The sequence below is a fragment of the Nelumbo nucifera genome, chromosome 1, assembly GCF_055504915.1.
Source record: "Nelumbo nucifera cultivar China Antique chromosome 1, China Antique-T2T, whole genome shotgun sequence".
Lineage (NCBI taxonomy): Eukaryota > Viridiplantae > Streptophyta > Magnoliopsida > Proteales > Nelumbonaceae > Nelumbo > Nelumbo nucifera.
The window spans coordinates 71,386,535-71,458,623 of NC_142649.1; the positions used below are offsets into that span (position 1 = coordinate 71,386,535).

Consider the following 72,089-nt stretch of genomic DNA (forward strand, 5'->3'; position numbering starts at 1 on the left):
TGGTTTTCATTGGTCGAACTACTTGACCGAGGAGGAGCTTGCGCAGGGTAGCCTGAGCCCGGGTAGGTTGCCTTTTAGGTCGCGTAGTTCCTTGTAAATATTTTTTTTTACTAGACTAATACCTTGTGATTTTTTGGCAGCCATCATGTCTGGTGTAGACGCACGCCGCCTTCTGTCCAGCAACCAGAAGCGCAAGGCAAAGAGGTCACATCCTGACCGAGCTTCCACTTCTGGGGGCGCTGAGTTCGAATCTGCTGACTCGGCCTTCGCTTCTCCACCACCTAAGGTTCCATCGGTTCCCTTTGAGGGAGTTTCCACGGAAGGTGGCGCAAAAGAGCCCGATCTCCCAGCGCAAGGCCAGTTTCCTTCGTCTAGGTCATCCCGCCCCTTCCCCTTCCTGTAGTTCTCTACCGGGAACTGGGAGGGTGTTAATGACTACATCGTGGCTGCACGAAAGAGCTGAAGGGTGATCTGCCATGAGGAGGTCGCCAGCTAGGGAGAGATGGACCCCAAGGAGCTCGCTAGGCTAGCCTCCGCTCACTGCATGGTGGTAAGTGGGCTTTTTCTTCCTTCTTTTTCTTTTCTCTCCTTTTCTCTTTTTGACCTTAGTCTTTTGTTGGCAGGTGAACTCCGCCATCCACGCCATGGCCCTCCAGACCAACATTCACTCCGGCAATGCTCATGCTCAGAGGTCAACCGTGCAGAAGCTCCAGGGCGAGCTCGACTGGGCCCAAGGTGAAGTCCTTCAGGCTCGGAAGGGGAGCGAGGCCCAGGAGCTGCTCGCCTGGGACCAGGAGGCGCAGATCGCTCGGTTATCTGAGGAGAGTGCTCGCTACCGGGAGGAGTCATCGAGGGTGGCAGTGGAGAGTGAGCTTCTTCGCCAGCAGGTTCGAGACTTGGAGTCCACGCTTCAGGACCAAACTCGGAACTTCGACTCCATGGTGGAGGCTGAGCGGGCTAAGGCGGTGTGGGACTTCAAGGACTCCCAGGAGTACCATGACCTCGAAGTGGAGTATGGCTCGAGCTTCTATCGCTCTGGATTTAAGTTCTGCCGCTGGCTGGTCCGAAAGAAGTTCTCCAGGCTCAACCTCGACGACATAACCATGAAGGGTCTGGATCCTGAGACGGCGGACCTGGCGGAGGAGGAGGAGCCTGACTCTCCGAAGGATGATGACGAGGTGGAGGCGGTGGATCCCTGAGGCCGGTTGCTCTTCTGTTTTTCTTCTCTGATGAATTTTGGTGGTTCCCGGGTGTCAGAACCCGGTTTTAAATATCTTTCTCTTGGGCGGTTGGGCCCTTATTTTGCTTTTGTTGGAACTCTTCCCGGGCTGTTAAGCCCGTTTTTTATTTATATAAACTAGTAATGGAATTTTTTGTTTTTTTTTTTTTCTGCTAAGTATGGTGTGCTCTTTACTTTCTGCCAAAGCAATTTTATAACTCGAGCTGTCAGAGCTACATACCCGAAGTAGGATTTTTCGGTAGTTGTTACCCCGAGCTATCCCTTGATGCTTGAGATATTTTTATAGTATACCCCGAAGTAGTTACCATGTATTCTCGAACTGTATGTTCACGAGTCGTTCATTGTTGGGTTCAATCAGTATACCGAGACGAGCTACGCTTCATAGGGTTCAGACCCAAGCTGCCTACGCCTCTAGTACTTAACCGTTTCATTGTCATATTAAGTCTTCCATAGTGCCGAGGTCTTAGTTAGCTCAGCGTTTTTGCCCTTAGGCTGATGGAGTGACTTATAGTCCACTCTTGGAGTTCGCCCATGCCATAGAGGCGACTGGGTCTTATCGTGTCGAGGTCTGTGTTAGCGCGGTATTTTGGCCCTTAGGCTCTAGGAGTGACTCGTGGTCTACTTAGTAGTTCGCCCATGCCATAGAGGCGACTGGGTCTTATCGCGCCGAGGTCTGTGTTAGCTCGGCATTTTGGCCCTTAGTCTCTGGGAGTGACTCGTGGTCTACTCAGTAGTTACAGGTAATACCGCCTTAAGTTGACAATATTCCATGCCCGAGGTACTTGTTTCCCTTCTAGGGTTTTGAGCTCGTATGTTCCTTCCCCGAGCACCTGTTTCACTCGATGGGTCCTTCCCAATTTGGTCCGAGCTTGCCAACATCGGGCTCAAGTACCATGACTTTACGAAGGACCAGGTCGCCTACGCGGAGGTTCCGCTTCTTGACCTTGGCGTTATAGTACCGAGCTACTCTTTGCTGGTAGGCTACGGTCTGGATATATGCGAGGTCCCTTACTTTGTCAAGCAGGTCGAGGTTGGTACGTAGCTCGTCTTCATTTGCCTTGTCGTCATACGCTTCTAGTCGTAGCAAGGGAACCTCTCGGCTGGGATGATTGCTTCAGTGCCGTAGGTGAGGTTGAAGGGGGTCTCTCCTGTGGCGGTCTTCACTGTGGTTCGGTAAGCCCATAGAACACTGGGTAGCTCGTCTGCCCATAGTCCTTTAGTGTTAGACAGTTGTATGCCCTTAGCTCCAATCGGAATGATGTACATTATGAATTTATTGTAAATGAATAAAGTACATATTTGATTCATGTTCCTGTGGTGTGTTTTTGTGTAATACCCTTAAACTGGACACTTATGAGACTCGTGTTAGTTTAGAATGTTCACAACCGTTGGATAAGTCTGGGGAGATTTATCCTGCCAAGGCTGACACTGGTGCTGCCAAATGTTAGGGTGGCCTGTCTCAGCCGCCAAGGTGAGACCCAAGGCACATGCAGTGTAGGATTAACTGAATCTTTGAACCGGACCAGATTTCTAGTATTGCCCTAGACCTTGGAGATTGGTGGGCAAAACTGGAAAGTTACACCTGACCCCTAGACTCGATTATGATATTGCACTAGGTGTCGGATCGGGCTGTCTTTGATATGCCAATCAGTGAAATCCTTAGTGAGGGTCAAAACCTGGGTATGTTGGGATAGTCTGAGAATTCATTTGAGTGGGTGATCATAGTGACAGGATCAGCCCCTTTGTCGGACATAGGTAATGATCGGGGATGCAAATCTCTCTGATGTAAACCAAGACTGTCGGCAGCCGATTTCAATCGTTGAGATTTGTTTTGCAAAATATATTTTATATGAGATATACAAGTATATAAATTATGGTTTCCAAACGTTTGCAAAAGGTTTTAATTCCCGGGATCCATGGGAGTAGAGAGTGCAACACTGTTCCTTGCAGCCGAGGGAGAAGTCCTCTCTCGTCGGGCAGTGTTTGATCATTATGGGCTGAGAGGTTAAGTGTAAGACCATTGAGGGTAATGCCTAGTGGGCTAATCTTGCATCTGCCCACAGTCCCTGGGTGTTACAAGGTGGCTTGGCCCAGGGACTACTTAGGGTAAGTGTTGGGCCCATAGAGCCCATGTGATGGGTTTCAGGGGGTGCACTATCCATAACAGTGTATTCGGCCAAGCCTTGTAACAAAGGCTGGGCTGAACCCATGTGGCTGATGTGTAGATCAATGTTTGGGTCCCACGCCATACAAGGAAGCCCAACTGGTCAGCAGTTTGGAAGGCTAAGTGAGCACATAACCTTAATGGACCTAAAGCCCATTTCGAACTGGGCTGATTTGATCAGTTAAATAAGGGGTGAATTCTGGGATTGGATTAGCAGATAGGATTGGGTCTTAACCCTATCCACTCAGAGAGTCCAAATCTAAATGTGATTCAGATCTGGAAACCTCCTAATGAGATTAGGAGAAGGCTGATCTAATCTACAAATAAGATATGGTTTACCCTTATCACTTGAAGGGAATTCTGATCCAAATATGATTTGGATCAGCAATTCCTAATGGGATTAGGAGCTGATCCCTTTAAGGTTATAAAAGGTGGAGGGGGCGACAACCTTTAAAACAACAAGATCACCACCTATCTTCAGAGCTGAAATCATAGAAGAGAGAATTCAGCTTATTTGCGAAAATTCTCTCTTGCCGCCGCCACACCTGCCAGTTCGATCTCCAGTTCAGTGGGAGAAATCAAGATTGGATCTTGTATCAGTTCCTTGTGAAGGGACTGATAGGAAGCTGTGCTCATGTGTCATCCTGCTAATTCTTGCGAAGGATTAGGTTCTTGGGAAGAACACTGCTGATTCTGCTCCATCCTGCACTGCACCATCTTCAGTGGGAGCAGTCTTTGGATCATTCCTTGGGCGTGAACACCTTCGTTGGGAGATATTATTTCTCTGTATCAGGTATATCCCTCTCCTACTGCTTTTGTTTAGATCTGGTTCGGTTCATGGTTCAAGAATGATCCTTGAAAAATATGATTTTTCTAAAATAGGGAATACGATTCCCAGTAGGATGGAGAGAAATTTTTGAAATTCGCCCATTCTATTCTGCAAGATTCGGGCATCCATACGATGGATATCTCATCCCTTCATTTAGCTCAGTCTAACTGTGCCTTCATCCACGGAGGATAGCTCTGTTCGTAACTTTTGCTTGACCATTTGCTTGAGGGTGTGCGACTGAAGTGAAGTTCTGTCGAATCCCCATGTCTTGGCACCCGTTCTAGAATTTAATGTCTTCGAACTGCTTACCGTTATCAGAAATCAGTACCCAAGGTAACCTGAAGCAACACACTATATTTTTCCAAAAGAAGTTTTGTACGTTTCGAGCTGTGATTGTCACGAGAGGTTGAACTTCAACCCACTTGGTGAAATAATCCACTGCTACCACTAAGAATTTCCTCTAGCCTGTCGCTGGTGGAAACGGTCCGAGTATATCGATGCCCCATTGTGCGAAAGGCCACGGGCTGGTGAGATACTTGAGGTCTGCAGCGGGCTGATGGTGGATATTGGCATGCTTCTGGCACTTGTCACACTTTCTGACGAGCTCAATAGCATCTGCTTTCATTGTTGGCCAGTAGTACCCGTGTCGTAGCGCTTTTTGGGCGAGAGCCCTGCCCCCCAAGTGTCCGCCACACATGCCCTCATGAGTGTCGCGGAGCACGAGCTTGGCTTCGGAAGGTCACATGCAGCGCAGGTAGGGGAGCGTGTAGGATCTTCGGTACAACCGTTCGTCTATCATGACGTATTTGGCCGCCTGACGCTCTACCCTTTTGGCGGCATTGCGGTTTGCAAGGAGGGTCCCGTGTAGCAGGAAGCTCGCAAGCGGGTCAATCTAGCTCGGCTCTGCTTGAGCGACAGGAGCGACTTGCTCTACCCCCCCGAGAATGCTAGGCCGAGGCAGGTTCTCTATGTACACGGTTCTCATGGTATTATCATTGGTGTTGGCTAACCGGGACAGGGCGTCGGCCTCAACGTTCTCCGACTTCGGGATTTTCCTGATGAAGTGTGACTAGAAGTTGAGCAAAGCCTGTCTTACTTTGGCTAAGTAGGCAATCATAGTGCCGCTTGGTCCGTACAAAATGATTCCGGCTCCGCTGCCCTGCTGGTTTGAGGAGCCATCTACGTGAAGGATCTAGGGCTCTTCATCCTAGTTCGTGCTTGGCCTAACTAGGAGAGATGCTGCACTGGTTGCTACCCCACGATGCTCAGACTCAACCGACCTGGGAGCTTCGGGCCTGCTCGAATAGGGGGCCTCGTGCTCAACTGACCTGGGGACTTCGGAGCTGAAAGTGCATTCTGCGACAAAGTTTGCTAAGGCTTGGGCCTTGATAACAGTTCATGGCTTGTATTGGAGGTCATACTCGCTGAGCTCAATGGCCTATTTCGTCAGTTGACTAGAGACCTTGGGCTTGAGCAGAACTTGCCTCAGAGGTTTGTTGGTGAGGACGACAACAGTATGAGCTTGGAAGTACGAACGGAGCTTTCGGGCTGCAATAACCAGTGCGTAGGCCAGCTTTTCTATCTCCGGATATCTCGTCTTTGCTCCCTACAACATTTTATTAACATAGTAGATATGTCGTTGGACCCGATCTACCTCTTTTATTAGTACCGAGCTAACCACTTCGTCACTTGTCGAGAGGTACAACTCCAAAACATTGCCCTCCTCGGGCCAGGTTAAGACCGGTATGCTAGCAAGGTACTTTTTGAGCTCGTCGAACGCGAGCTGGCAATCTTGGGTCCATTCAAACCCTTTGCTTTTAATTGCTTTAAAGAAAGTTAGGCAGCGGTCTACCGACTTGGACATGAAGCGGCTCAGAGCAGCTATCCGGCCATTCAGCCTCTGAACCTCCTTCATTTTTCGGGGTGGTCTCATGTCTAGGATGGCCTTTACTTTGTCTGGGTTAGCGTCAATGCCGTGCCAGTTAACGATGTACCCCCGGAACTTACCCGAGGTGACACCAAAGGCACACTTATTCGGGTTCAACTTAATGTTAAATCTACGCAGAATTTCCAAAACCGAATGTAGGTCTTGTATTAAATCACATGAAAACTGGGTTTTGACGACCATGTCGTCTACATAACACTATTTTTTGGCCAATCAATGGATCGAACAACTTATTTACAAGTCTTTGAAAGGTTGCCCTGACATTTTTTAGCCCAAAGGGCATGACCTTATAGCAGTACAGGCCAAACTCGGTTATGAAGGCAGTCTTTTCTTCATCAGCTGGGTCCATCCTGATCTGGTTGTAGTCCGAATAGGCGTCTAGAAAGCTCAGCAACTCGTGCCCCGAGGTCGCGTCCACTAGATAGTCGATCCTGGGGAGTGGGAAGCAGTCCTTTGGGCAAGCTCGATTCAGGTCGGTGTAGTCAACACACATGCGCCATTTACCGTTAGCCTTTTTTATTAGAACGGGTAATGGACTTCCCTGATAAAATCGGGAGCAAGGAGCTTCCCGACCTCCTCATCGACTGCCCTCCATCGCTTTGGGGCTACGTTGCATTTCTTCTGTCTAACGGGCCTAACAGTTTAGATCGCAGGGGCTCCTCAATGGAAGTGCCGATCTGAAGTGTTCGGGCTGGGTCCTCCGTCGATGCCGGGATGGAGGCGGTCTCTTCAATGGGTGCAGCTCACTCCTCGATCTACTCAGTAGGTCACTCCAACTCGAGGTTGTCGGCCACCTTGGCTTTCCCTTTGAGGGCGGCAACATAGCATTTGCGAGACTCAAGCTGGTCACCTTGCGCTATCCCGATTCCGAAGTCCGTGGGGAACTTCATGGCCAAGTAGTAAGTGGAGACCACAGCTCGTAAGGCATGGGTGATCGGCTGACCTACTATGGCATTATACGGGGAGGGGGTTGCGACCACTAAGAAATCGTGGTTGAGCCTCGCTATGCTAGGCCAAGTGCCGACTTCCATAGGTACTATAATCCTTCCCAGGGGCCTGACTTCCTCTCCGCTGAAGCCTACCAAAGGAGTGTTCGCGGGCTTCAGGTCGCTCTCTTGGAGCTGAAGTTGGTCGAAGGCTACTTTGAAGAGGATATCTGCTAAGCTGCCTGAGTCGACGAGGATGCGCCTAACTTCAAAGTCGTTGATCTTCATCTTTATGCCGAGCGCGTCATCATGGGGGTAGTGGACCCCGCACGTGTCATCTTCTGTGAAGAAGATCGGGTCTTCCGTCCTTGGCCGCTTCGGGGGGTTCTGTTCTTCCCTGGTAGCCTCGCGAGCTGATGTCCGAGCTGCAGCTGAGGTGTAGCCCGCCACAATCAATCCTCCAGCTATCACGTGGATGGTCCCCCGAACTGGTCTTTCTTCGGGGGGTTGGTTCTGCGGCTGTTCTGCCTGCCTGTTGGACTCAGGAGCGTCTCTACTCTGCTCCCCCTACCGACCTGCTTTATTATTATTATTATTTTGTACAAAATTTCTCAAATACCCGTGACGAATGAGCTCCTCTATCTCGTCGTGAAGGTTTTTACAACTCTCGGTGCTGTGACTGTGATCTTTATGAAAACTACAATACAAATTTTTATTTCTTACATTAGGGTTGGCCTTCAGCCGAGGTGGCCACTTCACATATGGGGCATCCTTGATCGCCATGAGGATCTCGGCCCGCTTCGCGTTGAGGGGCGTGTAGTCCCTTTCTACTGCTGGAGCTCGGAAAGGTGGATTTGGCTTTGCCCCCCCGAGCTTGGTCCTTCTTCTTCTTGTTGTCGCCCTGAGTTGGGGGCTCTGGTTCCCTCTTTCTTTTCTCAAGGGCCTGCTCGCCCTTCTGGTTGATCTCTTCCTCCGTCCCAGTGAACCGATCTACGAGCTTGAGGAACTCGGTCACGGTCTTGGGCTGATTGACAACCACGTGCCACTTGAACTCTTTGTGGGTAATACCTCGCTTGGCTGTGGTGAGGTGAACTGTGGGGTCCAGATCGGGTATCTGTAGACAAGTGTCATTAAACCGCTTGATGTAACTCCGAATGGACTCCCCTTCCTTTTGAACTATGCCGATGAGGCTTTCTTGAGTTCTTGGGCACCTCTTGCTGGTGACAAAGTGGGAGGTGAGGACTTGCACGAACTGCACCCAGCTTCTTATCGATCCGGTCGCGAGGTTTCGGTACCATGTGCGGGCTACCCCTTTGAAGGTGGTGGAGAAAGCCACACACATACAGGATTCACTGGCTCTTGCCAGGTGCATCTGGGACTGGAAAGCGTCCAAATGATCATTCGGATCGAAGGATTCATCATACTTATCCAGGGGAGGGAGCTTGAAGTCCCTTGGCATAGGGACAACAAGAAGTTCTGGCGGCAGCGGGTCTACATGATCTCCGCTGCTGCTTTGTCGGATCAACGTTGGTGCTGCTTGCTTCAGTGTTACCGAGCTCGATGGGCTTGGACTGCTGATGGTAGCTCTGAACTGAAGGGCCCTACCTGTAGTCCGCGGCTAGGACCTCAAATGGGTTTTCTGCGAGCGGGAGCTCGAACTGAGAGTGTTGGGGCAATGTGGGCTTGACCGGCTGGGAGGCCCCCGAGCTGCCCACAGGCTGTGAGGCGGGGGTGGCTGGCCTCTCCTTTCTGCCCTGGGAAGAGGCTTGGCTCTTGGAAGAATCCTGGGCCTGAGAGGCTTCTCCCCGGCGAGGTCGTTCGTTCTGACGGGAGGGCTAGGTTTGCTTCGTGGCCGGGTGTCGAGGGGGAAGCGACTACTGGGCCTGAGACAAGGAAGGAAACTGCTGCTGATACTGGTACTGAGAGACCTGATGCAACACTTGCTGCTGGTAGAGTTGGAATTGTTGCATTTGAGCTTGCATGGCTCACATTCATTGCACTAGGTCTTCCAACTGGTTCTGGTTGGTCACTGGGGGCACAACCGAAGGTTCAGCAAAGGTCGCTCCAACCGTGGAAGAGAGTGGAGCGTTCACGGGTGCCACTGTGAGAGGCACATTCGAGCTAGGAATTCCGTTCACAGAGAGGGGGATGGTGAACTATCCGATACAGACAGTGGGGAGTTGGGGTTGCTCCCCGGAAGCGTTCTGGCTGGCACCACGTCCGACGTTGCTGGAGGAGGCCATGAATGCTAAGTTTTCAAAAGGAATTTGTAGAAAACTAGAGGAAGGCTTTTTGAAGCGTTTCCAATAGACGGCGCCAAATGATGCTGCGCAATCCGGGCACTCCTAGCTGGCAGTTGACTGGCTCCTTGCTGGCGACGGACGGTACTTGAGAAGAAGGCGGTGAAGGATTCCTGGGGGACTTGCCCGGTGGGAATACTCCGATGCTTAAGTTAGAACGCTGGAGAAAGCAATAAAGAGTGCAAAGAAGGATAAGAGTGCAGATCGCGCTAGATCACTGAGTGTTCGAGATTAGCTCGAGATAGAGCTCAGATATGTTCAAGATGTAAGATATAAGATATCTGATCTTTTTTCCCCTTCGATCATGGGGTTCTTAAATATGAGCGTTCTTGTCAAATCGGGTGTAACCGCCACTGGACCTCTGTCACAGCCGTTATCTGCTAGGGCTGCGTAGGTGACCTTGGCAGAGTACTACCCAATCGGATGAGTGACACGTCCCGAGAGGACAGACACGCCACCATCTGTTGAGAGACATGGGTGCAGTTTGTCGGGCTGGCAGGGACTGCGCTGTCAGTCAGGAGACGTGGTGCAGTCTGACGGGTACGGTCTTGTCAGATAGAAGCTTCCTGGAAACATCGTGTCGCATAGTAGCGAGCTACCTTGTAGCGAGCTATCCTGTAGCGAGCTGCCTTGTAGCAAGCTATTCTATCGCGAGCTACCTTGTAGCGAGCTCCTAGGGGTACTTCGAGGTGATTCCTCTTGAGGTTGCCCTTGAGGCAGTTTTTCTGCCTAAGTATTGAAGCGAGCTGGGATAGACTTATCTTGGAGTATTCCCTTTTAGTACATCGGGGGTTCTCGAGCTCGTGCTGTAGCAAGCTTACCATATGGCAAGCTGTGACGCAACGAGCTATCCTGTGGGCTCGTTACTTAGTCGCGGTCAGGCTGTGGTGCTGAGTTATTACTTGTGATGAGTCATGTCCACGTGTCATCGTCTCAAGGGGTCGGGTCAAATTACCCTCCATTACTTGTTGCTTAGTTTATTCCAAATTTCATAGGCAAAGTTATAGGAGGAGTAGACATTGTATAGTTCATTGGACAAATAGTTGAGGATATGGTTTGTGCAGAGGTGGTCGGCCATAGTCCAGTGTTTTGCAACAACAGAACGGACTGGTTCCTCCATGTTTAATGGGTTCGGTTCAGTTAAAGCAAAGGCTACTCCTAACTGCTCTAACGCAAACAGAAGGCATTGTCTCCAATGCTTGTAGTTGATTCCATTGAAAGATTCAATTTTAGAGAAATCGGGAACTGTTGACAGTATCCGGTTCCTCATGAAGGGATTAGCAGAGATAGGTTCCATAAATGCGGTTTTAAAGTTGTTGAAAAATAAAGAAGGCAGAATGGAACTTATCGGTAATCGCTTTCGAAATCGAGAACTTGCAATAGTGTAGTGTTGCCGAACAGTAAAACTGAGAATTTGCATAGAGGAGGGATGAGTCGTGCCACTTGGTCACGACTTTTATAGAGTGTTTGTTCTCAGTCACCCGCGGTTTTAAAGTTGTTGAAAAGTAAAGAAGGCAGAATGGAACTTATCAGTAATTGCTTTCCAAATCAGGAACTTGCAGCAGTGTAGTGTTGCAGAACAGTGAAACTGAGAATTTGCATAGAGGAGGGATGAGTCGTGCCACTTGGTCACAACTTTTATAGAGTGTTTGTTCTTAGTAACCTGAATGTGCTTGCACGCGCACCCGCACCCACACCCATGCCCGTGCCTTGACCCGGCTCGGCTTGGCGTGCGCATGTGAAAAGTACCCCCAACCCCCCTTACATGCATGGGAATATATATAGTGCTTTCCTCCTATGGGTTCCTACCCATAGAAAGAGCAAAACTATAGATATACTCCACCTCTACTCCTTTTCCAAGCAATGTGGGACAAGAAACCATACACTTAAGAGAGAGAAGAGGAAAAGACAAAACTCAAAATACAAGGGAGGGAGAAGAAAGATTATTGAAATTTTGAATCTCCCTCTCCCTCAAACAATTTGTCTTTTTGCATAAGTGCTAGTTTTAGAGAAAAATCCGCAGTTGTATTAGCTTCTCTTTGGTTATGGTTAAAGTTGGCACTATAAAGGGGTCTGTTTGGTTTGCATTGCAGTTGGAATCAGAATCCGAATAGGAACTAAAATCCTTCGTAATTGGAACCAGAATAATCTATTCCCATAAATTGTTTGTTTGATTTATTATAAGAAAAACGGCCTAAGGAAGACCGTCGCCACAAAGTGGAGTAACGGATGTTCAGGCTCTGACATCATCTTCTGTAACTGGGGAAGGGATTTTTGCATCTTCAGAGTCGGTCAGAGTCGGTATGGGGAGACATGCAAAAGGCTTGGTTCAATGCCATACCAGCTGGCTGGTGTCCAGGTAGCCCTGTTTGGGATGATATCTGCACCACAAATAACACAGTCCCATATTGCTATGTCCACTTCTCGTCAACAGGAATTCCAAGCTACTGATTTTCAAAATCAACCCGACAACCCAACTCATTCTCCCTCTTAATCTTGTCCCATTTGGCCATTTGGAAGGATGGGACCTGACTCTCACCGCAAGAAAAACCGGCTAAGCCGGTAGTGTTAAATCGGCGGTTATAAAAAATGCCGGCATAGACCCATATATGATGGCGATTTTAGCATAACCTCCATGAGTGGATCAAACCACCAAACAATATAAAATAGGGCGGTGGCTCAATTAAATAGGCGGGCGGTTTTGCACTGAACCGGCCAGTCATGAATTATTCTTGGACCGGTTGAATAACAAACTTTCCCTCCAAAACATTGATGTGTGTGTGGTAAGTGGGCACCACTTCTCTGCTTCGTTTTTGAGAGAGGAACAACTCCAATTCTCCACTTCGTCTCCCACCCAAAAAAAGTTAAGTATTGCCGGTGATTGAGAGAGATTCAGTCGATCTCAACTTATATTAAATCAGCATTTTGAGAGCTCTTGCCATTGAACAGAGGAGTCGAGAAGTCAAGGAGGCATTCCAAGTCATTCCGAGAAGCTGATCAGAAGTGATTTGAGGACTCGACAAGAAGTTCGTCGACTATGTAATGTTTATACCATTTCCCAGATTTCCCATTAAATTCTAAAACTCTATTCATCTCTTTTTTCCTCTTAGGGCGAGAACCATTTGCTGCTCTACATTCCTGGTGCACAGACGAACAAGGAACGACAGGGCGGATTCAGAAGCTTGATAGGAGAAGGGTTCCGCTTTACTGGTTGGTTAAAAATTTTGATTTTGAATCTATCCGGTTCTTGCACACTTGTATTGGACACTTTTAATTCTTGTATTATACAAATATTAGTTGCATTATGTTTTTAGCTGCATATACAAATATTAGCTGCATTGTAAGAACTATTGCATTATATTGGACACTTTTCATTCCTGTATCAAAACTTGAGACAAAGAATCAAGCAAATTTTACACAACTACTACATATAAGAACTATTTAGGAAAAGGTAAAGATGTCAAAGAATAAAGGATAACTTTATGTTTTTCTTATTTTAAGAAAAAACTAGGAGCATATTTTTGAAAGAATCCTTTTAGCATTCTATATTGTTTAGAGTTAATCTCAAAAGGTGAATCCCCTAAGCAATTGAAATGGAGAAAAATAATAAATCCTTTTAGGTCTCAATCCATGTTTTAACCAATGGGTTAACTAGAGATCATTTTGGAATCTGGTAGAGTCAACCTTTGACTTAGGCTCAGGAAAGTCATTATCTGACTTGATAACTGAACTGTGTTTTTTATAGATCAGAAATCCACTCAAGTCATTTTTTGTTTTAGTAAAGCAGCTTTATTACTCTATTTTTAAATATTTCCCTAATTCCTATATTTTCCTGTATTTTTTATTTTCTTAATTATATATTGATGCAAATTAACTTGGATGGGTTACCACTCTACTAAATTCAGCAGCTTTCTGAGTCAGCTGATCCTTTGAGTTCTAAAACATTGTTTCTGAAATCCTAGGCATGTCCTATGTCACTACAACTTATAGACACTCAAGTCTGACGCAACCATGATTCAATAGATCTCATGGTTAGCAAATGATTGTTTAAAATTTAGAGAGGATTTTCTTGGAAGTATTTTAACTAAAGTTCAAAACTGAAATTCTAATTCATTGCACAAAGATCAGAAATCAAGAAATTTTAATGCCATGATAATGCAAGCCTATAGACTTGATTTGGTCTTGATGTTTTTGAAATTCAAATCTTGAATTTTAATTAAACAGTGTGCAAGTTTGAGGAAAAAAAAACTAAACAAAGAAAAACAAGACATCTACCATTTTTTGACTTCCATTGAGCTAAACATTCCAAGTGGGGCCCAAAAAATTAATGAAAAAGCATAAAACACCATGGATACAGAATAAACATACTCAAATGAATCACCAATAGCAATTTATAATACAAAAGCAGGAAATAAAGGAGGTAAAGTCTAAGCATACATAACATACTGTTCCCATAAACTAGGGTTTGGCTCAGACCAACAGATTGTAAAAACCAGATAGCTTAAAGCTTGTAATAGAATGAATCTAGAAGACTTTTACATCATCTTCTTCATAATTAGATTGGTTCTCTTACTTCTCTTACCATGATGATAGGCAAGAAAAATGGGATAACTAATGGGTTATCAAACCAATATTTAGGTCAATGTTGAATTACAGAAACATCATTAAGTTCAGCCTTACTTGGGCTCTTTCCAACAGAACCTCATTTTTAGATTTAGTGTGTACAGTAATAATTCACCAAGTAGGTATAATAATAAGCTCCACAACAAAGAACATGAATAATCTAATGATAATAAAAAACAGATGTTGCAGCAGCAAGGCTGCCAAATATAAATCACTTAGAGACTGCCTTTTGGAACCTACCCCAACCAGAAAGAAGAAAGAAAAAGAAAGTGAAAACTTCCAACTTTAACCTTACATTGAATTTGGTTCTATTTTGAATGTGAAATAAATAATGAGCAATAAAAGATATTTTTTCGAAAGGAACAAGTGACACTGGGTCTTTCACTCAAGTGACAGTGGATCTTTGAGAGGAACATCAAATGACAGTCACTGGGTCCATTCACCCACAACAAATGATGGATAGAGCCAATTATATTCCTTTTTGAGCCTTTTTGTAAGGATTGTGAATGTGTATCATCTGTGCATATTGAAAGAAGCACTTCATTTTGTATTTGGGGTTGTGGGCTTCTCAACCCCACCCTTCTGTTTGATTTATAACACATATTCTCTTCATCGTTCAGACAAAAAAAAACTACCAACTATTAGAAGTTTAAATCTATTTGGTTTTATACAACTGAGATTATCAAGTCTAACTTCTTCCTTAGGAAATTAATGGACAATTTCAGGTATAAAGGCAGAAAACAATCACATGATCTAGCATCTAAGTTGTGGATTGTGGCATTATTCATCCAACTGTTTCATTCCATGGCAAGTTGGCAACATGGACATGACATCGTATGTCATTGAGTATCAGTACTGCTGACTGGGTTGCACCTTTCACCAAGAGATTGAGCCAGAAAACTTTGTAGCAAATTTAGAACTGGCCAGCCAGGAATGGTGTAGAACCTGTCTGAGCAGGGGTTTGCCAGACCAGTCATGTAGAGACAGGCCAGGAAATCTTACAGATGACAGTATGGCTGGTGACATAATAGGGGTAGTTTTGGTGGGATGGGTACGGGTCTGGTTCTTATCGGGTCAGGGTCCAGATATGGTACGAGGGTTATGAAAACTGACAATATTTTTCATTTTCACGAGACAAAAACATTACGTCTAAGTTCTGTTGCATAGGTACACTTGAGAGAAAAAGGAATAAAAGGAAATGGTTGCTTTCCCTCTTAACTTTCAGATTGTTGAACTTCAATATGGTATTGGCTCCCATATAAGATATGAGTTGTAAAATACATCTTATGCTCCCACATCTATCGTTATTATTATCATCGTCATCATTGTCATTATCATTATCATCATCACCATCATCATTTGATTGAATCGAGTTAGAATATTCGAATAAAGTTGATTTAATGGCATCTATGATGGGCCTTAAAAACACTGGTTGGTCATTGTCATTATCATCATCATTATTATTATTGTCATCATCATCATCATCATCACATTCATCTTTATTATTTGATTTATGAATTGGATTATAATTATTGAGTAAAGTTGACTCAATGGCATTCCATATTGTATTGATTTTCTTTTTTTCTTTCTTGTTGGGAGGGGGAGGAGGAGGTTTAAAAATGTGAATCAGAATTAGCTGCATTTGATGGCTGTGCTAGAGGCTGTTTAAAGAAGGATAACATCATACATCAGCCTTGCACGCAAAGTGAGAGATTGGAATGATTGTGGGGCATATACTCTTGATGGCTGACACGAGGCATTATTATTGGTTAAACAGTCCCTAATGCAGCCATCAAGTGCAGCTAATCTGGACTCTAAAAATACTTCCTATCATCATCATCTGGTTTGTGAATCGACTTATATTTTTTCAAGAAAACCTACATTCTCATGCTTGTCAAATTTAGTTGTTTACCATTGGTTCAAATTTAGCTGTTTACCATTGCACTCATGTGGCCACTTATTATTAAAACATATCCAAAAAGGTCACTAAGTTGCTAATAATGGATAAAACGAGAAATCAAAATAGCAGAGGGATTACATACCATTGGCGAGATCAAGTAAATGATCAGCCGGGTTGACAGTAACCGACGTAGAGAAGCCAATAGGGAAGTAATCCAAGGGAGCTGATGCTGGGCCATGGTAGATGGGGTATCCCTCAGAGAGCAACACCACCTTGTCAAACATGTGGTAGAGCCGGATCGAAGGCTGGTGAATGGTGGTAACCATGGTGCGACCCCCGCCGGCGAGCTTCTTAAGGGTGGTCAGGATCCTTTGATCTGTGGTGGAGTCCAATTCCGAAGTGGGTTCATCCAGCAACAGAACACTTGGGTTGATAAGCATTTCTTGGCCTATGCTGACCCTCTTCTTCTCACCTCCTGATATCCCCCTCTAAAGAGTGGACCTCCTATCATGCTATTCCTGCACCGGCCAAGCCCCAGCTCAGCGATCACATGCTCGGCATGCTGGACCTTCTCAGCCCAAGTCATGGTGCGACCCCCGCCGGCGAGCTTCTTAAGGGTGGTCAGGATCCTTTGATCTGTGGTGGAGTCCAATTCCGGAGTGGGTTCATCCAGCAACAGAACACTTGGGTTGATAAGCATTTCTTGGCCTATGCTGACCCTCTTCTTCTCACCTCCTGATATCCCCCTCTAAAGAGTGGACCTCCTATCATGCTATTCCTGCACCGGCCAAGCCCCAGCTCAGCGATCACATGCTCGGCATGCTGGACCTTCTCAGCCCGAATCAGGGTGTCAGGTAGCTTTAGTAGTGCAGTAAATACTAAGGTCTCAGTCACAGTCAGATGTGGGTGCTAAATCAATTATTGAAACAGAATATCAAGCTTGCAGATCTGTTTACTAAAGCTTTCAGTTAACTTAGAGTAGATCTTATCATAACCATATTATTGGGGCCTGCCAACCTTGTCATTGAAGTGGAGTACATCAGATAGCTAGGATGGTGAGAATTTTTTTTAATAATCCTTTTCCTGTTTGGATTTTATAATAACCATTTCCGGTGCAATTGATAGCCCTACCCATTATCCAAAGCCATAGCTTTATGACCTTTTAAACTTGAAATTGGTTAGATTCTTCAAGTTTGAAAAAAATGTAGGAAGCTCATTGCCTTGTTAATTTAATGAGTGATAACTTATGATTGCACAATTGCTTGCGATTCAGTCCATGCAAATTTTATTTAACACTTATATCATTATATTTAAAATATTTGAATATAATTCTAATATATATATATTTTTTTGTTTTGATTTGCAGGTCCAACCAATATGTTAAGTGGATTTGCTTTGGAAGATGTGCTATATTATTAGAGAATTTGATTTTTTTAAAGTTCTTGTACTATTTACATGTCAATTGGATATTTTGTATTTGAACATTTTTTTGGATATTTTAATAACTAGTCTTTAAATTAATAAATTTCATTTTAAATTGCATTTTTTATGTAAGTTGTCTAAGTTTCATGTATCAATCGTTACATGATTTGTATTAAGCATGTATTAAAATGTTAAATCAATAAAAATATTCAGGTGCCAAAAATGCTAAAATTATGCACGTTTATATATATATTTGAAAAAATAGGTTTATGTCGGCAGTCATATCCGCCGGTTTAGCGATTAAATGGGACCTAAGGGGGCATTTGTTGTTTGCCATCTTAGCCATTGACAAGACTAAAGCCGGCGGTTTAACTGTCTAAGTCCGCCGGCCTAACCCATTACTAAGACCAAAAGTGGCAATCGTATAAGACCTAGTCTGCCGCCTTAAATAAGACTAAGTCGGCAGTCATACAGAACCTAGACTGCTACCTTAAATAAGGCTAAGTTGGCGGTCCTAGTAAGGCAACAGTGGTTAGAGGGCGGGCGGATGACCGCCGCCTTAGATCTATGACGGTCTAAAGACCTAAGCTGGCGTAGACCATTTTTCTTGTAGTGCTCGTTGGTTCATCCCTCCAGACTCGACTCCAGTTGTCAATTCTTTTCCATCTCCATTAGAATCAAGTTAGAACATCCTTCGAGTTCTCTCACAGTCACAGGTTCACGTTGTAGATTTTTTTAACAAGGACAGCCCATGATTTATTAGGAGTCCTGTTAGTTTTTCTTATTAGAAACCCAGTTCATGCTTTTTGTTCTTCTCTCTTTCCTTCTTTGTCGATGCCAATACACCCTCCCTGCCCCCCTTAACCAGAGAAGACATCATTCAAAGATCTCATCGATGATCTATCTCCTCGTCATTCTTGCTTCCTTGTGCGTTTCCAAGGTAAAAACTATTTTTTCTTCTTTTCTTATTGACGACTCTTTTTTATTGTGCCATAGAATTTGCATAGCTTTCCTTTTCAAACTATAAGGATTTCACTTATAATTATGCCTCTTTACGGCCATAACTTAATTTGTTCATGAATCCCTATAATTGATTTAGAAATGAAGACATTATGTACTAATGGGAGTATTTGAAGGCTTGAACTTATTACCAGATGATCTGTTCTCTTTATCTGCATGATGAGATACATGTCTTTTCTTTACAAGTATGTGTTATTTTTCCCTGTAAATGAATTTGACTGCATTATGGAATTCAAGTCTCTCATTATGTACATCATTGAATTTCATATTGTTTATCTAGATGATTTCATATTGTACATCACTGCACTGGTACCTGAAACAAGTTATTATCCAAAAACAGAAGTTTCAGATTGTAAGTTTTAGAATAATTGAACAACAGAAAGTTGAAGAAAATAATATGTGGTCAAACAAATTTCAGAGAAATTCCAATTAGATACTCAACGAAGTTGTGGCAAATGTATTTATTTTTAAATTAATTACCAAACTGGCTCAGTGAAGGAGTTGTTGGGGTGCTGGGAGTTACAAGGCCTGTCAAAGCTTGCTAGCAGTCTATTGGTGTGCATCCAGAAGAGCTGATTGCCATTTCCTTTAGAACGATCTCTTAGGTCTCGACTGTAAAGGGAATTCAGGTCTCTCAGCTAGGGGCTAGGCTGAATTCTAGGAATTTCTGGAAATTGTAATGTTGTTTTGATCTAGCTATCCTTCCAAGTGATGTTCCTCGGGCTGTGTTTGGAAAAGATGCAAATAAGTGTGAATGCAAATATGTATAGTGTAAAACGGTCCATATAAATTATAAAGTTGGGTTAGTTTTGCACCAATAAATTTACCTTCTTACCAAATAGACTTTTAGCTGTAATGGATGCAAATAAGAATTCCAATAAAGCATATGACTTTTTTTTTTTATCAAAAGCCCACTTGAATGCAAATCTACTTCTTTTTTGTTGATGTACTTTTACATCTTATTATCAATGTAAATATGCATTGGCAAATGTGTTTTCTGTCATTTGTCAATGCATAAATGTAATGTTGCCAAATATAGGCAAAAGTGAACTAGAATGCAAATTTACCCCCAATCAGGATTTACACTTTATTTGCATCATTTCCAAATGCAACCTTGAGGGCACCCTATTGTACGTTTATTGCTAAATTAATAAAATTACCTTACTTTTCAAGAAAAAAAACTAACTAATGATTGATTACTATGATGACAAGAATGGAAGGAGGACTTGGTGAAGTGTACCACAAATACATGTGTCAACATCTATTATAATGTACAATTTTTATTGGTTTGAATATATTTTGAAGCAATTTGAAAAAAAAAATTAATTTCTTTTTTTGCATTTTTATTTGAGTCAAACAGCATTGACACACAGTATTGGACAAAAGCAACAACAAGATAGATGAAAATAGTCAAATTAGTATTGATTTAGAATGTTACAAGTATGTCAAACACCCTAAGAAGTTTAAGCTGGCCTCAGCCACCTCCAATCCCTTGTTACATGCATTCCTTCTACACTGAAGAAATACATTCATGTTGTTGTTGCAGAAAAATCACGTGGAAACCATTTCAAGGGAGAGAGATACCCTGTAAAACTTACTCCCAACCTAGGGCCCATTTGATAACATCTGACATGGCTGATATGAATGGCTTCTTTGATTCCTCTTTTAATAAAATCACCATTTATCGAAAAAAAATGGAAGAGCTGGATAGCATGTTGAGTTCATTTCTATATCTTATAAGACTATTTATCCACTAAAACACAGAACAAATAATAATTCAATTCACCCATTGTGGTTGTTATCAAACGACCCCCTGGCCTCTATGATGAGATGATATAGGAGCCATGTGCCCACAATTCCCTTTGCAATCCAATTAATAATCACATTGATGATCTAATCAATAGCCACTTGCTGATCTTCCTTCACCTCAAATTGGTCAAATCCCCAAAGTATGTCAAGCTGAGTGTCTAAAGTATTAACAGGATCTCTATCATGGTTGAATCCTTAAATCCAATGGGTCCATAGGAGGTCTTACAATAAATGGAATTGGCAAAGTAATAGCAAGTTGCTGTACTTGGAAGCAATGAATGTGGTGGGGTCCCTCTCTCCAAGATGCAATCAAGTTAAACTCAGATGGATGTTCTATTCGGATAAAGGTGGTGTTTCTAGAGCTGACTAATAACAGGAAACATGATTACATTCAAATTGGGTAATCTAAAACTAGAAGAGTTTATCATGGAAATGAATCAAGGACTTCTCCAGTGCATGGGGGTCAGCCATGCTTCTATAGAAACCGTGCTCCAAAGAACTTTGAAGCTTACAAGGGCTGGGGGTGGAGGTTGTGATCTGAGATTGTTACCTACATGTATCCAATCTTATAGTATTTACTATTGCCACTTTATGATTTTCATTTTTGCTATTTTTTCATTTTCTGTTTTCTATATAAATTCCATAAGATAGAGCCTAATTTAGACTGCCCTAGTATATTGCATACTGCTCTTTGCTTTACAACTACAACTGTGAAGATGCAAGCATTTTATTAACTAGTTTCCATGTACAATATGATTCCAATATTAGGGTTAACTGGGTTTCTTCTGTGATTAACATAATACTACATCCTATTTTGATGCATTTGCATTTAATGTGGTTAGTTTGTTAGGCATGTCTACTCTTCCTTTGTGTTGATTCTCCAACCCAATCTCTAGAGTAGAATTACAACAAAGAGTGAAAGTATTAATTTTAATGGTTTAGAAATGAACGGACCATGAATGATACTTTTGAGAAACAGAAATTGAGGTAGGAATAATAAGCAAAGGCCAATATTATTATGGACTTGCCAATAGTGTGTTGTTTTGATATGTACACCTGTGATATGTTTATGCCCCAAATATGCCAAGTGGAAAGTTCATGGATCATATTGAGATGAATTTACCACTAAACCTTTGCTTAATCATATGTCAACTTTTATTAGTTTTAAGATTCCTTTTTGTTGTATTCATTATGCAGCTTATTTTCAGTGCTAAGTACTAAAGTTTAGTGTTATGATTTGTAGGTTCAGCCGTTATGCTAATCCGATTTGCATTGGAAGTTAGATACATTACATTATTTGAGAATTTGAGTTTTATTTTTTTTATTTGAACCATTTATTTTGGCTATAATAATAATAATAATAATTAATCTTTTAATTAATGGATATTGTTTTAAAATGCCTTTTCATATAAATTTAAGTTTTGGGGATTTGCATTAAGCATGTATTAAACTGATAAATCAATAAAAAGTTCAGGTGAAAAAGGCACAAACAAAAACAGGTATAGGGATATTAAAAAAAAAATCTAAGTCAGCGGTCTTAATGACCGCCTGTATAGCTATAAACATAAACTGAGGCGGCGGTCTGATCCGCCATCTAAAATGCTTGCGGAATCAAGGGCGGCAGTCAGAACATCTAAAACGACAGTCCAGACCAGCGTTTAAAATGTTTGGCGGAATCAAAAACATCTTAGCCGGCGGTCCAAACTGCTGCTTTTGACAATGCTAAGCTCGCGGTTATCATATACCACCGCCTTAGAGGTGTTTGGACCACTTTGAACCGGCAACCAAAGCTGGCGGTCTTGGTCATCTAAGGCGGCTGTCTTGAGCAAATGTGGCACCCACTTAGGCAGCGGACCATAGACCACTCCGCCTTAGTTTTAAGGTGGCGGTCTAAAGGGGAGGGAATGACCATTCCCTCAAATGGGGGAATACCATTCCACCATGAATAAGATGTGATTCCTACTCCGCCCAATCAAACAGTTGAAATCAGAATGGGCCATTATGATTCCCATTCCATACCCCTATCCCTATGAACCAAATGGGCCCTAAATCTAGCAGTAGTTGACTCATAAGCTAACAGAATCAGGTTTCTTGTTTGAAGCAGGTGATTATTTCTTGTTGGCATGCTCTCCCAAGTTCTAATAGAATCTTAAAACCTACACACTCCATCGTTTGCTAGCTTCACTGTCACTACCACGGCCACCGCCGGCTATCTTTCAAGTTGTGGTTTTACAGCCAAATACAAAAGCGACAGCAGATAAGTGGATATGGGAATTTCAAATTAACCATGTAATAAGAGGAAAATGTAGAACTACATTCATGTGCTAATTCATTTGTTAGTTAGAAGAAGTAAATTTGTCTTTACCAATACAAAAATAGTGTGGTTGGTTCGAGAAATGACAAAGTTGGAAGTACACAGAGAAGACTGAGAACTATCAACAATACCAAATTTAACTTACATTTCGTAGTTGAAGAAGAATGAATGAGATAAAGATGCCATGAATGGGCTTTGAATATCAAACGTAAATAAAATCTCGATTGCTAAAATATGTGTGAAGTGTAGTTTGGAGTTTATAAAGTATATTAAAAGTCGCATGTAATAAGGTATTATTAACTTTATTGATGGAGTTTCTAATAGAAAAGAGGGGGTGTAAGTAACAAGAAGAAATGTATTTGACGAGGTAAAAATTTTAGGAAAGCAAGGGAGGTTGGTGCTAAAGGGTTTGAAGAAATATAACGACTCAATGGTACGAGAGTTCTGGTGCTCTACGCTTGTATTAGTTACATCTATATGACAACAAGTCAACAACTAAAAATATAAGATCATCAGAGAGATGAGTGTTATCTGGAACCAGTGTTATTGGAGTGCATGCAAGAGTTGGCCACGTGGCCAGTATCTTTATCAGCCCCCCTCAAGTTGAAACCTTTGGTCAAGATGTCGAGTCCGGATCTCCTGCACATTGATCCCTGTACATCTTCTCTAAATCAAATCAGAGGATGCCACGTAGGTACCATAACATGGACGAATCTTGCATATGCGAGCGGAATTAACGGTTCTAAACGTTTTTTCATTCTATTTTTTTCTTATTAAAATTTAGGGTAAAATACAAAAACCTCCCCTATAGTTTCATTTTAGCAAAAAATTCCCTTCTATTTTTAAAAAATTTAACAAATACCTCCTTTCCGTCAATAATTAAGACGGAAAACGTTAAAGAGATGATATTTTTTTTTTTCAAAATACCTATTTTTCCCTTTTACAAATTTCATTTTTTCTCATATACCCTTTTACAAATTTAGGATGGTGGAGAATCTTCTAGAAATATTCCAGCTTTCCGGTGTATGTGATGCTCCTTGTTGGGTTACCCCACTGGGACTCCATGCAGTTATTCCAGCGGCATCACATGACGGCAAATGAATCACTGTTGCGACTCGGCGGCGAGAGAATAACTTTAGGCACATCGAGATCTTTGATCTAGAGCTAGAGTTGTTTTGCAGGGTAATGGAGACTGTAAACCTGAAATTTCACCACTATAATCCTTTTCTCTCTCTGAAATCAGGTTTTCTTGGATACCACTGATTCCGATGTGATTCGGCTTCAAGGGACTCAATCGTTCTACATCTCGAACCTATAACTTCTCCAGTGACGGAGCTGAGAATGCTCCAGCTTAACAGATCATTCCCTTTGTGTTCTCCCGATGGTGACCTGATTGTGTTCAACCACGACTCAATCATTCTGCATCTTGAACCTGTAACAATGCATTTTCACCATGTTCACCTGACGGCAAGTTCGTAGTGTTCAAGTCTGGGAGATCTGTCCAACTAGTCGATGGACGAGAAACTAATAGCCTTCTCGTCCAATTGACACAATACCAGCAACGTGGAGGCCTTCAGCATATACCTTATTCGTCCAGATGGAATGGAACTCCAACAAGTCTATGTGGCAGGGACGGAGGGATCAACAGAGGCAGACAAGGAGAGGATTAATCTTGTTCAATAACATCTTCATCGACAACATGTGAATAGCTCCATCTCAAATGTTGTTGCATCTTAGCTGAAGAGCCTCTTGTCCGTTCTAATATTCTTTCACCAATATTTCTAATTCCATAATTTTCTTGACTACCAAAGATGTTAACCATCTTCCGTTGGATTTTTTCAACTTTCTTTCCAAAGTTGTGGAGATCTACTACACCTTCCTTAACGATGCAAAGACACATTTTCACAAAGTTCTTATGCTGTGTTACTTTTACTACTTGGATATAGTCGAGGACAGTTGTCTCCACCTTGAGAGCAGCCTTTCGAATTTCTAAAATCCAGTTATGGACCCATTGGTCTTGTTCTTGATTTGCATTTGCATCTTTTAAGAAGCATTGAATCCTCAGTTTTGTTTGAAGCCCTTCAACTTGGTCTTTCACTTCGGACAACAAAACGACTTCTTGAATGAGTAAATCGCCCAACTTAGTTACAACACATGAAATTATAGAGTCGACCATCTGATATTCCATTTCCTTTTTCCTGTCCCTTCTCATTGTCTCAGAACAAGACAATTAGGTCTATTTATAGTGCAAATTAATTCTTTCTTTCTACTCGGCAATGTGAATGCTGAATCATGTGAGCTCTCTCTCTCTCTCTCTCTCTCTCTTCTCTCCTTCTTCAAAGTTGTTGGCATCAACGAAGATTGCCTTGCAAGTTCTCACCAGTTTGGGCGGCGTATTGGCAGAGCCAATGTCCATGTCGAATCAATTTCAGCCATACGGTGATCTATACGTGGCGAGATTGGACGGAAGTGGGTTGAGGAGGCAGACGGGGAACGATTATGAGGATGGAACCCCAACCTGGAATTCAACGACGGGGGAGATGGATGTTGGTCGGCTGTCGGTGGAGACCATGGTGGGAGATAGGCTCATGGGTCAATTTGATGAATTGTTTTGGATTTCTTGCGATATGTGAGAGATAATAGATTCTATAAAGCTCAAGGCTTCGTTTATGGCATCATTCCAGAGAAGGGGAAGCTTGTCGTCATTAACCATGAAGAGGCGTTTTCCAAGAAGCTCCACCCTAAGAGTTGCCCTCCTATGTCATCAACAACAGGGAGTGGATCTTTTTCCATTAGCAACAACAATGAATATGATGTTAAAGGGGTTGACAATGATCTAAATGTTGAAGTATAGGAGTGCAAGCCTCACAATGTGAATCTGTTCAATCTGGGGATGGGGTCAGCCAAGGATAGACTTATGGTTCCTCTAATGTTGTGCGTCGTAATGAAGAAGATGAACAGTGTTCGAGGGATTATAGTGTTGTTGAGATGGGGCTATTTTAGTAAAAACAGATGCACATTAATTGTAAAAGGGTAAAATAGGTATTTTGAAAAATACCATCTTTTTAACGTTTTCCGTCTTGGTTATTGATAGAAGGGAGGTATTTGTTGATTTTTTCAAAAATAGAGGGGAGGTTTTTGCTAAAGTAAAACTATATGGGAGGTTTTTATGATTATTAGAAACTTCAGGGGAGGTTTTTGTATTTTACCCTAAAATTTACATTAAAATTTTCTCTTCCTCTTTTGCTGAAAGCTTTTCTCAACGAATAAGTATGAGACAAACCAATAAAAAACAGCATGTTGAATATCACAAATCATTGATCTAGAACGGAATGCTTGAGACGAAATATACACCAATAAGCTTCTTTCATTCAAGGCTTTCTGCAAGGAATTGTTTTGAACATATCTGAAACGAACCAACGAAAAGCTGCATGCTTGAGTACTGCTTACCACCTATGGAAGCATGAAGTAAAAAATGTTGTGCTTAATACTTGTTCGAATGGTGAGGCCCGTTATGAAATTTAGTAGCAACCCTTCGATTGAGTGCACTTATAGAGAAAAATTGAATATACAATTCCAAATGTGTGATAAAGCTTTCAAGGGCTACCAATTCCATGGAGACTTCTTGTCCTTCTGCAACGAATTCTTCTTCTTGTAAGAAGTCTTCCTTGAGGAACCTAGGTTTTGGCTTTACGTCAGGGATGTGGGTTTTTCCAGTAGATTTGGGTCTACCAACGGAGTTCAAAATTATACCCTTTGAAGAATTTTTGTAGAGATAAAAGGCCCTGCTCCGCACCTCAAGTTCCTATTACGAAGCTCCCCACCATTTTTCTTTCTAGATTTAACTTTTGGCATCATAAACAGTTTTCAAACCTTGAACAATAATCGACAATGGGAAAGTGTTCAACAATAATTGATTTACATTCGCTGAAACTCCCAATTTTTTAAGTTGATTCAGATATATTACAAAACCTAAATTACTCCCCTTCATAATTTTCACATTCTGAATAGGAATAAAGGGAGCAAAAAAAAAAAAGTAATCCTCAGTTAAAAGTCAAAGCCTTACAGTAATATTTTCGGTGTGATTTAGCTGGTCTTTCCCCGCTAATGGCGTTAAATATTCTCAAGAAGAAAGCCTTTAAACCTTTATCTCTTGTTTTTATTTGATTTAAAATTTAATGTAAATTTTAATATATTAAAAATAGGATGAAAGGACGTTTTGAAACATCCGTTATTGTTACTTCGGCATGCAAGTTTTGCCCATATTGTGGTACTGATATGGCACCCTCTCATTTGATGTACAAGAAGATCTACAAAATCAATGTGAAGGAGATCCGGGTTCCAAGATGTCTGCAACTTGGTCATTTAATAGAAATAAAACACACATCTAGGAGTTGATGGGCCACCTTTTGTTGAACAAAGTTGTAATCTATTTCAATATGTTTGGTTCTAGCATGATATAAGGGATTTGCAGAGTGGTAGGTAGCACCCAAATTATCACACCATAGAACTGGTTCTTTGGAACATGAGATACCAAGTTCAAGGAGAAGAGATTGGATCCATGTAAGTTTAGATGTAGCAAGAGCAAGACTCCGGTATTCTGCTTCGGTGCTGGAGCGAGATACTATAGAATATTTCTTAGAGGACCAAGAAATGATGTTTGGGTCGTAGTAAATACAATATCTGCCACGGGAACGCCTATCATTAGGGCAACTAGTCCAATCGGAGTCAGAGAAAGCTTGAAGGGTGGTGTCAGTGGAAGGGCGAAAATAAAGGCCATGGGAGGATGTAAGTTTCAAGTAGTGTAAGATACACTTGACAGCAGCCCAATGACCATCAGAAGGAGGATGCATAAATTGACACACTTTGTTGACTGAATAAGCAATGTCAAGACGCGTAATGGTAAAATATTGGAGAGTTCCTAGTATGCTATAATGTTGGGTAGCATCCTCCAATGGCTGGCCATGAGTGAGAGAGAGAAGCACCAGCCTTCATAGGTGTGGAGCATGGTTTGGCTCCATCCATGCCATCTTTCTTGAGCAGGTCCACAATGTATTGTTGTTGGGACAACAGAAGTCCTAATGGAGTTGAAATAGCTTGAATGCCCAAGAAGAAGTGGAGGGAGCTTAAATCCTTAATAGCAAATTCATGGCCTAGTGAAGTGATGAAAGCGGTGATGACAGAGGGGTTGGAGTCCGTAATGAGAATGTCATCATGATTCATGAGGTTTAATACAAGTCAGTAGGGATGTGTAAACCTTGGAAGGTTGAAAGCCCAAGCCTAAATGTAGTCAACTGCTGAAACCATGCTCTGGGGGCTTGTTTAAGCCCATAAAGGGTTTTCTTGAGTCTGCATTGGGAGAAAGCTATACTGAGAACAAGTCGGATGGTTGCTGGTTTGATTACAGCACTAATGGTTTCCTTGTAATCCAAACCTTCCCGTTGATGATAACCTTTGGCCACAAGACGGGCTTTGTAGTTATCAAGAGAGCCGTGGGGAACCAATTCCCAGGTGTTGGTTTTAATCGGTGCATTAAATTCATCTCCCATGGCACAACGCCACTCAGTGCACTTCAATGCTTCAGTAACAGTAGTTGGTAGAGAGGAGGCCCATCAAGTGGATGCTTAGTGACAGTGAACACCTTGGGCTTTAACGACCCAGTCTTAGAGCGAGCGGGTCACCATGTGGTGACGATTAGTGATCAAATCAAAGGTGTGGGCCCAACATCAATAGAAGTGTTTGTTGGGAGTTCATATGAAGAAATGGGTTGGGCCTGACATGTTGGGACTGACTCAAGTTCACAGGCTTGCTGAGTGGAGATGGGCGGGTCCTGTACAGGGGCAGTGTTCTCTGAGACATCCAAGGAAGGCTGATGTGATGAATTCAGCGTAGATATGGGTTAGGCTGAACATGTGGCATTTGTAATAGTGCATGAAGGAATAACAGGGGGGTGGTCCAAGGGCCCAATCTGAGACCAATTTGGGTTGAAATGTGGTTGCCGTAGGCCTGGTAGAAAATGGAAACTTTGCTTCATTGAAAACGTGTCTTCAAATATAGACTCTATTGGAAGGGATATGTAGACACTTGTAACTTTTGTGTCGAGAGCTATACCCCAAGAACACACAGGGTAGGGATCGAAATTCCAATGGGTTTGGACCTATGTATCAATAGAATACATTTAGGCCCAAATCTGAACCCAGCCCGATATGACATAATAGCGATAACCTTTAATAAAGGCAACAGGGGCTGGATCCCATAAATCGATTTTGGGTTATTCACACTAGGACGAAATGGCAGTGGATGTCGTTTGCCTATTTGACAGTGGGAACAAAAGAAGAAGAAGTGCTAATTTGAGCTAACTGGAAGCCTGAAGGAAGAAATAATACGGTGAGCTAATTTGGAACTTGGGTGGCCATGCATCTGTTGAGGTACGCTCTCACCAACACCTACGAAAATCTGAAAAGAATCAATAGAATCTCCACAAGAAGCTTGTGTCAATTTGTAAAGTCCTCGGTCGGTCATTCCCCGTACGTTGGCCTTAACAAAAGAAATGAGAGGGGTAAAATTCAAAATAACAATTGTTATCAGCAGCGAATTGACTCACTGAAAGTAGATTCTTCTTGATGTGAGGTACATGCTAAGTGGAGAGGCTTACTAGATGATAAATCAATATTAGAAATAGCCAAGCCTTCTGCGTTGCCCACTCTGGACCTTGACATTCAGAGTAAATATTCATGGTTTGGAGATCACAGCAGTTAAATGGTTGCCGTTGGTAGCTCCAGAATCTGGATACCAACTATTGTCCGGCCGGAGAATTAGTCGTGGATGCAACATGATAAAGCCATTCATTGTTGATGAGTGGGTTGCTCAAAATTCTTGTCAAAACGAAAATGGCATTTGAATCCTGAGTGGGCTATCTTTCTACAAATTTGGGGCAGAGTGGTCTAAAGAATTACTTTGATTTGGTTTATTGCCATAATTAGATTCACATCCTCGGGTTGCCATGTTAGCAGATACGAAACCTGCATCTACAGGTGCTTTTGAATATGCAAGTCGGATTTCATGATTCATAAGCATACCTTGTACATCTTCAACTGAGACTTTAGTTATAGAAGTTACGTACAAACACTCATAATTTGGCCCTATTCCAACATAATCTGCCTCCGACAATGGTTGACCAGCTGCTGCAAGATTGCCTACAATACCTTTCATCTTTCCAAGGTATTCAGCCATAGTAGCTAGCAGCGCCTTTTTCAGAATGCATAATTCATAATGAAGCCGCATTGTGCGAACTGAGGACTTGGATGCATAGACTTTGTCTAGTATGTGTTTGGCATCATCGGTGCTGTATATGTGTGGGTTGGAACTTAGAAGTATCATTTTCTGAAAATATTGGGAACGTTCTTGCCAGGTAGGATGTTTTTTTGGGCAATAATAATACCTTTTATTTGGTAACAGTACTCCGTATTTGTTTTCAGCACTGATATACATATTATAAGAAGTCCACGTCACTGCTATATCATGTTCTTCATTTGAGTGAAATAATTTATAATTAATTACTAAAATTAGTTTTCTTCGAATCAATGCATTTCATCTGAATCAACATAAATCCAAATCAACTCGATCTGAGTTTGGACCAGTCTGAATCAATTCAGCCCGATTTGAATATGAACAAACCTCATCACATCGGTTTGATTCGTTTGGGTCAACCATCCTAGTCCAAACCCAACCCGATTTAGTATGGACCAATATGATTCGAACCAAATATGGAACGGTTCTTGGTGGACTGGTTCGACCCAGATCTGGTTTTGATTTGGCCTTAAGCAACTTGGCCCACCTGCTTTGGCCATGTGGCTCGACCCGAATCACAATCCAGCACGAACACAGCCGATTCAAGTCAGAGCCGATCCAACTCGTAGCCACGTGGGACATTCGTTTTTGGATCCACTTCGGAACCCAACCCGGATACATAACAGTCATGGGTAAACCGTTTGGCCCAGATCTAGACCGGCCCAAAGCGGCACAATCCACTCATTTCGGGGTCCCGGGTCGGATATTTGTGGCCTAACCCAGATTTGCACCATCATGCCCTTGCCCTGCTTTAAAATAGTCGGTTTGGTCCCAAACCCGTGCATAGCCCAATATGGGCTGGTCCTAGTCAATCCATTATTGACTGAACCGGTCCAATCTGGTCCGATCGGATTGATCCTAATCCAAATGGTTCAACTACTCTTGATGTGATTAGCTTGAAGACAAATCCAGTTAAATCGTTCAAGTTGGTCTAACAGATTTGAAGCTGAGTGGTTCGGTCAAATCCGAAACCTGAACATAGTCAATCACTTCGCCACTTGTGCAAAAATAATATGCATGTAATGTGATTTGAAACTTCACCGCTTGTTTAAATAACAACTACTATTACCACCAAACCATTACCAAATTGTTTGTTAAGTAGGAATTAGTTTTTATTGTTAAGCACATAAACATAAGATTAATGGGTTTGGGCGGGTTGAATGTAAAGGCGGGTTTGGGTTGAATCCAACCCATTTAATTTTATATAATTAAATCATTAATGGGTTGGCAGGTTAAATGGATGCTTCAACTCAAACCAAACCCAATCCAAACCACCCAATTGCCACCACGCTCTACACTTGTATTAGTTACTGCCTTACAGCTAAGTTACAACAACTAATTAAAAATATAAAATTGTGAGATAGATAAGTGTTATTTAGAAACATTGTTGTTGGAGTGCATGGAAGAATTGGCCACGTGGCCAGTATCCTTATGAGGTGCCCTTCTAAACTGTACTGTTTGGGTCCTTTTTGACCCATTTCTGCAAATTGGGGGTGGGTGGGGGGGGGGTGTTGAGCTTGCATGGGCAACTGGACATGTAAAACTTTGAAGAATATAGATATATAAAACAAAACATAGAGGGAAGAGGAAAAGGAAGGTGGAACACACTTTCCACAAGACACCAGTTTGTATATATCTATCATTTCTCTCTACAGTTGTGTATATATAGGGGTGAGCATTTGGTTAAAAAACGAATCGAATAAATCAAAATTTAAAAAATTGAATTAAAAATATAAAAATTGAACTAAAAATATAAAAATTGAACCGAAACAGAATTATAGAAAAAACGAAATAATCAAAATCGAAATTTTTGGTTCAGTTTTTCGGTTAAAACCAAATTTTAATAATATATACTCTATTATTTATATTATAAAATACATATTATGAAATCAACTTTTATTTTATTATATATTAATGCATTAATATATTATATATTATATATTATATATAATGATAGAACCAAATAAATCAAGTTCGGTTAATATGGTTAACTGAATTTCTAATTTTAAAAATGCAATCAAAAACCAAATTAACAAAAAACCGAATTAACCAAATATCGAACCGAAAAAAATTGAAACCAAAATTTTCAGTTCAGTTTTTTGGTTTAACCGAACAGTGCTCACCCTTATGTTGAGTTTCGACTTTTAAGTATACTAGTAAATATGTATGTGCATTTGCACATGACAATATCTCAAAGACAAAATTATTTACAATTCATGGACAGTTTTTGAACATTTATAAGTGGGCAATTTTTTAACTGTTATAAATGGACATTTTTTGAACAGTTTTTTAACTGTTACAAGTGAACAGTTTTTGGAGTGAGATTAAATGACATGTATACCATTTTTTATGCTCATTGTATGTTACTTAGATAAGGGATAAAAATGTCTAATGAAAAGTCCAAAAAATGGGGCTAGATTTTATGGTTGATCTGATAGGCAAATTGTCTAAATTGTAAATGAAATAATAACTTGTCTACTCTGATGCCCTCTTATGGTCTTATTGAGTAAGTCTGCGTCAACGGAAATGTGGATTGATGATTTTGATATACAATGATGAATGTGATTGTGATAACGGGAGATGATGATGCACAATCTGGCCGGTCTTAGCTGTCGATGATCTTGCCTCTGAACTGAGTAACAGGGACCTGAAACGGAAGGAGAAGAGAAGCTCCGGGGAGAACCCGGCGTAAGGGCTTCGAAGCTCAAGTTAGAATCCTTCAAAGGCAAGAATAACCAGATAGCGCGAAAGTTAGCATACCTCGTTCCTGGGGGATAGAAGCCTTTTATAACCACCTCGCGCACTCACTTCCAGGCCTCCGTCAGGTCGGGCATGATTACTTCTGAACTCCTGCCAGTTCGGGTGTCATTTCCTCTGGCCGGACAGAACCGCCACTGTTCCTTTTGTCGGAGCCGTCTCTGCGGCTAGTGACGACGGTTGCAGGTGGCGGTGGCAGGAAGCCGTTTGAAATGCGGCTGTCAGGCGTCAGATCCCAAATCAGTCAGGTGCGTCGCCCTTGGATACGGACGTCCTTGGTGTCGGGTACGTTTGGCTGGCCTGGTGCTTTGGAAGTGAAGTGTTGGAGTGGCGAGCGAGGTGCCTTGAGTTCGGTTTGGAGTGTTCCGAGCTGCCATGGGCTAGCTCGGATCAGCTTTGTGAGGCTTGGGGCCCAGTATAGTTCGTGCTCCTTGCAGGGAGCTCGGGTTCTCAGTAGGGAGCTCGCTCTTAATAGGGAGCTCGGACTCCCAGTAGGGAGCTTGTTCTTAATAGGGAGCTCGGATTCTTAGGGAGCTCGGACCCTTAACAGGGAGCTCGCTCTTAACAGGGAGCTCGGGCTCCTAGTAGGGAGCTCGGATTTTAGGGAGCTCAGGTTCTTACTTAGGGAGCTCGGACCCTTAACAGGGAGCTCGCTCTTAACAGGGAGCTCGGGCTCCCAGTAGGGAGCTCGGATTTTAGGGAGCTCGGGTTTTAGGGAGCTCGGACCTTTGACAGGGAGCTCGCTCTTAACAAGGAGCTCGGACTAAGTACAGCGGTCTGGAGTTCGGGCTCGGTAGTGAGTTTGGACTTGCTTCCGATGTTCGCTTTGGGTGCTCTACTGTCCCGAGTTGCTTGCCTTTGCCACGTGTCGGGCGATCGCGAGGTCGGGCCAAATTTCCCTTCATCAATTGCCCCCCACTCCCTGCGACAACGGTCCCGTCTTGGCGCGGGGAGTTTGCAAGGTAGCAGGAGGGTTTTGGTCCGTGCTGAGTGCGCTTGCTCTAATTTGATTTTCAAAAAAGGCGCGTGTTTGGGAGTCGTGACGGCAGTTGTTCGGGAGTTGCGCTGCAGACGCTTTTATTGCGAGGAGACGTGCGCCGTTACCCCGTCAGTTTCGGGAAGACGCGTGCCGACACCTGTCCTCTGACAAGACGTGCGCGACGTTCCGTCAGTTTCGGAACGACGTGCGCTGATTGGTCTTGGAAGACGTGCGGCTTAGCGCGGCTGTGGGCCATTGGATTGGCTTCGATCTGGGCCGTCACTTTCCATACGCTGTGGATATAAATAGTGCGCGGGGGGGGGGGGGGGTCCTTGCTACTGTTGTACATCTTGAGCTCGCGCCTTAAGTTTCAGCTCGCGTCTAGGCTTTTCAGCTCGCGTCCCAGGTTTTCTTGCTTGTTCGAGTTCTCGCGGTCTGCTTCAGTCTTCTTCCCGGGTGAGTGCTTTTGGAATCCCGTTCCATTTCCCGATGTCTCGTTTGGAGGGTTCAGACTGTTCAAGCGGGTCTGATGTAGGTTCTACGAACCAGTTTGCGTCCCCCGGTAGTTCTAGTGAGCCTGATGTAGGTCCTGAGGAAGGGGTCGGGCCTACCACCCGAGGTGCTTCGGGTAGGTCGGCATCCACCTCCCGTCGTGGCTGGGTTGTAGATCAGTTCGGCCCTTCGACTATGACGCTTGAGGAACTTCAAACCCTCGTAGACTACTACAACTTGCCCAGTGAGTACGGTTACTTTATTCCTACGGGCAGCTTTCCTTGGGAACACGGTCCTGATGAGATGGTGATTTTCCGGGAACAGCTCACCGCGGGGCTGCGACTGCCCTTCCACCCTCTTCTTGTCGAGGTCCTAAACCACTTCGGTGTGACGGTTGGCCAGCTTCACCCGAACTCTATTAGGAACTTAGTGGGAACGATCTCTTTATTTTGCGACGAGAACTTCCCTCTGGATCTGGAGATTTTTTCTTCTATCTTAATGCTGAAAAAGCAAGTGGGTCCCCTTCCTGGGCATAGGCGGGCATACTACCTGTCCCCTCGCCCGGGCTTCAAGCTCTTACACGGACTCCCCAATAAGGTCCCGGCGTGGAAGCGAGACTATTTCGGGGTGCGAAGTGCGATGGGGTGGCCGTTTCAGACCGGCTGGGGGGTGGCCGCTCCTGATTCCGGCATCACACTTGATGAGGAGACGGCGAAGGGCCTCCGGCAATGGGCGCGGCTTGGGCTGGATTGTCAATGGTATCTGACGGAGGCCAAGCTTATTGCTGCGGGCCTGAGTTCGGGTAGGTTCTTTCCCTAGTGATCCTGTCTTGCTCTTCTTTTACGTGTCTTACTGATGTCGAACTCCTTTTCGCAGGTACAATGGATTCTCGAGGGTCCCGAGGTGGGCACTTGTTCGAGGGGATGAAGAGGAGAAAGCGGGTGGCCAAGCGAGCTCGCGCCGAGCCATCCCAGGCTGCGGAGCCCGAGGTGCCGGATTATCCGGCAGAGGAGCCCGAGATGGTTCCTCCTATGCAGGAGCCGGCGGGGGCTCCTTATGCCGAAACCACACACACGGGGGCTCCCGCCTATTCCGAGTTTGCTCATATGCGAGCTGGGCCGTCGGGCTCGGAGGCCCCGGGGGACTTCAGGAGTGTGCTGTCACCTGTGCATGCTCTTCAACGGAGTAAGGAGGCGATGTTTCCCGAGGAAGTTGTGGCATGGACCGAGCTCCCTCTGCACCAAGTGGCCTACCGTGCCGTTACTCATGCCATGGTGGTAAGTGATCCCTTCTTTAGAGCTCGGCTTTTACTCTTTTATTCGTTTCTTTGATCCCGTTTTCCTTTGATAGGTGAACTCTTCCATTCACGCCTTGGCGAACCAGGTGGAGAAATGCTCGAGGCAGGCACGATTGCCGAGGAGGCTGCTCGTGCTGCTGATGCTGCTGCTCGCCTTGCGCGGTCTAGGCAGGCGAGGTCTCAGAGGGATGCCGAGGCCATGGGAGTGGTGGTGCAGCGTATGGCGGAAATGAAGCTGGACCTGGAGCACCAGGTCGAGTATCTTCAGGAGGATATCAGGGAGAGGACTCAGATCTTCTCTCAAGGCATCGAAGACGCGAAGAAGAAGGCTGTCAGCGATTACATTGCTTCGCCGGATTTCGATGATCTGATGGTGGACTCCTACAGGAGGGGTTCCAAGCTAAGTCGGTGGATGATTCGGAATACGTACCCCGACCTCGATATCAGCGCCATATCCACTTCGCGCATCACTCCAGAGATGGCTAATGCTGCGGATGCCGAACCGGATTCCGAGGGGGAGGCAGGTCCTTCGGGCATTGTCGAAGAGGCTTCTGATAATGATGAAGTGGCCCCTGGCTTGTGAAATGAAATGTATTTTTTTTTTTTTGAATGTAGACATCTATTCTGAAATGAAATGGCTTTTTGTTCATGTACTGGTTGTCCTGTCATCGAGCTATATTTTTTGCCGAACTGACCATTTCGGTCCTTCAGTTCATTTTCTGACATGAAATGTCTTCGGGGTACTTGGTGGCCTATAGGTAGTACCTTCTCAAGTTTACAACGTTCCATGCTCGGGGTACTTGTTTTCCTTCTAGGGTTCCGAGCTCGTATGCTCCCCCACTGAGTGCTTTCTTTACTCTATAGGGACCTTCCCAGTTCGGTCCAAGTTTCCCTACACCGGGTTCGGGCACCATGACCTTTCGGAGAACTAGGTCGCCGACGCGGAAGTTCCTCTTTTTTACTCGCGCGTTATAATACTGAGCCACCTTTTGTTGGTAGGCCGCAATTTGGATGTGCGCGAGGTCTCTCACTTCGTCTAGTAGATCGAGGTTGGTGCGTAACTCGTCCTCGTTTGTTTGTTCGTCGTACGCTTCTAGTCGCAACGTAGGCACTTCGATTTCTGCCGGGATCACTGCTTCGGTGCCGTAGGTGAGGTTAAAGGGGGTCTCACCTGTGGCGGTTTTTTCCGTGGTTCGGTGTGCCCATAGAACACTTGGTAGTTCGTCTGCCCACAAACCTTTGGCTTGGTCCAATCGCGCTTTCAGTCCGTGGAGGATGGCTCTGTTCATAACTTCTGTTTGGCCATTTGCCTGTGGGTGTGCGACCGATGTGAAGTTCTGACTAATTCCCATACTTCGGCACCATTCTTGGAACTTGATATCTTTGAACTGTTTGCCGTTATCGGAAATCAGTACCCGAGGTAGCCCGAAGCGACATACGATGTTCTTCCAGAAGAAGTTTTGTATGTTTCAGGCTGTAACTATTGCCAGGGGTTCGACATCTATCCACTTAGTGAAATAATCTACTGGCCCCAGGAGGTCGATCCCCCATTGGGCGAAGGGCCATGGGCTGGTGAGGTATTTGTCGGTCAGGACGATGACGGTGTGGGCCTGGAAGTACGGGCGGAGTTTCCGTGCTGCTACCACCAGGGCATACGCGAGCTTTTCTATCTGTGGGTACCTTGTCTCTGCTCCCGGCAAGATTTTACTAACATAATATATGGGTCGTTGGACCCGGTCTGCCTCCTTTACTAGTACCGAACTGACCACCTCGTCGCTAGCCGAGAGGTACAGTTCTAACACTTCGCCTTCCTCAGGCCGAGCTAAGGTTGGCACACTAGCGAGGTAGCCTTTTAGCTCGTCAAACGCGAGCTGACAGTCTTGGGTCCATTCGAACCCTTTGCCTTTGATTGCTTTGAAGAAGGGTAGGCAGCGATCTGCCGACTTGGACATGAAGCGGCTTAGAGCGGCTATGCGGCCGTTTAGCCTTTGGACTTCTTTTATTTTCCGAGTTGGTCTCATATCCAGGATGGCTTTTATTTTGTCTAGGTTGGCCTCGATGCCGCGTCGATTGACGACGTAGCCCAGGAACTTACCCGAGGTGACGCCAAAGACGCATTTGTTGGGGTTCAATTTCATGTTATACTGACGTAGGATTTGGAAGACAGAATCTAAGTCTTGTATTAATTCTTGTGAAAACTGTGTTTTGATGACCATGTCGTCTACATAGCACTCTATCTTTGTGCCGATCAGGGGCCGAAACGGCCTATTTACAAGTCTTTGGAAGGTCGCCCCGGCGTTTTTTAACCCGAAGAGCATGACCTTGTAACAGTATAGACCGAACTCGGTTATGAAGCTGGTTTTTTCCCCGTCGGACTGGTCCATCCGGATTTGGTTGTAGCCTGAGTAGGCATCCAGGAAGCTTAGCAATTCATGTCCCGAGGTCACGTCCACTAGGCGGTCGATCCTAGGAAGGGGGAAGCAGTCTTTCGGGCAAGCTCGGTTCAGGTCGGTGTAGTCGACGCACATGCGCCACTTGCCGTTCACCTTTTTCACCAGCACAGGGTTGGCCACCCAGCTCAGGTAATGGACTTCCCTTGTGAAGTCTGCCGCGGGGAGCTTTTCGACTTCCTCGTCAATCGCTTTCCAGCGCTCCGGGGCTAAGTTCTGTTTCTTCTGTCTAACGGGTCTGACTAAAGGGTTAGTGTTAAGTTTGTGAGTTATAAGACTAGGGTCAATACCGGGCATATCGGCCGTGGACCATGCAAAAATATCTAAATTTTAGAGTAAGAAACTTACCAGTTCGGTCCGTAGGGGTTCCTTGACAGAAGCACCAATCTGGAGTGCGCGAGCTGGGTCCGTAGGTGAGGTCGGGATTGCGACTGTTTCTTCTGTTGGCGAGGCTCGTTCTTCGCCTTGCTCCGTAGGCCGCTCTAGATCGAGGTCGCCGGCCAGCTTGGACTTGCCCTTTAGGGCGGCGACGTAGCACTTGCGGGACTCGATCTGGTCGCCCTGCACTACCCCCACACCGAAGTCCGTAGGGAACTTCATTGCCAAATAGTAGGTAGAGACCACCGCCCGCAGGATATGCGTGATTGGCCGTCCTATTATGGCGTTGTATGGGGAGGGGGTCGCGACCACCAGAAAATCGTGGTTGAGTCTGACCGCACAAGGCCACGTGCTGACTTCCACGAGCACCGTTATCTTTCCAAGGGGCCTGACTTCCTCCCCGCTGAAGCCCACCAGGGGAGTGCTTGCAGGTTTTAGTTCGCTCCTTGGCAGCTGTAGCCGATCAAACGCCGACTTGAATAGGATGTCCGCCGAGCTGCCTGAATCTACGAGCACGCGCCTAACCTCGAAGTCGCTGATCCTGAGTTTAATGACAAGTGCATCGTCGTGAGGGTAGCGAACTCTCCGCGCGTCGTCTTCTGTGAAGAGGATCTGCTCCTCGGTCTTCGGCCTCTTCGGGGGGTTCCGCTCCTCGAGGACCGCTTCGCGAACTGAGGTCCGGGCTGCCGCTGATGTGCACCCCGCCACCACCGAACCTCCCACAATTACATGGATGGTTCCCCGAACTGGCCTTTCTGCCGGAGGCTGTTGCTGCATCGGTTCGGCGGGCCTGCTGCTAGTCTCCGGGGCGTCTTTTAAGTGTTCGCCCAGCTGATCCGCTTTATTGCTATTACTGTTGTGCTGCACAAAGTTTCTTAAGTATCCGCGACGGATGAGCCCCTCTATCTCGTCTCGGAGGTTATTACATTGCTCGGTACTGTGACCGTGGTCCCTATGGAAACTACAATACAAATTCTTGTTTCTTTCGTTCGGATTTCCCTTTAGGCGAGGTGGCCACTTCACAAAGGGGGCGTCCTTGATCGTCATTAGGATCTCGGTCCGCCTCATTTTCAGTGGCGTGTAATCCGTCCGAGCTGGCAGGGGAGCTCGGAACGACTGGTTAGGTTTTGGGTCCTGGGCCGGGTTTTTTCGGTCGGCCGAGCTAGAGGGCTCGCCGTCCCTCTTTCTTTTCTCGTTTCCGCCCTCGGTCCTTTGGTTGATTTCCTCCTCCGTCCTCATGAACTTGTCCGCGAGCTTGAGGAACTCGGCCACGGTCACGGGCTGGTTAGCTACCATGTGCCACTTGAATTCCTTGTGCGTCACCCCTCTTTTTGCTGCGGCGAGCTGCACCGTGGGGTCTAACCGAGGTATCTGTAAGCATGCCTCGTTGAATCGTTTGATGTAGCCCCGTATGGGTTCTCCTTCCCTTTGGACTACTCTGAAGATGCTTTCCTCTGCTCTGGGGCACCGTTTGCTGGTGACAAAATGTGCAGTGAAGACCTGCACGAACTGAGCCCAACACTTTATCGATCCGGGGGCCAGGTTCCTGTACCAAGTGCGGGTTACTCCCTTGAGGGTGGTGGTGAAGGCCACGCACATGCATGATTCGCTGGCTCTGGCGAGGTGCATTTGGGACTGGAAAGCGTCCACGTGGTCGTTGGGGTCGAAAGACCCGTCATACCTGTCCAGGGCGGGAGCTTGAAATCTCTGGGCAAGGGGACTGCTAGGAGTTCTGAGGCGAGGGGGGAAGGAACTGAGAGAATTGGGGCGACTCCTACCTCGTCCGAGCTCGTCTCGCCTTTGCCTCTGAGGTCGGATAGGATGCGGGTGGCAGTTCGTCGACTTCGACGGCGCCTTCGCTACTGAGTGGGCCTTGTACTGGCGCTACTGGCCTCCGTGTTGCCGAGCTCGATAGGCTCGGAGTGCTGGTAGTCTGCTGCTGCCAGAGCGCCGAATCGGTTTTCCACCAGTGGGGACTCCGGTTTGGAGACCCGAGGTGCTGACCTCGCGGGCGAGGTTCCTGATCCGCCTGCGAGCCGCGAGGCGGGGATGACTTTTCTTTCTCTCCGGCCTGGGGACGAGGCCTGGCTGTTTGGGGGATTCTGGGGCCTGGGGGCCTTTCCTTGGTGGAGGCGCCCATCCTGCGGAGAGGCCTTTACTGGCTTCGGGGCAGGGTGGCGAGGTGGAAGTAGTAGTTGGTTCAGTGTCAGTTGGGGGAACTGCTGCTGATAGTGGTATTGGGAGAGGTTGTGCAACACTTGGTGCTGGTGAAGCTGGTGTTGCTGGAACTGCTGCATCTGGGCTTGCATTGCATTAAGTCGTCCAACCGATTTTGGCTAGCTGCCAGGGGGACGGCGGTTGGTTCAGTGAAGGTAGTCTCGATGGGAAGAGGGAAGGGGATGCTTGCGGAAGGTAGGCTTACAGGTGCCACTGCTTGTGGCGTAGTCAGATTGGGGATTCCATCCATCGTGAGGGGGATGGTGAACTGCCCAACACACACCACGGGAACTTGGAGCTGTTCCCCGGTGGTGTTTGTCTCTGTGCCGCGTCCGGCGTTGCTGGATGAGGCCATGAGTAATGAGTTTTTCAGAGAAGAAGGAAAGGGTATGAAAGTTTTGGAGGGAGGCCTTTTGAAGCGTTCCCACAGACGGCGCCAATTGATGATGCACAATCTGGCCGGTCTTAGCTGTCGATGATCTTGCCTCTGAACTGAGTAACAGGGACCTGAAACGGAAGGAGAAGAGAAGCTCCGGGGAGAACCCGGCGTAAGGGCTCCGAAGCTCAGGTTAGAATCCTTCAAAGGCAAGAATAACCAGATAGCGCGAAAGTTAGCATACCTCGTTCCTGGGGGGTAGAAGCCTTTTATAATCACCTCGCGCATTCACTTCCCGGCCTTCGTCAGGTCGGGCATGATTACTTCTGAACTCCTGCCAGTTCGGGTGTCATTTCCTTTGGCCGGACAGAACCGCCACTGTTCCTTTTGTCGGAGCCGTCTCTGCGGCTAGTGACGACGGTTGCAGGTGGCGGTGGTAGGAAGCCGTTTGAAATGCGGCTGTCAGGCGTCAAATCCCAAATCAGTCAGGTGCGTCGCCCTTGGATACGGACGTCCTTGGTGTCGGGTACATTTGGCTGGCCTGGTGCTTTGGAAGTGAAGTGTTGGAGTGGCGAGCGAGGTGCCTTGAGTTCGGTTTGGAGTGTTCCGAGCTGCCATGGGCCAGCTCGGATCAGCTTTGTGAGGCTTGGGGCCCAGTATAGTTCGTGCTCCTTGCAGGGAGCTCGGGTTCTCAGTAGGGAGCTCGCTCTTAATAGGGAGCTCGGACTCCCAGTGGGGAGCTTGTTCTTAATAGGGAGCTTGGATTCTTAGGGAGCTCGGACCCTTAACAGAGAGCTCGCTCTTAACAGGGTGCTCGGGCTCCTAGTAGGGAGCTCGGGTTCTTACTTAGGGAGCTCGGACCCTTAACAGGGAGCTCGCTCTTAACAGGGAGCTCGGGCTCCTAGTAGGGAGCTCGGATTTTAGGGATGTCGGGTTCTTACTTAGGGAGCTCGGACCCTTAACAGGGAGCTCGCTCTTAACAGGGAGCTCGGATTTTAGGGAGCTCGGGTTCCTACTTAGGGAGCTCGGGCTCCTAGTATCGAGCTCGGACTTAGGGAGCTCGGGTTTTAGGGAGCTCGCTCTTAAGAAGGAGCTCGGACTAAGTACAGCGGTCTGGAGTTCAGGCTCGGTAGTGAGTTTGGACTTTCTTCCGATGTTCGCTTTGGGTGCTCTACTGTCCCGAACTGCTTGCTTTTGCCACGTGTCGGGCGATCGCGAGGTCGAGCCAAATTTCCCTTCATCAGGAGATATCCACAACCGTGGTTCTAGGAGATTCAGACTCGATGATTATCATTCAGCCGGACAGTCTCAGTGAGTGATGAAGTTACCCTCTTTTTGTATGTTCGTTTATCACGTCGTTACCCTTTATTATATATGCGACATATCACTCAATCCATACCCAACACTCTACCCTGGGCAGGGCGTGGAAGGGAAATCTGCTGGGTTAAGGTTTGTAACTTGGTTGGAAATGTGAGAGATAAAAAGCTAATTAAAATTTTGAGCCTATTAAACGTCAAATATATGTCCCAAGAGCCCGTTTGGGAAGGGCTTTAATTTTGATTGAGCTGGTTTTATCGTATATATCTTTACCATTCACTGATTTTCGTTGTACATTGGCACCCTGTACTTTGGGGTAATCTCACTTTAGAGTTTGAACTTTTAAATATGTCATTTCAATACCTAAACTTCTAACTTCTAATAAATACCAAAATCCATTAGTTATGATGAGGGGTAAAATTACAAAAATATATGATTCTCTTTTTTTACTTTTCATCTTCTTTTACATTTGGATTTTGTATATAAATCAACTGTAGAAAAGTAAACTCATCTCAGTCTGCTCATTGGAGGTAGTCTCAATACTTTTGGATGCTTGCTTTGGGACCAAAGTCTGAAGGTAGAAGAAATATGAACAGTACATATATATATATATATATAAAAGAAGTCTGAATGGACCAGTTGATAGTGATCTGATGGTGGTTAAAGGTGGTACTGATTATGAACCGTGGATTGCTCTACACTAATCCTCCATTTTTATATTTTAAATTAATGTTATTACACTGTGTCATTCACTCACTAATTCAGGGAGAAGGAGAAGGAAGAAGCGAAAATGGATTTGGCTACGACTTACCAGGATGGATGGATGGGGTCGGCACTCGGCAGTCGACGACATGTACCATAATTGGCGTTAAGAGTTGTACTTCAACCCACGTTTTACCCGTGACGTAAAAATCTTGTAGGAAGGACTCGGCCAAGATTCTCAGTCCTCCAGGATCCAACCCAACTGCTTACTACTGGTTACTACCCATTAATTAATTTTTGTCTTTCTTTTCACATTCCAACTGTAATTATAAGCGTGACAGCGAGGGAGGACATGAGAAACACGTGACAAATTCTTATCCTTTTCCTTCTTCTTCCTTCCTCCTTGTTAGTTGTTACATAAGGCTATGTTTGGTAGAGGTGTAAATACAAAATTGCGTCAGTGGAAATAAAAAACGCTCACTCAAATGTATTAGAGTAAAAAACAAACCGGCCGAATGCATGTTTTACACACTTGTGCGTTTGGCAAAATGGTGTAAAATCATTGGTGTACAAGAATTGAAGAAGCCATTTTTCTGGAATTTGTTGTCGGAGGTAGATAGGCGATGGGCGATGGGACGATGAAATGCTTTGATCGTCTAAGCGTCCTCACAGAGAAGGAGAAAAAGGCGTTTGAACCTTGAACTTGGCAAATAGAGAGAGAGAGAGAAGAGGGTCATACGATGAGATGCCTTGATCCCCCTGATCCGGACTGATCTGATGGATCCTTGGGTCCATCACATACGTGAACCGTCCAATAAAATTCACAAAGTGAGACTTAATGGACATTACGGCATTCTTGTGACGGGTTGACAGGTTAAGAGGTGGTCTTCAACCTCTTGACAGCTCCATCTACCAATTATTTGCTTTAGCAATTAACTAGTCACCTTACCAAATCACCCTCAAGCTTGGGATTTGGGAAGGTCGGCAATGGAAGAGGTTGGGGGCAATTGTAGATCAACCACATGCATTCATCACTTGTCTTACCATGTTGGCGTGAGATGGTTACAAGCATAGAGGAAATATAAGTATATAGCATTGAGAGAAAGAGAAAGAGAGAGAGAGAGTAGAGATGAATATTTTCTCTTTGTTTGATTCCAAAATACAAAGAGCCGGAATCAGAGGTTTGTTTGGGCCGCCATCATTGTCATATGAGCCTGCCAGAGTTACATTCATGGTCAAAGAGCTTTGCCTCTTGGATAATAACCATAGAATGGGGAGAGTTGGTCAGTTGGGTAGGGTTTCTATTTTCTACTACTGTTGGGAGTTCAGATGGGATCCCACATGCCAAATACATGGAGATGTACCTAAATCTATGGGGCACACTCTATGGAGAACCCATTCAAATTAAATTGGGATCACTTATCAAGAAAAGACATTTCAACACTCCCAACATAATCTTCTGACACTGCACATCTCATCATAAAGCTACGACTTATCGCTATATATGAAATATTTGGTGTGTGAGAGGCGTAGGGTATTGGAATGTATTTTGTTGGCTGCTGATATAGACTCGTTCAAATTCTAATTCGTGAGGTAAGGAATAATGGAAAGTGGGCCACCAATGTCCTTAATCAAATGACAGGCTGGTGGGGGTGTCGATCTGGCCCCAACGTACGACAACATATCAGAGAGAGAGAGAGAAGAGGACAGACAAGGTGAAAGGTGAATGATGAAGGGACTATATACGGAGCACAATTTCCTAGTTAGGTTGGGTTGGGGGATCATATTATTTTTCGCCCTCCCGGTCATGTTCCCAAATAGGATGGTTTCAGACTTCAGAGTCACGTGTGTGATGAATTATTTTCTATCTACTTCACCCACCACGAGACGACAATGTGATGACATCATTCTCCCTTTTAATTTTTATTTTCTAGTAAGAAGATGAAATCAACTTCATCTGTCTAGTCTTCCAATTATTAACAACTGTTACTTGGAACCCGCCGTTTTAGATGCTGTAATTTGTACTCCCCTCTTACTCCACCATCCATGTACTCATTAGTGATTCTCCATATATATAAACCATGCATGTACCATCGCCATCATGTGATATTGTGATGGTGATGATTCAAAAATGAATGAACTCCATTCCCAGCTAATAGCTTGGAATTGGCTATAAGGAATGTGGCATTCAATCAAACGTGAAACGTGCTTGCTGGCTGCTATAAAAATAAATTAGGATAAATCTTCTTTTGAGGGAATAGAATAGGGTAAATAAAAACAAACAAACAAACACATGCATGAATGAAATATTACATTAGGTAAATATTAGGTCATTGTTGCAATATTTTATAATTATTTAATGCATGGCTCATGGTCATGGTCATGGGCCACGGCTGCTTGTCAGCAGGTTAAATCCATGTAGCTAGTTGCGCTTCATCACCTTTAATTAGTTTTATTTATGAGATTCCATGGATTCCATGAATCAATGAAAAAATCAAGAATCATGTCAAATGCATGGACCATGATCGTTGGTGGTGATTGTGGATTGGATGTTTTCGCCTTCTAACTTCTAAATATCCACCCCCTTCCCCATCTACTCTTTTTCAATTACAAGAATAATTAAAAGCAAAGCATTGGTTCTTATTATTTCTCAACCTTACCTCACCCCTCCCTTTCCTGAAAAAGGTTTTTATATATCAAAACAAATACAACCAGAAAACCCATCCACCATCGCCTTCCTTCATGTTCTCTCTCTCTCTCTCTCTCTCTGTTTTTCCTTTCCTGGGTGAATGGACCGTTGGACCCTACCTTCATTTGTCCATTACCTTTATTCCCAACCAAACTCCCTGTACCACTGGATTTCTTTCTTCCTTTCTTTTCTTTTTATGACGTCTATAATTAATTAAGAATAGCTGAAAGGAATGGTGATAGTGGTGGACTTGGAAATAGTCTCTGATGAGTTTGCTAACTTGCGCCTCCATGGCTTTCAAAACAGAGGGCCTTAGGGCCTTTTCAATCCTGCAGCTCTTCACTCTAATCATGTCTTCCTTTTCCTGTCCTCGTAAGTGTAACCAATACCCATTAGCAGATGAAATTGATACAAAAGACTACAAGAGGAATCCTACGTCCTTGCTAATTAATACCATATTAACAAATATTGATTAAATACAGTTTCCAACCCTAAGAGGCTAAGGTACAGATGAGAGGAAGTAGGCAGGGAAAATGGAAGAGAATGTCGTGAACCACAGACCCATCGGGCCACCATTTGACATTTTGCTTGGGCTCAATCGCTTGTTCGTGGAGCAACTACTTTACAGTGAGTTCACTCGTCCGTCCGTCCGAATCATCGCCCGACAAAAAGTCAACAACCAAACCGAAAACAATTTCTGATAGAAAACATAGTATTAGGCACAAATTTAACTGGCAGAGGCAGACGACGGGCTTTAACTTAAGCACTTGTACAACTCAACCGTCGAAACCGGTCTGACTCCACACTGCATCCCGAACCCGGCTCATATCCCGTCCCTTGAGGGTTCGACCCGCTCCCTCAAAAACCGAAGTGGGCGTCATCTTCCGTGTCCGTGCATACTCCCGTGCCAAATATTCGTGTGGCGGTATCCTCTCCCCGTCATGATCTTCTATCCCATCATCGGAGTCGTGCATCGATTCCACCGAGTCCACGCGGAAGATCCTCGGCCAATCAGGAACGTTCACTGGTGCCGACGCAGCCATGTTATGACGCTGGGATGCCATGTTTTCTTGGGATCGGAATTGGTGCACGATCCTTGGCGATGGGCTTGTCCTACTTCTGCCGTCGTTAAACGCCAGCGATAGCCCTCCAACGTGGTCGTCGCGATCTTCCCTGCCCATCCACCGCTGAGGTCGAATACCACGGTCTCCGTTATTCTCTGCCCCGAGGGAGCCCCACTCCGTGGCCGCAACATTCCTCGTGTGATCATCCCGATCCACCATATCGTCGACCATCGACCATACATCTTCTTCACCTAGTTCCGGCGCATCCTTTCCGTTGTCTTCCCCAGCACCATATCCTAAACTCCCCAGTAGACGTTGATGATTGGGCCCCAGTTTCCGGCCCTTTACCATCCTTCCTCCGCCCCGGCCGAGCTTTTATAGCATGAGGAGATTCTCCGGCGTGTTGGAATGGATGCGTTCCGACCACCGAAGTCGGAATTCTATGCCAGAATGTGTGGGCGGCTAGGCTGTAAAATGTTATATAAGTAGCCGAAGTTTAAAACCCCCACATGTATATATAGCATTCAGCATTTCACATGAGTCACGACTGGACCCGGCCTCATTTCATTTTAATTTCAGTTTCATTTTATCTGCATTTCTATTTCATTAGGTATCCAGTCAAGGATGGAGGGAGCGAATAGGGGGTGAGAGAACAGCAAGCAGAAAATATATATATATAAAGAAACGAAAACCAAGAAAGGAACGCATAAACCACGTCACATATTCAGTCGCCGTCGCGGAGCATAGTTGGGTTGTTCTTTGACCCATCAAGTACATCCAAAGGTGGGCCCAGTGTCCACGTGGGCACTTGCGGCTCGAGATCCCACCAACTCATCCTTCACGGTTGCCGATATCTATATGGCTGCAGGGTTATCGGTCCCACTAGCCCAACCCTTTTCTTGATGCGACGTGGGAGCACAGTGACCAGACCTTGTAGGGATCTGATGGTCACCGGATCAGCTGCATTTGATGCTGTGTTAGGGAACCAATAGTAACACTCTACGTCAGCTATCAAGTGTACATTGGCCCGCAACCACTCCAACTTCCCACTTCGCGTCATGGCTGACGTGGGGCTTGATTATTGGTTAGACAGCTCCTAACACAATCCATCTAATCAACAAATTTTGATGGGAACGATGGTGTGAGACGAACCTCAGGGGAAAGTAGCATATAAAAATAAATTAATAAAGTATGTAAATATGGGATCGGGATTGAACAATTTACATTTTATTTTAATAATAAAATAAGAACTTAGTTGCGGTGAGTGAGAGGGTTAGAACTGGAGAAAAATTGGAACATCTTTTTAAAGAGAGGGAAGGAGAAAGATAGAGAAACTGGGTGGAGATGATTGATTGGGGCACATTGGACGGTGGAGAAGAGGTAGGGTCGAAGAGGGAAGCTGTCGTTTGTGTAAATAAAAGAGAGAATAACGGTTTAGCCTAGATTCAGAAATTTTACATTCAAAGTACAATTGGAGTGGGTGATAGTTTAAAATTGATGTTAATGCATGGGCGAATTGTATAAAGTGAAGATTTTTGATATTTTGAATATTTATAACTTTACGGTGAAAATCAAAAATCTGTATTGAACCGGTTAATACTTCTAAAAAATTATTATCCCTCGTGATAAAAATTTGTAATCAGATTTTGATTTAATGGCTTTATTGCCCATGTATGATTCTCGTTAAAGTTGCTTCTGCTGATGCAGTACTAGTACTTGTTTTTAATTGTGGTCGATGATACATGATACTAGCATAGTAGTTATAATAAGTGGCAACTAACAACTATAGGCAGCCAATTTAATTTGATCTGATGATGGGAATTATTGTTGTTATTGTCATGACGTCGAGCCCGTTTCCCTCTTCGCTTGACTGAGTCCATATACTCCATACTGCATAGGATTGGAGAGAGAGAGAGAGATGGGTCCCAGTCCATCTCTTGCAGAAATTGTTCTGGCCCGGTCCTACAAAGTGGGGAGCCCGCCTAAATTTGCCAGATCTGGATGTATCATTGCGACTTAGGTGTGGAGCCCGTCTTGGTCGAGTACCGATGTGATGTAAAGTATTGCACATTCATGGAATCGTGGAACACCGAACGCAAATTGCAGACGTAAAAAAAAAATAAAAATATTGACGGTGTGTTCGAGCCTCGAGGTAGGTCTCAGGAAGAAATTATTGCAAACGTAGAAAAAATAATAAAGAACACAGCGTACCCAGCATACATTGTGTCAGGCAGGCGCTGGCCCACTCTCCGGGAGATCCATTCCACCTCCCACTTCCAATGTGGAATCTCCGATGCCCATGATATTCAATTCAACGTGCATAAAGACGAATGGTCTTGGGAACAAATGGTGTTGATGCTTACCCATTTGCCTTAGATATATCGTCTTATTATTTTGTCTCATAAATGCTGATGACCATCGGATCTACAAATAATAATAAATTTAATAATTATAGATCTGAAAAGTGAACCTACGAGAGAGAGGCGTTCACAAGGACGGGCCCACCCCCACCATTGATGTGCATTACGTGGTGAAACATGACAGCCTAAACAACCATCTACACTTTCGAGGTGAGGGAAGAGGGGTTGTAGTGTAATGTGTAATGGTGCGGGAAGGACAAGAAATGTTGTTGCGTTGTCGCGGTGGAATCAGAATCTCACCTGCTACTTGGCACGAGCTGCCCACACACCACACTAGTTAGCCCCCCCAAGGTTAAAAGGGCAAATAATCAAAACAAAAAGGGCATACACACAAGTGTGTTTCGCATGTGATTTCATGATTTCTTGTTTAAAACAGAGGTGGGGGTATAATTAAATTGGGAGTGATTGCACCGGATCATTTGTTTAATGGTTTCATCGCTTACTACCACCCTCTACGGCGGCAATTGTTTATTTAGGGCACTCAATCACTTGCACATCAATTAGTACATAAAAAAACTTAACGGTCCATTAAAATTTTAAACCCATCAATTGAGTTTTACATAGATGATTCTTTCAAAAAACAAACACATCCTAACTTGCACGAACGGGGAGGTTTATTGCAACTATGGTTCCCATGATGAAGGCCAACCCACATTTACTACCAGTGTCAAAAAACAACTAAATTAAACCCTTTGATTTGTTGCCATCATCTCACGTTGAATTAGATTAAGTAAATTCTTGGTGGAGCCATTATAATAAATCTAAGGCCAAGAATTTTTACTTTAACCCTACGACTCGGACAATAGCCTAGCAAAAGTGAATTCGTAGGCATACAACATCTGGGAACATGGTAGTCGGTACTTATTGGTACATACACGTTGTAATCCACAGTATAGCGAATTCTGGTATGTCGTTTGGTCGGTACTAAGGGTGTTCATAGGTCGGGTTAGGTCAGTTTCAATCAATTTTTTCAACTGACTCAATTTAGTTGGTTTAGTTATTGATTAAATCGAAATCAATTGACCCTAAAGCTAATTCAAACATGAAGGGTCAGTTTTTCGGTTTAATGGGTTTATATATATATATATATATATATATATATATGAAACTAAAATATATATTTTTAAATATCTATTTATATTTAAGTTTATTTCTTTTTAGTTTTTATGCAAAATCAAAATATATATATTTAAATTGATTAGTTTTTTTATGCAAAACTGATTTTTTTGTCAATATATATTTAAATTTATACAAAACTGAATTAAATATTGTACCATTGTATTATATCTGTATTGATCTTATGTTTTATCATAAATAACCAATTTATTTTTCAAAGTTCGAACAAACGCAAATAAAATATATCTACCTTTAATATATAGGGTAAGGACTAATATAATTAATTATTACTTAAACAGCTAAACATATAGGACCGGTTCAGTTTGGTTTCACCAAACTGAGTTATCGGTTTATTTTTTCACACAAATCAAAACTGACTTGTGGTTTTAAAAAACTGATCAACTCGAGTTGGATCAAACCAGTTTGATCGATTTAATCAATTTAACATTTAATGTGAACACCCCTAATTAGTCCTATAGTTGAAAAGAACTTAAGAGATATTGGGGCTACGAGCTTAAAAGATATATACCTATCCAATGATTGAGAGAGAAGCTAGTGCTGGTATATCAGTAAGTTAAGTAGCAAGGCCATTTTGAGTAGAAGGGGTTATTCAAACGGGAGGCCACGAGGACCACGACCAAGATCAACACGGGCCAATGAGCTTTGAGACCACAAACCTTCACCATGAGTTCTTGATTGGATGAATGGATAGTGTGATCGGGTGAATCTTGCCCACCTACTAGAGGCAAAGTTGAGTTGTTATTCGTGCACAGCCTATTTCCTCAATACCCATTTAACACTTAGAACCTGTTTGTTTTTGGATAATTAAAGGGGAGAAAGCATGGTTCAAAGTATCGAAAGGCGTATCGATACTTAGATACACACAAAATCAGTTTCTTTTAGTTTTTTTTTTTAACTTTGGTTTTTGGGGAGTTAAAAAAGGTTTTTAATTTTATTAAAAAAGGGTGGGTCCTCGGGACCCAAAAGATATGATACGATTCGCCCAATACGGGGCATATCGTATCGATTTTTTAAACCTTGGGAGAAAGTCGATCAATTTTTCCACATTCATGGATAAGTAATTGTAGGTTCTACTGTAAATCATTTTTCCATATGTATAACTCATATCTTAAGTGGATAAATAATTTTTTAGAGCTGTAATGTGGGCCAAGCTAGAAGAGTCAACATGGCCGATTACAACAAGGGTTGTGCTAGGCATGGCATTGTCGCTATAGTTCCGTGCCAAGCCAAGGTACAACATGGGAACATGGCCCAGGCTGTAGAGGGGATTGGGCCTTCGAGACACGATCAAGATGCAAGACATGACACAACCCTTATATCGGCCTGACATGAAACAACACCAATGTGGCATGCGAGAATATAGCCCTTGGAGGAGGACCAATGGTTATTGATGAAGGGAAATTTGGCCCGACCTCGCGATCGCCCGACACATGGCAAAGACAAGCAGCTCGGGACAGTAGAGCGCCCGAAGCGAACATCGGAAACAAGTACAAGCTCACTACCGAGCTCCCTATTAAGAGCGAGCTCCCTGTTGAGGGTCCGAGCTCCCTAAGAACCCGAGCTCCCTAAGACCGAGCTCCCTACTAGGAGCCCGAGCTCCCTGTTAAGAGCGAGCTCCCTGTTAGGGGTCCGAGCTCCCTAAGAACCCGAGCTCCCTAAAGTCCGAGCTCCCTATTAAGAGCAAGCTCCCTACTAGGAGTCCGAGCTCCCTATTAAGAGCGAGCTCCCTATTGAGAACCCGAGCTCCCTGCAAGGAGCATGAGCTATACTGGGCCCCAAGCCTCACAAAGCTGACCCGAGCTGGCCCGTGGCAGCTCGGAACACTCCAAACCGAACTCAAGACACCTCGCTCGCCACTCCAACACTTCACTTCCGAAACACCAGGCCGACCAAACGTACTCGACACCAAGGACGTCCGTATCCAAGGGTGACGCGCCTGACTGATTTGGGATCTGACGCCTGACAGCCGCATTTCAAACGGCTTCCTGCTACCGCCACCTGCAACCATCGTCCCTAGCCGTAGAAACGGCTTCGACAAAAGGAATAGTGGCGGTTCTGTCCGGCCAAAGGAAATGACATCCGAACTGGCAGGAGTTCAGAAGTAATCATGTCCGATCTGACGGAAGCCTGGAAACGAGTGCGCGAGGTGGTTATAAAAGGCTCCTACCCCCCAGGAACGAGGTATGCTAACTTTTGCGCTATCTGGTTTATCTTGTCTTTGAAAGATTCAAACTTGAGCTTCGAAGCCCTTACGCCGGGATCTCCCCAGAGCTTCTCTTCTCCTTCCGTTTCAGGTCCCTGTTACTCGGTTCAGAGGCAAGATCATCGACAGCTAAGACCGGCCAGATTGTGCTTCATCAATTGGCGCCGTCTGTGGGAACGCTTCAAAAGGCCTCCCTCCAAAACTTTCATACCCTTTTCTTCTTCTTTGAAAAACTCAATACCCATGGCCTCATCCAGCAACGCCGGACGCGGCACAGAGACAAACACCACCGGGGAACAGCCCCAAGTTCCCGTGGTGTGCGTTGGGCAGTTCACCATCCCCCTCTCGGTGGATGGAATCCCCAATCTGACTACGCCACAAGCAGTGGCACCTGTAAGCCTACCTGCCGCAAACATCCCCTTTCCTCTCCCCATCGAAGCTACCCTCACTGAACCAACCGCCGTCCCCCTGGCAGCCAGCCAAAATCGGTTGGACGACCTAATGCACTGCATGCGGGCAATGCAAGCCCAGATGCAACAATTCCAGCAACACCAGCTTCATCAGCACCAAGTGTTGCACAACCTCGCCCAGTACCACTATCAACAGCAGTTCCCCCAACTGACACCGAACCAACCACTACTTCCACCTCGCCACCCTGCCCCAAAGCCAGTCAAGGCCTCTCCGCAGGATGGGCGCCTCCAAGGAAAGGCCTCTAGGCCCCAGAATCCCCCAAATAGCCAAGCCTCGTCCCCAGGCCGGAGAGAAAGAAAAGTCATCCCCGCCTCGCGGCTCGCAGGCGGATCGGGAACCTCGCCCACAAGGTCGGCACCTTGGGTCTCCAAACCGGAGTCCCCACTGGTGGAAAACCGATTCGACGCACTGGCAGTAGCGGACTACCAGCACTCCGGGCCCATCGAGCTCGGCAACACGGAGGCCAGCAGCGCCAGTACAAGGCCAACTCAGCAGCGAAGGCGCCGTCGAGGTCGACGAACCGCCACCCGCGTCCTATCAGAGCTAAGAGGCAAGGCGAGACGAGCTCGGACGAGGTAGGAGTTGCCCCGATCCTCTCAGTTCCTTCACCCCTCGCATTGGAACTCTTGGCAGTCCCCTTGCCCAGAGATTTCAAGCTCCCGCCTCTAGACAAGTATGACGGGTCCTTCGACCCCAACGACCACGTGGACGCTTTCCAGTCCCAAATGCACTTCGCCAGAGCCAGCGAATCATGCATGTGCATGGCTTTCCCCACCACCCTCAAGGGGGTAGCCCGCACTTGGTACAGGAACCTGGCCCCCGGATCGATAAAGTGTTGGGCTCAGTTCGTGCAGGTCTTCACTGCACATTTTGTCACCAGCAAACGGTGCCCCAGAGCAGAGGAAAGCATCTTCGGGGTAGTCCAGAGGGAAGGAGAACCCATACGGGGCTACATCAAGCGATTCAACGAGGCATGCTTACAGATACCGCGGTTAGACCCCGCGGTGCAGCTCACCGCAGCAAAAAGAGGGGTGACGCACAAGGAGTTCAAATGGCACATGGTAGCCAACCAGCCCGCGACCGTGGCTGAGTTCCTCAAGCTCACGGACAAATTCATGAGAATGGAGGAAGAAATCAACCAGTGAACCGAGGGCGGAAACGAGAAAAGAAAGAGGGACGGCAAGCCCTCTAGCTTGGCCGACTGAAGAAACCCGGCCCGGGACCCAAAACCAAACCAGTCGTTCCGAGCTCCCCTGTCAGTTCGGACAGATTACACGCCCCTGAACACGAGGCGGACCGAGATCCTAATGACGATCAAGGACGCCCCATACGGGAAACGGCCACCTCGCCTAAAGGGAAATCCAAACGAAAGAAACAAGAATTTGTATTGTAGTTTCCATAGGGACCACGGTCACAGTACCGAGCAGTGCAATAACCTCTGTGACGAGATAGAGGGGCTTATCCGTCGCGGATACTTAAGAAACTTTGTACAGCACAACAATAATAGCAATAAAGCGGATCGGCCAGGCGAGCACGAAAAGGATGCCCCGGAAACCAGCAGTAGGCCTGCCGAACCGATGCAGCGACAACCTCCGGCAGAAAGGCCAATTCGGGGAACCATCCATGTAATCGTGGGAGGTTCGGTGGGAGGAAGTCAGGCCCCTTGGAAGTCAGGCCCCTTGGAAAAATAACGGAGCCCGTGGAAGTCGGCATGTGGCCTTGTGCGGTCAGACTCAACCACGACTTCCTGGTAGTCGCGACCCCCTCCCCATACAATGCCATAATAGGGCGGCCAATCACGCATATCCTGCGGGCGGTGGTCTCCACCTACTATTTGGCCATGAAGTTCCCTACGGACTTCGGTATGGGGGTAGTGCGGGGCGACCAGCTCGAGTCCCGCAAGTGCTACGTTGCCGCCCTAAAAGGCAAGTCCAAGCCGGCCTGCGACCTCGATCTGGAGCGGCCTACGGAGCAAGGCGAAGAACAAGCCTCGCCAATAGAAGAAACAGTCGCGATCCCGACTTTGCCTACGGACCCAGCTCGCGCAGTCCAGATTGGTGCTTCTGTCAAAGAACCCCTACGAACCGAACTGGTAAGTTTTTTACTTCAAAATTTAGATATTTTTGCATGGTCCGCGGCCGATATGCCCGGTATTGACCCTGGTCTTATAACTCACAAACTTAACACTGACCCTTTAGACAGACCCGTTAGACAGAAGAAACGGAACTTAGCCCCAGAGCGCTGGAAAGCGGTCGATGAGGAAGTCGAGAAGCTCCTCGCGGCAGGCTTCATAAGGGAAGTCCATTACTCGAACTGGGTGGCCAACCCTGTGCTGGTGAAAAAGGCGAACGGCAAGTGGCGCATGTGCGTCGACTACACCGACCTGAACCGAGCTTGCCCGAAAGACTGCTTCCCCCTTCCTAGGATCGACCGCCTAGTGGACGCGACCTCGGGACATGAATTGCTAAGCTTCCTGGATGCCTACTCAGGCTACAACCAAATCCGGATGGACCAATCCGACGAGGAAAAAACCAGCTTCATAACTAAGTTCGGTCTATACTGTTACAAGGTCATGCCCTTCGGGTTAAAAAACGCCGGGGCGACCTTTCAAAGACTTGTAAATAGGCTGTTCCGGCCCCTGATCGGAAAAAAGGTAGAGTGCTATGTAGACGACATGGTCGTCAAAACACAGTTTTCATAAGAATTAGTACAAGACTTAGATTCTGTCTTCCAAATCCTGCGTCAGTATAACATGAAATTGAACCCCAACAAATGCGTCTTTGGCGTCACCTCGGGCAAATTCCTGGGCTACGTTGTCAGTCGACGCGGTATCGAGGCTAACCCGGAGAAAATAAAAGCCATCCTAGATATGAGACCGCCTCGGAAAATAAAAGAAGTGCAGAGGCTAAACGGCCGCATAGCCGCTCTAAGCCGCTTCATGTCCAAGTCGGCAGATCGCTGCCTACCCTTCTTCAAAGCAATCAAAGACAAAGGGTTCGAATGGACCCAAGACTGTCAGCTCGCGTTTGATGAGCTAAAAGGCTACCTCGCCAGTGTGCCAACCTTAGCTCAGCCCGAGGAAGGCGAAGTCTTAGAACTGTACCTCTCGGCTAGCGACGAGGTGGTCAGTTCGGTACTAGTAAAGGAAGCAGACCGGGTCCAACGACCCATATATTATGTTAGTAAAATCTTGTAGGGAGAAGAGACAAGGTACCCGCAGATAGAAAAGCTAGCGTATGCCCTGGTGGTAGCAGCACGGAAACTCCGCACGTACTTCCAGGCTCACACCGTCATCGTCTTGACCGACAAACCTCTGAGACAAGTTTTACTCAAACCCGAGGTTTCCGGCCGGCTGACGAAGAGGGCCATCGAACTCAGCGAGTATGACCTCCAGTACAAACCACGAATTGCCATCAAGGCCCAAGCCTTGGCAGATTTTATCGCAGAATGCACGTTCAACCCCGAAGCCCCTGAGTCGGTCGAGCCCGAGATCCCCAATTCGGGCGAACTCGGAGCTCCCGAGCCAAACGAGTCCGAACCCCGTGAAGTAGCAGCCAGTGTGGCATCCCTCCTAGTTAGGCCAAGCGCGAACTGCGTTGAGGAGCCCTGGATCCTTCACGTAGATGGCTCCTCGAACCAACAAGGCAGCGGGGCTGGAATAGTGCTACGCGGCCCGAGCGGGACAAAACTGGAATACGCACTACGCTTTGGGTTCGCGGAATCCAACAATGAGGCGGAGTACGAGGCACTGATTGCCGGGCTAAACCTAGCGCACGAGGTCGGAGCAAAGCACATGATTATCTGCAGTGATTCCCAGCTCGTGGTCAACCAAGTTACAGGCGAGTACGAAGCACGCGAGCTCACTATAATTGCGTACTTGGCAAAAGTAAAGGAAGCTCTGCTCAACTTCCAGTCACACTTCATCAAGCAAATCCCGAGGTCGGAGAACGCTGAGGCCGATGCCCTGTCCCGACTGGCTAGCACGAGCCACAACGCCAGGAGAACCGTGTATGTAGAGGACTTACCTCGGCCCAGCATTCTCGGTGGGGCAAAAGAGGTCGCTCCCGTCACCGAAGCACAGCCGAGCTGGATCGACCCACTCGCGAGCTTCCTGTTAGACGGAACCCTCCCCGCGGACCGCAACGCAGCCAAGAGGGTGCAGCGCCAGGCAGCCAAATACGTCATGATAGACGAACGGCTGTACCGACGATCCTACACGCTCCTCTATCTGCGATGCTTGCGCCCAGCCGAAGCCGAGCTGGTACTCCGCGACATCCATGAAGGCTTGTGCGGCGGACACTTGGGGTGTAGAGCCCTCGCCCAAAAGGCACTTCGACAAGGATACTACTGGCCAACGATGAGGACAGAAGCAATCGAGCTCGTCAGAAAATGCGACAAGTGTCAAAGGCATGCCAGCATCCACCATCAGCCCCCTGCTGACCTCAAATACCTCACCAGCCCATGGCCCTTCGCCCAATGGGGGATCGACCTCCTGGGGCCATTCCCACCAGCGACGGGCGGGAGAAAATTCCTAGTGGTGGCAAGAGATTATTTCACAAAGTGGATAGAAGCCGAACCCTTGGCAATAGTTATAGCCCGGAACATACAAAACTTCTTTTGGAAGAACATTGTATGTCGCTTCGGGCTACCTCGGGTTCTGATCTCCGACAACGGCAAACAGTTCGAAGATAGCAAGTTCCCAGAATGGTACCGAAGTATGGGAATTAGTCAGAACTTCACATCGGTCGCACACCCACAGGCAAATGGCCAAACAGAAGTAATGAACAGACCCATCCTCCGTGGACTGAAAGCGCGATTGGACCGAGCCTAAGGTTTGTGGGCAGACGAACTACCAAGTGTTCTATGGGCACACCGAACCACGGAAAAAACCGCCACCGGTGAGACCCCCTTTAACCTCACCTACGACACCGAAGCAGTGATCCCAGCGGAAATCGAAGTAACTACGTTGCGAGTAGAAGCGTACGACGAACAGACAAACGAGGGCGAGTTACGCACCAACCTCGACCTACTGGACGAAGTGAGAGACCTCGCCCACATCCGAACTGCGGCCTACCAACAAAAGGTAGCTCGGTACTACAACGCGCGAGTAAAAAAGAGGAACTTTCGCGTCGGCGACTTGGTTCTCCGTAAGGTCATGGTGCCCAAACCCGACGTAGGGAAACTCGGACCAAACTGTGAAGGACCCTACAGAGTAATGAATGCACTCGGTGGGGGAGCATACGAGCTCGGAACCCTAGAAGGAAAACATGTACCCCGAGCATGGAACGTCGTCAACTTAAGAAGATACTACCTATAAACCAAGGCAAGCAGCCCGACGACCGAAATGGTCAGTTCGGCAAAAAATGCAGCTCGACGACGACCAGAAAAACAGGTCAGAAAATGAACTGAAGGACCGAAATGGTCAGTTCGGGAAAAAACGCAGCTCGAAGACAACCAGACTTGAACAAAAGCCATTCCATTTCAGATAGATGTGTACATTCAAAAAAAAAAAATTACAAGCCAGAGGCCACTTCATCATTATCAGAAGCCACTTCGACAACGCCCGAAGGACCTGCCTCCCCCTCGGAGTCTGGTTCGGTATCCGCAGCATTGGCCATCTCTTGATTAATGCGCGAAGTGGATATGGCACTAGTATCGAGGTTGGGGTACGTATTCCGGATCATCCACCGGCTTAGCTTGAAACCCCTCCTGTAGGAGTCTACCATCAGATCGTCGAAATCCGGTGAAGTAATGTAATCGCTGACAGCCTTCTTCTTCGTGTCTTCGATGCCTTGGGAAAAGATCTGAGTCCTCTCCCTGATATCCTCCTGAAGATACTCGACCTGGTGCTCCAGGTCCAGCTTTATTTCTGCCATACACTTCACCACCACTCCCATGGCCTCGGCATCCCTCTGAGACCTCGCCTGCCTAGACCACGCAAGGCGAGCAGCAGCATCAGCAGCACAAGCATTCTCCTCGGCAATCCGAGCAGCCTCCTCGGCAGCTCGCGCCTGCCTCGAGCATTTCTCCACATGGTTCGCCAAGGCGTGAATAGAAGAGTTGACCTATCAAAGGAAAACGGGATCAAAGAAACGAATAAAAGAATAAAAGCCGAGCTCTAAAGAAGGGATCACTTACCCCCCTGGCATGAGTAACGGCACGACAGGCCACTTGGTGCAGAGGGAGCTCAGTCCACGCCGCAACTTCCTCGGGAAACATCGCCTCCTTACTCCATTGAAGAGCATGAACAGGCAACAGCACGCTCTTGAAGTCCCCCGGGGCCTCCGAGCCTGACGGCCCAGCTCGCATATGGGCGGACTCGAAATAGGCGGGATCCCCCGTGTGTGTGGATTCGGCATAAGGAGCCCCCGTGTGTGTGGTTTCGGCATAAGGAGCCCCCGTCGGCTGCTGCATTGGAGGAATCATCTCGAGCTCCTCTGCCGGATAATCCGGCACCTCGTGCTCTGCACCCCGGGATGGCTCGGCGCGAGCTCGCTTAGCCACCCGGTTTCTCCTCTTCATGCCCTCGAACAAGTGCCCACCTCGGGTCCCTTGAGAGTCCATCGTACCTGCGAAAAGGAGTTCGGCATCAGTGAGACGTAAAAGAAGAGCAAGATAGGATCACTAGGGAAAAAACCTACCCGAACTCAGGCTCGCAGCAATAAGCTTGGCCTCCGTCAGATACCATTGACAATCCAGCCCAAGCCGCGCCCATTGCCGGAGGCCCTTCGCCGTCTCCTCATCAAGTGTGATGCCGGAATAAGGAGCGGCCATCCCCCAGCCGGTCTGAAACGGCCACCCCAGCGCACTTCGCACCCCGAAATAGTCCCACTTCCACGCGAGGACCTTATAGGGGAGTCCGTGTAAGAGCTTGAAGCCCGGGTGAGGGGACAGGTAGTATGCCCACCTACGCCCAGGAAGGGGACCCACTTGCTTTTTCAGCATTAAAATGGAAGAGAATATCTCCTGATCCAGAGGAAAGTTCTCGTCGCAAAACAAGGAGATCGTCCCCACTAAATTTCTAATAGAGTTCGGGTAAAGCTGGCCGACCAACACACCGAAGTGGTTTAGGACCTCGACAATAAGAGGGTGGAAGGGCAGTCGCAGCCCCGTGGCGAGCTATTCCCGGAAAATCACGATCTCATCAGGACCGTGTTCCCAAGGGAAGCTGCCCATAGGGATAAAGTAACCGTACTCACTGGGCAAGTCGTAGTAGTCTACGAGGGTTTGAAGTTCCTCAGGCGTCATAGTCGAAGGGCCGAACTGATCATCAACCCGGCCACGACGGGAGGTGGACGCCGACCTACCCGAAGCACCTCGGGTTGTAGGCCCGACCCCTTCCTCAGGGCCTACATCGGGCTCACTTGAACTACCGGGGGACGCAAACTGGTTCGTAGAACCTACATCAGACCCGCTTGAACAGTCTGAACCCTCCAAACCAGACATCGGGAAACGGAACGGGATTCCAAAAGCACTCACCCGGGAAGAAGACTGAAGCAGACCACGAAAGCTCGAACAAGCAAGGAAACCTGGGACGTGAGCTGAAAAGCCTGGACGCGAGCTGAAACTTAGGCGCGAGCTCAAGATGTACAACAGTAGTAAGGACGGGGGCCCCCCTCCCCTCGCGCTATTTATATGCACAGCGGCCGGAAAGCGACGGCCCAGATCGAAGCCAATCCAACGGCCCATAGCCGCGCTAAGCCTTACGTCTTCCAAGACCAATCAGCGCACGTCTTTCCGAAACTGACGGAGCATCGCGCACGTCTTGTCAGAGGACAGGTGTCGGCACGCGTCTTCCCGAAACTGACGGAGTGTCGGTGCACGTCTCCTCGCAATAAAAGCGTCTGTAGCGCAACTCCCGAACAACTGCCGTGACGACTCCCAAACGCACGCCCTTTTTTGAAAATCAAATTAGAGCAAGCGTACTCGGCACGCACCAAAACCCTCCTGCTACCTTGCAAACTCCCCGCGCCAAGACGGGACCGTTGTCGCAGGGAGTGGGGGGCAATTGATGAAGGGAAATTTCGCCCGACCTCGCGATCGCCTGACACGTGGCAAAGACAAGCAGCTCGGGACAATAGAGCGCCCGAAGCGAACATCGGAAACAAGTCCAAGCTCACTACCGAGCTCCCTATTAAGAGCGAGCTCCCTGTTGAGGGTCCGAGCTCCCTAAGACCGAGCTCCCTACTAGGAGCCCGAGCTCCTTGTTAAGAGCGAGCTCCCTGTTAGGGGTCCGAGCTCCCTAAAGTCCGAGCTCCCTATTAAGAGCAAGCTCCCTACTGGGAGTCTGAGCTCCCTATTAAGAGCGAGCTCCCTACTGAGAACCCAAGCTCCCTGCAAGGAGCACGAGCTATACTGGGCCCCAAGCCTCACAAAGGTGACCCGAGCTGGCCCGTGGCAGCTCGGAACACTCCAAACCAAACTCAAGACACCTCGCTCGCCACTCCAACACTTCACTTCCGAAACACCAGGCCGACCAAACGTACCCGACACCAAGGACATCCGTATCCAAGGGTGACGCGCCTGACTGATTTGGGATCCGACGCCTGACAGCCGCATTTCAAACGGCTTCCTGCTACCGCCACCTGCAACCGTCGTCACTAGCCGCAGAAACGGCTCCGACAAAAGGAACAGTGGCGGTTCTGTCCGGCCAAAGGAAATGACATCCGAACCGGCAGGAGTTCAGAAGTAATCATGCCCGATCTGACGGAAGCCTGGAAACGAGTGTGCGAGGTGGTTATAAAAGGCTCCTACCCCCCAGGAACGAGGTATGCTAACTTTTGCGCTATCTGGTTTATCTTGCCTTTGAAAGATCCTAACTTGAACTTTGGAGCCCTTACGCCGGGATCTCCCCGGAGCTTCTCTTCTCCTTCCATTTCAGGTCCCTGTTACTCGGTTCAGAGGCAAGATCATCGACAGCTAAGACCGGCCAGATTGTGCTTCATCAGTTATATTTGCTTTTTTAGGTATTTTGACTAAAATATCCCCAACAGCTATTAACTGCCACTAGGGGCCTAGGGGGTATTTATGTATTTTAGATTATTGGGGCAAAATGACTTAAATGCCCCATAATAATTATATAACAATTAGTTTAAGGATGAAAGTAATCAAAGTACCTCTCCCAACAGCCATAAACAATTAGTTTTGAAGGGTATAATCCCCTAAATCATATAAATGCCCTACCCTGCCTCATTTTTATAGTTATACTCTTTTATATACCCTCATACTTTATTACTTTCTACAATGACCATTCTTCCCAAAATCCTTTCTTTTTGTTGATGAAACCTAATCCAATAATGCTAAGTCCCGCTTTAGTAACAGAAGGAGCAAAGTTTGGACTATGCTTGAGATTGTGAAAATCTTTAAAAGGAAAAAAGAGCAGTTTACAAAAAGTGTAGATACAATTTTAGTTGGCACAGTAGTCGTGACACTAGCCATTTGTTTAGACATATGACATTTCACCTGAAATAGGGAAGAGGAGGAGAGTAGCTTGAATGATCAACTCCATTGTATTATTTTTGCAATGTATTTTTTATTTTTTTGTACATATTAAATTTGAAATGAAATAAAATTTTCTCAATTTTTTTACCTTATTGTGTACCATTCATGTTAATTTTTTACTATTATATGTTAATTTTTTTTCTAATTTTTCTTATTCTAGGAAAATTGGAAAAATAAAAAATAGGCCGACTTGGAGCTGGCCTGCCATGGCCCAGTTCCTTAGGCCTAGCACAACAAATTTGGGAATCAAGCCACAGGTCGTACCGGGTCTGACCTGGGAAGGGGACTGTGCTACCCAAGCATGTCCCGCCAAGGCTCAAGGCCCAGCCAGACAACACAAATGGTGTTCAAACCGCCTTCACTTCGTACTGTGCCGGCAAGGCACGACTCACATTACATGCTGATAGCTTTTTCACCTGAAGGAATAGTTGTCAAAACATCATCACACAAGAAGTGTTTCATCTAATTATAAAATAGGCAAATTTCTTAAATTATCCCTAAAGTTTAGGAAATTGACTAACTATACCTCTACTGTTTTTGACAATTAACTAAATCTTACTTACCGTTAGTAGTTAACGGAAGAATTAAAAAGACAATGTTGTCCATCAATCTTCTTTAAATTTTTAAAATCCTTATTCTAAATGAGAACTTCAAACAAAACTCGTCTGCGGAGGGGGACCTAGAACCATGATTTGTAGCTAAGAATAATCATGATTTGTAGATGAGACCAAGAAGGATCTAACATTAAACTTGGTCGACCCAGAACCAACAAATTCGATAAACTTTATCAATGTTTAACAGGCCTCTTGTTTGTTTGTGCCAGAAAACCAAATGAGCTCAAAAGTTTGTTATTAATGAAAAATTTTAGTGGGTTTCTGGTTTTGAAGAGAGATTGTTAATGGGGTTTTCGTTTGCTAACCATTTATGTTCAATACTATTTGGGTCTTTTGGTTCTTCTGCCACCCGATGAAGAGGGTGACTACAAGAACAAGAAAGGAGGAACCGAGGCCAACTCCAATTACAATGGCTAGTTTCTGGGCCTTGCCTTTCCCTGGTAATGGTAGAGCAAAGCTTGTTAGATTGACAAAAGTGAGAAAGAAAGGAGAGGAAGAGAGAGAAAGAAAGGGAGAGATACTGTTTGCTGAATCTAAATCTTCCTAGATGAGGTAGTCCCTCCTCTCTGATTCTTTCTCATTCTCTCACGACAAGAACATTGGCAACACTTGCGATTTCTGGCATATCATTCTTTTTGTTGGGGTTTTTTCTTTTCTTCCTCTGTTTTATTCTTCTTTATTCCAGATATTGTCTCCAACATTGAAAGCTGTTGGAAAGTTATCGAAGGAGAAGTACGATTCCAAGTAGGAGCATGTCATCGACGTCCTTGAAGCGACAGAGGTAGAGGAGGGATCTATTTCTTCCTATGTTTTTTTCTTCTTTATTCCAGGTTTTGTCTCCTACATTGAAAGCTGTTGGGAAGAGTTATCCGAGGAGAGGGACGATTCCAAGTAGGAGCATGTCATCGACCTCCTTGAAGCGGTAGAGGTAGAGGAGGTGATAAGCCTCGGTCTGGGTAATGAAGTCAACGAAGCAGACAACATTGATGACGATGACGAGCTCCTCATCGTCTTCAGAAAGCCTCTGTTTCACCCCTAACCTACACGCACATTAAATGTAAAAATCAAGTGTTGCTTTCTTTCTCCCTTTCTTATTCTTCTCTTCCATCACACCAGAAGGCAGAAGTAGAACTCCATTACTGTAGAGAGAGAGAGAGTAGAACCTCATCCTAAAAAGGCATAAAAATAGGTTTGAAATGATAGGTAATTCGCTACCTCCATTGCCCTAGTATTGGAAAGGTCAAACTTTCAGAGGGAGCTCGTCTCCCAAGCTTTGGTTTTCAGAAGAGAAATAAACAAGAAATGACACTGTCGAATTATCTCTCTATAAGGGATGACATGCTCCTATTGGGCCCAATGATGGTGGATCTGATTATGGCTCAGATCTCAGATCTAGGTTTCTTGTAGATCTAGATCTGGGCCACCAAACCTTCTGTTGATCTTGGGAAGTGCTTCAACCTTCTGCAGACTTGGGCACCTTTTCCGAGTGAGTGAGGGAGGGGCCCAAGGTGGAGATGATGAAACTGGAGAGAGAGAATGAAGGAGAAGAAGAAGAAGAGAGAGAGTGAACGTGAAGGGTAAAATTGGATGTTAAAAAAAACTATATCGTGTTTCGTGTGTACAGAATTTGAATTTGATGAAATATTAACGCTAAGAGTAAAGTTAGTCAATTGTTAAAAATAATAGGGACACTTTAAGACAATACTCAAACAGAAAGAGTATAATTAATCAATTTCTTAAACCTTAGGGTAGTTTAAGAAATTCACCCTTATAAAATTTTTTGGGTAAATATAGTCAATTGTTTAATTTACTTGGATTATGATTAAAATAACACAAATAAATGCATCCGAATAAATAATTCCCAATAAACATTAATATGAATGAGTGGATTGATCCATATAAATGACTTTACCGAAAAATGAATCGGAACAAGCAACCAACTAACCATATAATGAGCACATGCATCTTAAAGGCTACCACCCTTTAATCGGATAGTTCCCATCACATGATTAGTATGCAACTCCTCAACTCCAAAAATCCTAGCTGAGATCAAGGGTTTCTAGTTTCAGTACTTTTAACTTGTAGTCTTGGACCACTTTCTTTCTCCATCTTTCCTTTCTAATTTTTTTTCAAATATTTGATGTTTTAATTGAGTCGGGTGTGTTCTTTATACACCGCTTCTCGCACTGACCTCACACCATGTCCGAACTGTACATCAAGAATCTCTCGTATTCTTCATGAAAGATGTTTCAAACGATTATTAATGTTTTTTTTTTTTTTAAATAGAAACTTTCCATTAAACTGATAACCCCAGAAGGGAATAAGTCCAAACAAAAAACAAAATCAGTGCAAAGCAACAAAAAGAAAATTTGGCATACCATAAGAAAACTACAAGCCTGGGGAGCAACTAAGCCAGAAAAAAAATCCAGCAATTAGTGAAAAAAAAAATCAGCTTGGACTAGAGAGTTTAACCATTCTGGGTCTGAGCAACCACCAATGAAACCTCTAATCGCTGAAACCCTTTTGAGCTAAAGCATGAGAAGTTCTGTTTTAACTCCTGTCGCAAAAAAGAGCAAGGAAGGGAGAGGGGCTATTGTTATAACTTATGTTTATAACAAGGTTATAATTATTCAAATATACACTTATAAATGTATACGTTTGAATAAGCTTTCTTTCTTTCATTTTTTTTTTTCAGATTTGGGCTATTGTAAGCAAAAGATGTGACAAAGTGTTGTAAGCATTTGGTAAATTAGTTGTAATGACGGTTAAATTGGTTTGTCTACCACCTTCTAGATAACTACTAATATGGAACGACTCTGGGTAGGTGCGGATAGGATTCTTGTGGTTGGAGAACCTGGATTGTAATGTTTCTCTCTCTCTTTTTTTTCTTTTTATCTTACTCGCTCTTCCCCTCTCTCTCTCTCATATTTATATATTTGCTGGTTTCTATTACTGCATAGCTTAACATGTGGTTCCAGTAAGGGGAGGGAGAGATGTTGGGTCGTTTTTGAAATTGATTAATCAAATAACCAACCAATCAATCAATCGTATTCAAATAGTGTGAGGTTACATCTGCATATATTTTGAATGCAAGAATGAGGTGATTCAATCGGCATCTTTATATAGAGTGTAGAGCTGACCCTACATTAATTAAGAACACCTGGGGTGGGCCATGGGCCGTGTTTGAATAATCAAATAAAATCCACATAATAGGATATGGCACTTGGGAGCCCAGAGGGAGGCGATCAGTTTTGCTAAGTGCTAACGTATAGTATTAGAGAGAATCGAGATGGAGAAGTTTCAAGGAGAAAAGCTGATAACCCAGTTGAGATCATTTGAACTTTGATTTGAAGTAAAGACATGGCGCTGATAGACTGGTAGTTGTCGTCACTCCATCATCACTCATACGTTATAGGCGTTTTCTTTGATCGCTAATGGCTAATTATATATGTATGGACTCAATTAATTAAAAACTGCTTACCGACGAAAACATCAGCCTACGTCCTCTCTAGAGTCTAGTCTAGTCTAGAGAGATTCACATCAGCAAAGCCCATCCAAGAATAAGGATTACGTCCCCAATGGAAGCAACCGGAATCTCAATCCTCTCCATTGTTGCTTGTCTTTTCAACGCTGTATCCATTTAAGGATGGTTCCATTTAAAACCACATATTCTCTCTCTCTCTCAAGGTGAAGAATCTCGTGTATGTTTGGTGAAATTTCTTTGTCGATAATGGGGTTTATAATAGGATTATCTCTTGCAAGAAATGATTATTAAGGGAAAACATTTAATTAATCAAGTAAATAAAATATTGCTTATAATAGTTCATATAAGAGGTGAAATTGTTTTTCTGTTCCAGTGAGTGAGTTTCTTTCTGTTTAACTTGATAATTCCAATCACCAAGGGCGAGGAGTGATTAGGTACATCAGCTGGTTTGTTCCAACAGAGATGTAGATTCGATTACTGCAACCACCAACTTGAGATGGGGTTGTTATGTGGTTCTGTTCTGTATTATTCAAATGACTCCTATTGGGGATTCGAGGGTATCACTAAAAATACCAAAAAAAAAAAAGACTTGATAATTTCAATCAGTTAGAAAGAAAGAAAAGATTTCTGTAATGTCACCACCTTTTATTGAGGTATTGACGTTGATATGATGGAGGGATGCTTTGGAGGTTAGAAACAAATTAATGTCGCATTCGCAAAAAAGAGTGAAAAGGAAAAGGCTTCTGGCTTGACGAGGAGGTGGAGAACAAGTCGGTTTTAGGAAAAATGGGTAGTATCGTTTTGCTAGCTGCTTTCTAGAAAAGAATGGGTCAAGTGCTGATGAAGTACAGCAATCGAAATGAAACTGATGTTCTCGTTGAAAACAATTCGCTACCTTTCAAGTATTAAATGACTTATGAAAACAACGTTTTTTATTAATTAAAGCTCAATTTGGCCTCACCACAAACACAATTATTTGTTGCCAAGAAAACATATTATATTGTTCTCTACAAACATCTTTTACATCTTACGATAATTAATTAAGGTATTAAATAAGCTGAACGTTTTCTAAACTATGCTTTCCGAATTGGATAATTTGCTTCCATGACGAAATAGTGGTGTAATTAATGATAGTGATATTTATGAATTATCCTATTAAAACTCAAGTTGTAAAAAATAAATAAATTGTTTCAATTAAAATTGAATGTCGTGAACCAATGTTTTAAAAACTGACCTGGAATCGAAATTATTTTGGCCATAGGTTTTTGGGTCAGTGATTTGACTGTCCAATTTGAATGGATGACCCTTTATAATAAAAAATTACAAAATTAATTAAAACAAAAATGGACAAAAAACTGTTATTTGGATTGATAGGTCGACGGTTCAATTGCCCCGATCAACAAGTTGCTGATTAAGTCCATGGTTTTTTGTCACTGAAAGGATTAAGAGTAAAACAGAATGGATTGTTTAGATGATTTCCACACCAAACGGTCTGATCATCTAGGTGGTGTTCGGTGGTGTGTTGGCCACGATATATTTAGTTTCAATCCACACCACCTCTATGCCATGCATTTGGTTGGCTGTAGTGTGGATTGATTCACACTATCTCGTGGATTGGTCCACACCACAGTCCATTTTCTCATCCACGGGTTTATCTTGTGGAAGTATCTACACCCCACCATTTTGCATATGGAATAACGATCCCATACTTCGCATGGATGTTTAACCCTAGTATAAGACCTCTTTTCTTTTTACCGTTGCAATACTTCGTTGTGAGCTCGTTGTTGTTATTCTTCTATACTCGTCATTGCTATTCTTCTTTATTTGAACTATGATTGTAATTGGATCGAACTGAGATCAGATGCAACAAAACCCACATTCAATTTGATTATCGATAACCAACATCTGAATCCAATTGGCTTGGATTCGAATTCAAATCCTAATAGACTCGAATCGGATCCAGATTTAATTCGACTCTGTTATAAATTTTCTGAAATACCAAAAAATAAAATTTATTTATTTTCAACTTTTATATATAATAAATTAATATAAGTATAACATACTAAATTATTATATATAATATAATATATAGAATATATTTTTATAATTTTAAATATAATTATATAAAATTTATATATTAAAATTAATAAATATTATAATAATTGATTTCATATTTTAATCGAATCGAATGGGGTCAAATCAAAATCCAATCCAATTATTAATCAGATGTAGATTGTAACATCCGAATCCGCTCCGACTACATAAATACATCATTTGAATCTGAGATAATTGGATCAGATGTTAGCTCAGGCCTTGGATTTTTTGGTATTACTGACAAACCTACTTTGAACCACTCGCCACTCCTCCGACCACTGTCCATTGGATCATCGATGGTAACTAGTAAGTATTCATCCTTTGTTTATTCTCCTGCTATACTACTCTTCTCTGTTTGAACCACTCGCCACTACTACTCATGTTTATTAATTAATATTAATTGTTATTGATATTATTAAATATTATTAGATTTTTTCTTAATATTATAAATTATCATTATTATTACTACATGTTTTTAATTAATATTAATATCATTATTTGTTATTTAATATTATTAATTATTACTAATATTATTTTTATTAACTATTAAAATCCTTAGCAATTTACTAATATGATTAACGACAGATTATTTGTTATGTTGTAGTTGAGATACATGGAATCAAATACAATGTACAGACTGAAATATGCCACACCTTGTAGAACGCCCATGGAGGTGTGGTGTGGATCAGCGTACACATTTTTGTCCACGGTATAGAACAACTTTATTGGGGTGTAATCTATTTTTATCCACACCACACCCGTAAAACACATTACCCAATTTCTCATATACAAATCAACAACATTTTAAAAACACTACTCTGATATAGCGAACTCGTCCAATTGACTAACAAAACTCAAACTCGGTCGAGTCAACTAAACTAAACTCGGATACGTTATCTTATTTTGTAGATTTTAAATATTTTAGTAATTTATCAAGCTATTGGTCTTTTCAATTACTGAAAACATTGCGATTGTGAGCTTCAGCAGTGGGCAGAGTCATCACATTATTGGCTTTATTATTTTCTTTAATCTTTACTACTATAATATTGGCTTTATTTTTATTAACATAGTTCTAAATGGATCACATTTAATGATCTTGTAGTCAATAATATTGCGTTGGTCACTAAGCATTAATATTCAATTATGTCAATGGGCCCTACTCTAACGCCATTAACCCTCTATCGCTCTATAATACACCACTTGGGCCCTTCTTCGCCAGGGAGGAGAAAAGAAGTGAAACACATTTAAGCACTATTTTATGTCGTAAGAAGTTTCAAGTATTATTACTATTATTATTATGATTGCAATATTATTATTATTACTGATTTTATATTTAATAATATCTTATTGATATATTAATGATAATTAATTTCTACTAATTATTTACTGAAAATAATTATTAAAACTTTAAATTATTCAATACTTTTTAAGCTATATTAATTAAAAATACATTATTACTTTATTAATTAAAAAATTAATTACAACAAATTAATAATTTACTAACAAGAATTAATGAAAATAGTAATTAATTACTGAAAATAATGCAACTTATTAATTCAGACTGATAATAAACTCAAGATAATTAATATGAATTAATTAAACTTTTAATTATTAAAGATAGTTAACTTAATTTATTATAAAACTAAATATGTTTTCATTGTTTAACAAAATATAATAATTATAATAGTATCATCATTATTATTACTATTATTGTAATGATTGTAATATTATTATTATTACTGATTTTATATTTAATACTACCTTATTAATATATTAATGATAATCAATTTCTACTAATTAATTACTGAAAATAATGAAACTTATTAATTCGGATGCCTAATAATTTAAATATAATTAATAAATATTTTAATAATGATAATTATTACAACTTTCAATTATTCAATATTTTTGAGCTATATTAATTAAAAATCATTATTACTTCATTAATTAAACCAAAAATTAATTACAAAAAATTAACGTAATAACACAAATTACTAAAAATAATAATTACCCAGTGAAAATAATGAAACTTATTAATTCGGACTAATATATTAAAACTTTCATTTATTCAATATTTTTAAACTATATGAATTAAAAAACATTATTACTTCATTAATTAAAAAATATTTACAACAAATAATTACTTAATATGAATAATAATAAAATAATTATTATTGTTACTAATCTAATAAATACATTAATAAAATAATTATTATTGTTAATTAAAAAATACATTAATTTAATTGTGTTTATAGCAATTTATTAAATTACAGATAAACATTATTAATTAAATAATAATATTATTAATTATAATTACTGATATTGATGAGGGCGGATTTGGCCCTCCAGTGAAATTGTGACACCTGGCACCTCATGCAAACCAAGTGCTGCCTCCTGACAACTGGGCAGCTCGGGCAGCTCGGCACAGCTCGAGCAGTTCGGCACAACTCGGGCAGCTCGGCATAGCTCGGGGAGCTCAGTATAGCTAGGGGCAACTTAGCATAGGCAGCTCGCCACAGGCAACTGGCCACTCCGCAGGTAGCCTGGCGTCTTATGAAGAGCTCACCACTTAGGGCAGCTCGGCACTTACACGTAGCTCGACATAGGTAGCTCGCCAGTTGGGGGCAGCTCGGCGTATTGCAGGAAGATCTCCTGCCTGACAACCGTACCTGACAGAAATGGAGACCTGCGCCCACGTCTATCGCCAGGCGGCACCGTGCTTGCCAGTCCTGAGAGCTATCCCTTGACTGGTAGAGTCGTATTCTACAGCAGTCGCCTGCACCCACCACCTCAGCTATGGCAGTAACGGCTGCGGTAGAGAGATAGAGGCGGTTACGCCTGACTTGACAGAGGCTATTACGCCTGATTTGACAGGACACCACTATATAAGGTCTCCGACCCCCAAAGAAGGGGGGGGGGGAGAAGGAAAAAATGGAGGTAATCCCTCCTCTCTATCTCTCTCATTTCTCTCCAAGCTCCCTACAATCAGAATGCTAACTTAGGCATCGGAGAGTCCCCGCCGGGAAAATACCCCTGGGTCCTCTAATTCAGTTCTCGCAGGTTCCTCAGCTCCCGCTGCCTACAAAGAGGAGGAAAAGATGGAGTTCTCGCAGGTCCCTCAGCTCCCGCCGCCTACAAAGGAGAGGAGATCACCTCATGCAGAGGGTAGTCGGGTTGCGCTCCACCATCCCCTGAGTTACAGGCCGCCTAGGAGCAGGTCAAATGACAAGTCCACCAAGGTAACTCACCACCAGGGAGCTCGCCACCAGGGAGCTCGCCACCAGGCAGCTCTCCATCAGGGAGCTCGTCACCAGGTAGCTCACCACCAGGGAGCTCGTCACTAGGTAGCTCACCGCCAGGGAGCTCGTCATCAGGTAGCTCTCCACCAGGGAGCTCGCCACCAGACAGTTCGCCACTAGGGAGCTCGCCACTCGATAGTTCATCACCAGGGAGCTCGCCACCAGGCAGCTCTCCGTCAGGGAGTTCGCCACCAAGTAGCTCATCACCAAGGCATGTCACCACCGGGTCAAATAATGAGGTACTTAGCCAAAAAAAATTATACATCACAAAAAATTGGTACGTGACCAGAAACGGTTACATCAATT

The 72,089-nt window shown here is 44.5% G+C and overlaps 1 long non-coding RNA gene and 1 pseudogene across 1 annotated transcript; one reads left to right on the top strand and one right to left on the bottom strand.

Annotated features, from left to right (window-relative positions):
- The first annotated feature begins 12,238 nt into the window (after positions 1-12,238).
- LOC148803410 (uncharacterized) lies at positions 12,239-17,549 on the top strand. The gene is made up of 3 exons (XR_016077782.1): positions 12,239-12,443; positions 12,515-12,614; positions 17,294-17,549. It is a non-coding gene; the product is annotated as an uncharacterized LOC148803410 (long non-coding RNA).
- A 28,723-nt stretch (positions 17,550-46,272) lies between these two features.
- LOC104612810 (protein S40-5 pseudogene) lies at positions 46,273-46,911 on the bottom strand (annotated as a pseudogene).
- Between the last annotated feature and the right edge of the window lie 25,178 nt (positions 46,912-72,089).